Genomic DNA, 64,580 nt, shown 5'->3' with positions numbered 1-64,580 from the left:
TGGCAGCTCCTGAGCCCGGCTCCCCTCTGGACATGGTCAGTGTGGCCAGGCAGGAGCTGGGGCCATGCCCCTGGGGTGGTGGCACTGAGGAGCAGAGACACTGTGAGACCCTGGGCTGTGGCAGCCACCCCCTCCCTACTGCTGGGCACACGTGAGGGACACATCCTCTCATGCAGGTGATTCTGGGGATGCTGTGAACCCCTGCACCCCGCTGGGGCCTGGGGAGAACCCTCCAGGGGATGGGGCCCTGAGGAGGAAGGCTGGTCCTGACTGCCCAGCACCTTCCCTGCTCAAGAGGGGTGGAAGAGCAGGGGGGTGGCACTACCTGTGTCCCCTCCCCAGAGTCCTACCTGCGGTCGCCAGCTAGGGGGGTGCTGTGCAATGTCCCCTGTTCCATGTGGCTCTGCGCCGTGGAGGCAGCGAGGGGACTGTGTGAACAGACCTCAGGTCAGTCATTAGCAGCTGCAAAAGAAACAACCAACGCAGCAAGGGGGAGAAACAGGGCGCCGGCCTCAGGCACAGCCCAGCCAAGCTGGCAGGAGCCTGGCAGGAGGGCTGGGCACGGACATTCCTGTCCCTGTCCCCTTGCAGAGAGCAGGAGCTGAACCGGGCACAGGGGGGCATCAGAACCACCCCAGCAGAAATGGTGGCAGTGCCCCAAACTGTCCCTGCCTGCTGCTGGAACCCCCTCACTGGAGGCAGGGACTGATTGCCCCTGCGGCTTCTGCTGCCCCCACCGCGTGCTCAAGCTGAGTCACTGGGACCCTGCCGCTCCACTGGTTAAACTGGGGCGGCTGGGGGTCACAGTGCGTGCTGCTCCATGTCCCCGGGGATTTGGGGACACGTGGCCGGTGCCAGCAGCCAGCCCATGTCTGTGCCCTGCCCTGCCCTGCCCTGCCCTGCCCTGCCCGCCTGGGCAAACCAGGACGGCAGCAGGTCCCGGGGGAACGCGGCAGTGATGACTCTGCAGTTGAGCTGCGGAGCCGTTCCTGCTTCCCACGGCTCATTGTCACCACACGCCGGCAGGACAGTCCCTCCCGTGGGGACAGCGCGTCCAGGCAGCGTTTGCAACCCAGCTGCGGTGGGGCCGAGCAGCGGGAAAGAGCAGCGGAGGTGCCACTGAGTATCTGGCAGTGGACGCCCTGCCTGGATCCGAGCGGGAGGTGCCTGTGGTGGGGCAGGGGGGGCGTGACGGCAGCAGGATGGCCTCTCCGGCCTGGGAGTGAAGCACAGCCCAGGAGACAGGGAGGGAAAAACAATTTTGTGCAGACAGGACTCACCTAAACCCTCGTCTTGGGTGCGAACTTGAGCTGCCCTTGCCACGCGCGTGGGTGGCCATGGGGGGCTGGACACCCAAATTAAATGGGGGCCAAACCCCCTTCTCGAGTGAGGAGAGAGGGAGAGAGAGGAGCAGAAGCTCCACTGCAGGCAGGAGCAGGGAGATGAGGGCCCAGCAGGCATGGCACTGCCGCGAGAGATGCCAGAGAGATGCTTTCTGGGATGTGGCATCCGAGCACCCTGAGCCCCCAGATCCCAGCGGGGTGGCCGGACACCCCGGCCCTGTGTCCTGCCAGCGCTGCCATCCAGCAGAGCCCAGGCTCTGGCACAGCCCAGGCTCCGGTGCTGCTGCAGTGGTGCCAGGCGCTGCTGCCTTTGTCTGCAGCTCTGGGGCTGGGCAGCCCGGCAGAAGGGGGTGTGAGGATGTGAAAGGCTCCTTGCAAGCCCACAGCGCTTGGAAATCTGATTATTTCCGGGCTCCTCCTGGCTCCCCGGGCAGGAGCTACCCGAACACACAAAAGGCTGCGAGACAATGAGGGAGAGAAAATGGCTCCGCAAGAAGAGCATCTGCCAGGTTAACTCTGAGAAGGAAGGGCTGTGCTGTGCCCTGGGGCTGCTGGCCCCAGCCTCGCCTCTAACCCCCGCCTAGGATCATCGGCTTTCGGGGAAAATGGGGGTTTCGAGACAAAGCAATAAAACAGTATTTTGGCTACAAATCCTCCCAGGAGCATTGGATCAGGAAAGAATCCATTTACCTGGCAGGAGCCCTATTCTTGATGAGGATTCTGGAATAAAAACAAAACAAAACAAAACAAAAAAAAAAACAAACAAGCGGTGCAGGTGCAGCAGTTAGTTTTGATTTGGGCCGGGGGCTGCAGGCGGTGTCCGAGGGGGGGCCAGGCTGCCCGGCGCTGCCTCCGGGATCACCGGGATCGCCCGCCGGGCCGGGATGTGGCCAGGAACGCGCTGCGGGATGCGCGACTGCTCCTGCCCTAACAAAGGGAGGGGGCCCTGGCTGCCCCGGCTCCGCACCCCCGGGGACCTCTCGTGGGATTATTTATAACGAGGGAATAATATATTGAGAAGGGGGGTATTTTTAGGCACGGAGAGGAGGGAGCGGCCGCCGGCTCTGCACCTCCCGGAGCGATGCCCGCAGGAACCCCCGAGTCCCGGGGCGACATCACCCCCCGCTCCAGCCCTGAGCATCCGTCGGGCTCCCCGCGCCCCCAGACCCCGCCGGAGCCCCATCCCCTTCCGCAGGGAGCGGAGCCATGTCCGCGGTGCGTTACCTGCTCCCGGGGGGCCGGGCTGGGCCTGGAGGGCGCCGGTTCCGCTCCCTCCTGCTCGCCGCGCCGCTCCTTTGTGCTGGAGCTTTCCCAGAGCATCCCTGAGGAAGAGGCAGCCAAGCAAACTCCTCCTCCAGCAGCCCCCGGCCCCCCCGGCCCTACCTACGGCGCAGGAGGATGCTGCAACTCGCATTAAATTTTAATGCTGGAAATGCGGCCGAGTCACCTTTTCTCCACACCGCTGCCTCTCCGCACCGCTCCCGCATCGTTCCCATCACCGCTCCCGCATCGTTCCCATCACCGCTCCCGCATCGTTCCCATCACCGCTCCCGCATCGTTCCCATCACCGCTCCCGCATCGTTCCCATCACCGCTCCCGCATCACTCCCATCACCGCTCCCGCATCGTTCCCATCACCGCTCCCGCATCACTCCCGCACCGTCCCCGCACCGCTCCCGCTGTTGGACACCCTGGGGACCCCTTTGCCGCGACAGCCGCCGCAATGGCCACTGTCACTGTCCCCTGTCAGGACATGGTTGGCCGTGGTGTCAGGGGCTCCCCACAGCCGAGGCTGTGACCCAGGGGACGCGGGACAAGGGGCGCTGTGCAGGGGCTGTCGGGCGCACCCCTGGGACATGGTGGGCAGGATGCGGCCGTGCTCGGTGGGATCGGGTGGCAGACAGACCAGCCCGGCTTGGGGACACAGCCCTGTTCGAGAACAGCCCCTCCCCATGCCGGGGACAGCTCCCCTCCCGTCCGGGGGTTGAGACAGCCCCTCCGCAGCGCTGTGCAGCTGCTGGGCTCCTGCATTGTTCTCCAAGTCACCGCCGGGTCCCCGGAGACCCCTGGTCTCGCCGCCAGCTGCCCACCGTGCCTGGCCATGTGCTGGCCCCGCTCCCGGACCCCGCGTCCCCCCAGGGCTCTGGAGCTGAGCGGGGACAGGGGGGGACCCAGGAGCTCCTCGGGTCTCCCTGGCTGCCGGCCCCGGACGGGTTTGTCCTAGGGAGCAGGAGGGTTTCACTCAGCCCATCCCAAAACTTTTTGTTTCTTCTTCTATTTTGCCTATTTAATTGTGATTTCCTGCGGAGAGAATCCTTTGCTGGGCAGCATTCCCTCCGCTGGTGGCCTTGCTGCTGCAAATGTCATGGATGGGACATTTTCACCACATCAAACCTTTTCTCCAGAGCTCTTCTGAAATGAGGAAATTTTCCAGACCAGCCTTTCCCTGCTGCGTTTCCAGCTTTGGCCGCACACTGGGTATGCTGGAGTGAGGGATGGGTGCCGGGATGGGTGGAGGGGTGTGTACAGGTATGTGAGAGTGCTGGGATGGGTACAGAGCGTGCATGGATGCAGGGATAGGCGCACACTTGCTTGATCCTGCAGCTCCTTTCAGCCCCTGGCAGGTGCTGGAAGAGCAGATGGTGTCTGTGGGGTGGTGGGATGTGGGGGTCCCGCAGAACCCCTGCACCTGCAGCCGGGCAGAAGAATTCCCCTCCAGCCCATCCCTGCCCCTGCAGAGCCGCGTTCTGCCCCCGGGAGCGGCGACACTCCCGGCCACGCACCCCCACGGCCCCCATCCCCTCCCATCCCCAACTTCCAGCGCCGCCTTGGACAACCGAGCCTTTATTGAGCTTTGTCGCCGCCGCACCGCGGCACAGGCGGTGCCCGGGGCTCCGGCACCGCGGTCACTGCTGGACCCTGCGGATGGACTGGACCTGGCCCGTCTGAGCGTGGGACCCCCACTCCCGCACGTGCTTGTACTCGCCCGCGGGGCTGTCGCTCTCCAGGAGGTACTGGAAGCCCCGGTACCCCGGGTACTGCGAGCAGACCCACCTGCGACAGAGCAGAGAGCGGCGGTGGCTCGGGGCTGGTGGCAGGGGTCCCGGCAGCCGCTAGAGCATCCTCGGCTCCGCTGCGTGCCCCGGCGGCCCCGGCAGGCTGCAAGCCCCGGGTACTCACGCTCCGGAGCGGACGAGGAAGGAGCCCACGGTGCTGCTGCCCCAGCCCAGGGCGGGCAGCGAGGGGCAGTCGTCGTTCATCTCTGCCCGCTTGCCCTGGAAGTTCTCCTGCTCGAAGAGCATCAGCCTGCTCCGTCCGTGGTCCTGCGGCCGAGACGGGCACGGCTTTGGCACTGCCACCCTGTCCGTGGCCGGGGGTGGGCTCCGGGGGCCGCCCCGCGGGGGGAGCCGGGGCGGGGGCACTCACGGCGCAGGCGATGGGGCGGAAGGAGCACATCCTCTCCACGTGGTAGGCGTTGCTGCCGCTCCACGCCTCCCAGCACGGGTACTCGCCTCGCTCCAGCACGAACTGCTGCCCCTGGAAGCCGCAGTGCTCGAAGCCTGCCCACCTGCCGGGGCGGGAGGGGTGAGACCCCCGGGGTGCCCACCGAACCGCTCACAGCCGGGCTGTGCCCGCTGCACCCAGCGGTGCCCAGGAGAGGCAGCTCGGGGAGCAAAAGACACTGGAGGCCTCCATCCTCCAACCCCCCTGCTATCCGTGCGGTCCCGCAGCACGGCGGGGTGGCAGTGCCCCGGGACCCCCACTCACGCCCCGCTCTCGATCTTGCAGGAGCGGACGGTGCTGAAGCCGTGCTCCGGGGTGCTGTAGCAGTCGGTGGTGAACTCGTGCTTCTTGCCCTGGAAGAAAGGCTCGTCCCACACCACGATCTGGGGGGAATAGAGGGAGTCAGGGGGCTCTGGCGGTGCCAAGGCCCCGAGCAGATACTGCAGCCCCATTCCCGGGTGTTCTCAGGGCACGGTGCTGGTCCTGCCCAGGCTCCCGTACCTTCCAGAGACCGGAGGATTTCTTGCAGCGGTGCGTCATGGTGGCTCTGCCAGAGCACAGGGGAAGGAGACGGTTAAAGCTCCCTCTGCCCGGATGAAAATGACCTCAGGAGCCCACGCACATCCCTTCACCGGCAGTGTGGGGAACAACAAGTGGTTGCTCCATGCTGGAGCGGATGAAGAGCTCTGTGGCTCTCCCTGCCCAGCTGCCACCAGGGCCATGTGGAGCAGCGGGCACCTGGCCCACTGGGCACCTGGCCCTGGCACACATCCCTGCCCGTGCCCAGGGAAACTCCTCCTCCCACTGGCAGCTCCCTGAGCCAAAGCCCCGGTGCTGGCAGGCAGTGCAGGCAGGGCAGCGCTGAGCCAGGAGCACTGCGGCGGTGGCTGCGTGCCCGCGCTGAGCATCAACACCCTGCCACTGCCACAGCCACACACAGCCCCCGATCTCCCCACTCCCAACCCCCACCACAGCTCCCGGCACCGAGGAGGGGTCTAACCCCGCATCTTGGATGCTCCTCCAGCTCTTCCCGCAGCTGCTTGCTCCCAACCATGGGCACGGGGCAGCTGCCCCAGGCTGCAGCGCTTACCTGGGGTGAGGCACTGGTGCCCAGGGAGGTGACATGTCCAGCAGCCTCCGGCTGGGTTTTTATAGCCTCCAGATAGAGACAGAGCCCAGGGGAGCATTACTGAAACCCCTAACTCAGCACATGGCGGGGAGGAGGGACCGGGCAGAACAAAGGCGCCGTGTCAGAGACGCTGATGAGCCGGGACATCGAGCTGGCCCACCGGGCACAGGCTCTGACCCCCGTCCCACAGCTCCAGAGCCGGGGCATCGCCCCCAGGCTCTGCCAGCGCTCCTGCCATGTGCCCTTCCTGGCGTGGGACTGGGCTGGGGCCGTGTCCCAGCTCTGGCAGCGCTCCCCCTGCCCGCAGGCAGTGCTGCCTGCACTGGGGGCGCGGGGAGGTTTCCTCATCCCTTTCTGGGAAGTGGGAGGAAATACAAGTGTTCACTAGCTCTCCCTGCTAGGGCAGTGCAGCTCTCCCCAAAATCCGGGGCAGCTCGTTGCAGGTTGGGTACACAACAGCCATGGACACCGTAAGAAGTGGGGACCAGGGGCATGGAAAGTGGTGGGGGGGTTGAAAAGGCACGGGAGAGACTGGAGGTGCAGGTCATGACTTGGGAAGAGCTGCAACAGCCCCTCCTGCCTCTGTGTGTTGGAAAGGGTCTGCTGCCACCACATTTTGGGGACCTGAACACCTTCCAGCTTTGCTCACCGTGACCAACACACCTCACAAATCATCCCAGGGTGGTACCAGGGCTCCAAAAGCTGGGCACCCACCCAGCCTGTTCCTCGGAGTGAGCAGCAAACAAGGGAGGCTTTTGAGCCCAATGGAAAACCCGTGGTCCCAGGGAGTGCTGTGTTTTGGGACAGAATTTGCCAGAAAACTGCCAGGGGGCTGAGCCAGAGTCCCCCTCATGCAGCTGCAGCAGCCCTGTGAGCCCTGGGCACCCTGGGGGAGGCAGAGCAGGGCAGCTGGGGAGGCTCAGCAGAACCAGCTGCCCCAGGGCACAGCAGGGCTGCACGGGTTGTCCCTGCCACCTGCAACCCCAGCAAAAGCCCTCTTGACACTGGCACGATTTGTCCTCAGCCTCTCACTGTGGCCTGAGCTAAACCCAGCCTGCGCTGGCCACCAGCACAGTGACCACCACTCGCTCGCTGTCCACACCATGTCCTGGCAGTGGGACATGGTCATCAGAGCCCGAGCTGTGCCCCCACGGTGCCACTCCATGCCAGGCAGGGATGCAGCAGCAGGAGATCCGTGGGCAGCGGGACTCACCAGGGCAGAACAAACCCTCGTGCCCGTGCCCTCGGTGGCCACGCTGTGCCAGCTCTGCCTGTCTGCTGCTGGGGCGGCTGTTTGCTGGAGCTGTGCATCCCACAGGCTCACCCGTGCCAGGGAGGGATGGTGTGGGGCTTTACAGGACACAGGGTCCATGGCAGGGCAGAGATTTTGTGTCTAGGGAGCTCAGGAATGGCCAAAGATCGATCCCTGCCGTCAGCCCAGCCGCAGCACTGGCTCAGGGAAACCCACGGGGATGCTGAGTGCTCAGTAACGAGCACAGCAGCCATCAGGAGCAGATCTCGGCCCCTCGGGCTGGTTTTCCAATTCCCACGTTCAGAGATGCTAGGGATAGGGAGGGGAAGCAGAGTCAGGCGCAGGGGGTGAGGGAGACCTGCTGATTAATGCCCAGGAGGCACAGGGGAGGCAGCACAGGGAGATCACCCACGCTGGTTCTGGGAGGAAGAGAGGGCAGGTTAATTTAGAAATCTGGAAAGAACCATGGAAACGAGTGCAAATTGAAATCGTGAATCATAAAACACTGCCCGACATCAGGGTCAGAACCAGACTGGGCCAGTGCCCAGGGTAACGGGGCAGCAGACCCTGCACCCAGCCATGTCACGGGCACAGCACACCTCCTGAAAAACCTCGGGAAAAGAAGGGATCAATACACTCCTTTTGTTCAGGATTTTGCGCAATAGCCCAGAGGGTGCAGCTGGATCCCACCACCGCTGGGTGACACATGGGAGGGACAAAAGAGGAGGGCAGCACACGGGGCTCTCAGCCCTCCACACGCACACCCCGGGTAAGGCACCGCCGGTGCTGGATGCTGCGGGAAGCTGGAGGTGTTGGACAGGGCTGTGGAGGTGCAGAAGAGCTGATCAGAAGCTCAGAAGGACTCAGGGGAAAGTCTCCTCCGAGGTGCCATGAGGTGGGGGAGATGTGGCACCAGAGGCTGAGCTGGTGTCAGTGCGTCCCCAGCCAGCCACCCCCTGACCCTCCTGCGCCAGTCAGACAGAGCTGGTGCCCCAAAACCATGAATGTGGTGGTGGCAGAACCAGGGGTTGTTCAGGGTGACTGCAGCACGGGGAAAATGAGCTAAAAAGCAAAGGAAGAGCCCTGCCAGTGAGCAGGGACGTTCCCAAGGGAGAACAAACAGTGCTTCCAGGCACTCAGGTGCTTCGGAAAGTGTCAGCTTCGATTACACATCGTTTGGAAAAAAACTAACTCCAGCAACACTCCAGAACACTCAGGTCTCGCTTCCTGGCACCGCCAGGGCAGCGCTGCCGGCGCTTGCGGGCACGGAGTGATGCTCAGAGCGAGAGGTTCGGTGTTTGGAGGGGAGGAACGGGCACGGCGGGGCTGCCGCTCCCTGCGCGGTGGCAGCGGCACGGGAGCGGTGTCACCGCGGGCTCGGGGCGCTGGGCAGGGGAGGTGTTCCTGTTCCTGTTCCTGTGCCGGTGCCGGTGCCGGTGCCGGAGCCGGCCGGGCCGTGCCAGGGCTATATATGCCCTGGCGGGGCGGCCGCACGCGGGGCAGCGGGTGCCGGGCGCGCTGCAAAGTGGCACGGTCAGGTCTTCTGTTGTGCCGCGGGCACAAAGGAAAGTGCTGGGTTCAGCGGCTGGGCACGGGGCCGGGGAGAGGCTTCCAGCTCGCCCAGCGCTTTGCAGGATGTGATGACTGGGCGGCCGCGCAGACACTGATGAGCTGGCAGTTCCTTTGTGCGCCCGCCCGGGGGTCTGCCCTTGCCAGGCTATAAAGTGGGGGCCTCGCGGCGCCCCGAAACACAAGCCCGCTCACTCCAACAAGAAGCAGCAGCTGCCCAGGTAAGAGGACGAAGTCCCCGGGCACCGGGCTGCAGCCGGACCCGAGGTGGGGAGAGGGAAACTCAGGGTCTAAGCCGTGGCCACCGCTGTGGTGGTCACGTTTGGGAGCACCTCTGTGCTCAGCATCCCACCGCCCTCCACTCCCCGGAGAGCTGCTGGTGACACTCACCTGCGGGGCCGCAGCAGGGTGCCAGCTGCAGGGCTTCAGCAGACCAGGGCTGTCCCTTTCCCACCCCTCACACGCTGCCCCGGTGCCCCCCGGGCTCCCAGGCACACCCCGTGCGGGATGGCCCCGGTGCCTGGCACAGCATCAGGCCCCATCCCTGGGCACCCCTCCAGTGCTGGGACCATGCTCCGGGCTCTCCTGACCACAGAAGGAGAGCGTGGACTCCAGGACCTCCTGTGATCCCCTGGTGAAGGCAGGGCCCCCACCTGTGCCGGCTGGAGAACCTTCCAGCAGCTCCTCTCCTGGCCTTGGCCACCCACCCCATTGAGAGTCCTCATCCAGACGTTACCTTTCCTGGGGCGGGTTGTGGGTGGCCATCCATGCCTCCCTTTAACCTGCTGCTGGTGCCCTGTCACAGACTTGAGCCCACCACCGCGATGTCTGAGACCACAAAACCCGCTGCTCCCGGCCAGGCTGCGGATGAGAAGGAGAAGGCGGCTCCTGCACCAACCCCATCCCTCGACCCTGCTCCTGTCGCAAACAGCAAGGGCGAGGAGCCCTCCCCAGAAGCCTTCAGGGTAAGCCCTGTGGCTCCCCACGCGCAGGGACATGCTCTGGGCTAAGGGACAGGGGCAGCATCCTTGGGGCAGGAGGAGAATGCCCCAGGGGGAAGGAGGGTGGAAGTGTGGGTGATGCCGTCCTTGCTCTGTCCCTGTGACAGCAGGCACAGGATTTGGGCACCTGCTGCAGGACAAACAGTCTGAAGGTCCCTTGGCCAGGACCAAGGGATTGTTGGGGACCACAGGCTTTGGAAGTGCTCTCCCCTGGGTTGTGGTGTCAGGACTGGCTGCTGCCACCTGCTTCCTTTGGTGACCCCCTGCCTGCAGGGGGCCTGTGGGGAGGTGGAGGGGACACTGGTGACAGGGCCAGCACTGAATTGCCACAGTGATGCCAGGTCAGCATTGCCAATGAGGCACTGCAGCATGGCTGGCATGGGGCAAGTAATGGGAGGGCTCTGGTGACACTGTGCCAGAGTGCAGACAGGGCACAGGAGAAGCAGCTCCTTCCCACCAGTGTGGGCACCAGCAGCAGCAAAACCAGGGGCAGGATGAGACCATCTTGGAGCAGGAACAGCTGTTGGGGGGAACCTTCCTGTGCTCAGAGCCCAGCACAGCATGGGCAGGCTCCAGATCCAAGAAGCTGCAGGAGAAGGAGGAGAAGGCTTGGAGAGCCGAGGGGGACAGGTGGAGCAGTGGGCTCAGGCATGCAGGGTCACACAGCACCAGCCTGCCCTCCCTGAGCACGCCTGTCCTCATCCAACCCTTTCCTTGCACCCCCAGATCGTTGTCTTCGACCAGGAGAACTTCCAGGGCAGGCAGATGGAGTTCACCGCCGAGTGCCTGAACCTGGCTGACCGTGGCTTCGACCGGGTGCGCAGTGTCATTGTCACCTCTGGACCGTAAGTGACCCCAGCCACGGAGGGGGCCGTGTCCCTGGGGATGGGTGGGGACATGGCCTTGGGGGGCACCCTGGGCACAATGTGATGTGCAGGGGCATTTCCCCGCTGCCTGGGCAGAGCGCAGCAGGGCCGGCACAGGAGCAGAGCGGCCATCCCAGGTCTCCTTCGAGGAGGACGGGAGGGCCAGGATGGGTGGGAAGGATGCCAGGGCCACATGCAAAACAAAGGGCACCAGAGACAAAGCCAAGGGCTGAGGAAATGTGTCCATCATTTCAGCCACCTGGAGCTGTCCATGGAATACAAGGGACCTGCAGATTTTAGAGAAGTCAAGATGAAATGAAGTGGGATTCTTGGAGCAAGCTGGAGCAGGCAGGGACAGGCAGGGACGGGCACATGCCTGCACCCAGACAGCTGAGCAGCAACAGGGGGGCTGGGCAGGTCTCAAAGCCGTGGGAACAGTTGACACAGGCAGGGACAAAAACGATCCCAAAAGCAGATAACTGAGCAGACAGATGATCTCCATGTTGAAAGAGCATCCCACTGCACTGTGCCCGGCTGGAAACGGCGTGCCCAGGAATGCAGGGGGGCTGGAAGTGCTGTGGGGAGGATGCACAGGACATGGCTTGTCCTGACAGCATCTCTGGGGGACCAGGAGGGTGACCTGGAATGACACCACGCAGCACAGATGACTTTTTTATTAGGAACCCAGAATATCCAACTGCTCTTGAAACAAATTGGGGATGAAGCAGCCTGGAAGGAGCTCAGATGTGATACCTGGGAAACTGCTCTAGACATAGAAAGAGTGAAACTGGGAGGACAGAGAACTTGGGTGTCATTTGGGTCCTTAGAAGCTTCTTGAGAGTCACCGATGGGGCTCTGCACCCAAAAATGTGCTTAGGGAAAGATGAAAGCAAAACAACCAAGCTGAGCTTTAGCAGTCAGCTTGAGGCTGTGCAGCCTGGGGTACCTGAACACCTCTCCTGCCAGCAGGAAAACCCCAGCTGGCATCTTCCCTGCTGGAAGAGCTGTTTTGCAGGGAAAGTGGAAGAAGCAAATGCAGGACTGTTGAGGTGCCGGGGGCTTCTGAAGCCCCACACCCATGACATTCCCAGCCCCACAGCACCTCGTGGCTCTGCTGAAGAGGTGACATCACAGCTGAGTGAGCCCCACACCCGGCAGTGGGGCGGCTGCCAGCACTGGGCAGTGAGGAGTGCCAGGATTACACAGCCTAGGCAGGAGGGACAACAGAGTCCTGAGCTGACTCTGTGGGGTCACCAGCTGTGCACGGGTCCTGCTGCTCCCCAGCCGAGGAAGAGGAACACTGTGAGTGCTGGTGCCTGCTGCAGGTTTGGACATTCAAACATCAGCGAGCTTCCAGCCAGCAGCTCATGGATCAGCGCTGGCTCTGCACAGGCCACAGTACCTGGGCTGGGATAAAGGTGGGAGCAGGGTGGTGGGGCCGTTTTGGAAACCCCTCCACTGTCCTGCAAGCAGGCTGAGCAGGAGAGGAACTGCTGGGTGGCACCTGACCCGCTCTTTGCCCACCTCTCTCCCCAGCTGGGTGGCCTACGAGCAGGCCAACATGCGCGGGGAGATGTTCATCCTGGAGAAGGGCGAGTACCCTCGCTGGGACACCTGGTCCAGCAGCTACCGGAGCGACTGCTTCATGTCCATGCGTCCCATCAAAATGGTGAGTGCTCGGGAGCAGAGAGCCCTGCTGGGGTCTGCCCAGGGCTGGGCTGTGCCCAGCCTCGCTGGATGCCTCGCTGCAGCAAAGCTCCAGGGCTTTGGCCACACTGCCCAGCACCCTCCCTCTGTCTTCCCCAGGAGGCTGAGGACCACAAAATCTCCCTCTACGAGTCTGCTGACTTCAAGGGCAACAAGATGGAAATCCAGGAGGACGACGTGCCCAGCCTCTGGGCTTATGGCTTCTGCGACCGCGTGGGCAGCGTGCAGGTGCCCAGTGGAACGTAAGCTGGGCTGCAGCGGTGACTGCCTTGTGCCAGGCTCCCTGTCCTCCCCAGCCAGCTGCTTTTGGTGGCATGGCTGTTTTGGTGGCATGGCTGCTTTTGGTGGCATGGCTGCTTTTGGTGGCTGTTTCTGGTGATGTGGCCCATCCTCCAGAGGCTGGTGCCCAGTGCAGGGAGGCCCTGCTGGCCACTGAGCACACGCCAGCTGTGTGGCTGCTGCCTGGAGTGGCTGACCCCGCTCAGGTGCCCTGTGTCTGCTTTTCCTGCAGTTGGGTCGGGTACCAGTACCCTGGCTACAGAGGCTACCAGTACCTCTTTGAGACCGGAGACTTCCGACACTGGAATGAGTGGTCTGCCTTCCAGCCCCAGATCCAGTCCATCCGCCGCATCCGGGACATGCAGTGGGACCAGAAGGGCACCTTTGTCACCCCCGACGCGCCCTCCGACTGAGCGTGCCGCCTGCTAGCTACGAGTCCCGGGCCCCGTGGGGCACCCCCGCCTCCCCTCGCGCTCGCCTGCCCAGCACTTTCCTTGTACATTGCACATTCCCTGGATGTACTCTACCTTGTGAGGCAAATTAAAAAAAAACCAGAAGATTAGAACTGCTCGGGGGTCGGTGGTGCATGAACGCGGCTCCGTTTGCCTGGGATGTGCCAGCCTTGCGCTGGAGCTGGGTGGGACACGATGGGGAGGGGGGTTTTGCCAGGGAATTGGTCTCGTGCTGGGATAGAGGAGACCCTCGGTGTGGGAGAAGGGGGTGGCAGAGGCCCTGCAGCCCGACCCCACCAGCCCCCGTGGGGACTCTCTCAATCTGGGGGCTCAGGGTGTCCCGGGAGCGGCGGAATCAGGGAGGGCTCCTGGCTCTGCCCACGCCTGCAGGATCGGGGGGCTGCGAGGGGTCCCTGCCAGTGGGATCCACTAATTCACAGCCGAAATTGCAGTCAATCGAACACCAATTCACTTTCAAGGAGTTGCCTTTTTTCCCCTGGGATGCTGCCCCTCCCCACCGGGAACTCTGCCGCCTCATTCCCCCATCCCATCCCGTTGCCTCCCGGTGGGGCACCTCGGGTGTCATTTCCTCGCGCTCCCACGCCGCTGATTAGCGACGGCGGTGATTAATTACAGCGATAGCAGTGACGGCAGCGCTGCCGGGCTCCGCACACGGGCAACACCGGGAGGGGGGCGGGAAGCGGGGATAACGGTGAGGCCGCGGGCAGAGCGGTGCGGAGCGCTCCTGGCAACTCTTGGGGACGGCTGCGCGGCCACGGCCGGTACCGGCACGGACACGGGCTGGGGCAGGGACACGGGCTCGGTTCCCCGGTGTCCCCCGGTGCCGCCCGGTGTCCCCCGGTGCCGCCCGGTGTCCCCCGGTGCCGCCCGGTGTCCCCCGGTGCCGCCCGGTGTCCCCCGGTGCCGCCCGGTGCGCGGCGCGCGCGGCGCAGGCGCGGGGCGGCGGGCGGGGATCCCGGCCCCGCGGGCGCGTGGCGTCGCCGCGTCTCGCGCCGCTCCCGGCGGGCGGCGGCCCCGGGGGGGGGGGGGGGCCCCGAGGGGCGCGGCCCGGCCCGGCCCGGTACCGCGTGTGCCCCCGCCGTTTGTCCCCCCGGCTGGCAGGTGGCAGCGGCCGGGCTGCGCGGCGGGAGCTGCCTGCTACCGGCTCGGGGCTCGGTGGGTGGCGCGGAGCGGCGGGGGATGCTCGGTGCGCAGTGCGTGGGGGTGCGCGGTGCTGGGGGCGCCGGGCGGTGATGCGTGATCGGAACGGTGCTGGGGACACAGAGCGGTCCTCGGTGCTGGGTGCTCGGTGCGGAGCGCTCGGAGCGGTGCTGGGTGCCCAGCGCAGGATGCTCGGTGCTGGGTGCCCAGCGCAGGATGCGCGGAGCGGTGCTGGGTGCCCAGCGCAGGATGCTCGGAGCAGGGCGCCCAGCGCAGGATGCTCAGTGCTGGGTGCCTGGTGCTGGGTGGCCAGCACAGGATTCTCGGAGCAGGGTGCCCAGCGCAGGATGCTTGGAGCAGGGTGCCCAATGCAGGATGCTTGGTGCTGGGTGCCCAGTGCAGGATGCGCGGAGTGGTGCTGGGTGCCCAGCGCAGGATGCTCAGTGCTGGGTGCCTGGTGCTGGATGGCCAGCACAGGATTCTTGGAGCAGGGTGCCCAATGCAGGATGCTTGGTGCTGGGTGCCCAGCGCAGGATGCTCGGTGCTGGGTGCCCAGCGCAGGATGCTCAGTGCTGGGGTCATGAGTGGTGCTGGGTGCAGGGTGCTCGGTGCAGTGCAGGATGTGCTGAGGTGGCCACAGTGCACAGAACACAGTGCAGGATGCACGGCAGGTGGGACAAGGTCTTGAGCGTGGGGTGCTTCTCATACCTTTGTCCTCCCGTTCTGCTCTTTGGCACACGGTCCCTTCTCCCCGCTCCCATGGCATCCCTCTGACAGCCCAGCACCAAGCTGTGCCTCCATAACCTGAGCACTGCCATACACAGAGACACCCATGGGCTGGGGCTGTCCCTCTGTCCAGGTGTCCGGAGCTCAGCCAGGGTTGGGACTGCCCTCCTATATCAGGATGAGCGTGGTGGCCTGGGCAGGTGGCCAGTGAGAGGCTGCACCTGCGGGTCTTGGGCAGCATCAGCCTCTGCTGAGGCTCGAGAGGTGTTGGCAGCACCAAGGTCAGCTGGCTGTGAGATGTGGGTCCCTTGGCAGGGGGTGCAGACGGGCTCCTGAGCAGCTGTGTTGGCACCTTGCAGCCCACCCAGAGCACTGGCACTCTCCTGGCAGTGCCTGTTACTCGGCTGTGCCTGCATGGCAGAGATGTGACATCCGTGCTTTGTCCAGCTCATGTTCCTTGGGTCTCGTGGCTGGAGTTGCTGGCACCGGGGCTGGCAGTGAGAGCTGGGCTGCTCTCCTTTGCAGGCAGGGGATTGTTTGCATCACAGAGGCCTTTGCTCTGTCCCTCGCTGTGTTTGTTTGCATGCTCGGGCTCTGTCCAAAAATCATCTCACAGCTTGAAACCCCTTCAGACGCCTCCCTCTGCCAGGCCCCGCCAGCTGCCTGGACTCGGTTTTGGGAGGCGAGTCCCCCCTTGGCGCAGCCGTGCTGTTCCTCCTGCTCAGGCACCGAGCAACGGTGAGTGGGGAGATCCGAGTAATTGGTGCTAAGGGCTTTCCAGGTTTGCTGTGTGCTTTGTGGGAATGCTGCAGGGTGCTCGTGGGGAGCTGTCAAGAGCCAACGCGGGTGCCTGCAAGCGGGGTTTGCCATCGCATGCCGGTGGCAGCTGGTGCCCCGAGGCTGCTGCATGTGGCACCACAGGAGCAGCTGTGCTGCAGAGCCCAAAGGGAGCTCAGGGTCTGTGCGGAGTCACGTGAGAGAGGCAGCCCGGAATTTGGGGGACAGCAGCTGAACTGGGCACTGTGTGGGTCCTCCCCAGCATTGCCCACGGCAGCTGGCACTGGGGGCTTCGCTGTGGGGGAAAGTGGCAGGGCTTGGGGTCTCTGCAGGACACTGGTGGGCTCACCAGCATGGGCAGGCTTGTGCCACCACCATCCTCTGCCTGTAGGTTTTACAAACTGCATTAGTAATTTCTGTCGCTATTTTAAGGAGATTTTTCCAAAGGCAGTTTGCATTACGGGTACGCTGAGCCTTCGGGGATGTGTGGGATGGCAGGAGGGCTGTTAAAACACAGGGACTGTCAAGAAGATTTTTGGAGAGAGAAAACAAACCCCCAGCAGGTGGTTTTATTTGGCACCGTACAGATGTGCCTTGTGATGAATTTGTGATGCCTTAAGGAACCTCAGCCTCATGCCTTGGCTGAGCACGTTTCCCTCCAGATTGCACGGGCAGCGGGCACACAGAACGCGGGAGAAGCTTGCCCTGGTGTCGGCTGCCTGCTTTGGTTCGCTCTCTTTCCCAAGCCTTTAGTGCCCTGTTACAGGAGCTCCTTGTCCCCTCCCAGGGACAGCAAACAGGAGCAGCAGCAGGGGTTGCTCAACGCAGAGCGCTCGGAAGTGAAGCAAGCGGCTGCTTCCCACCGCGCATTCCCAGGCAGTGACCCCAGACTGAGCTCCGAAGGGGCTGAAGCATCCAGGTGCTTCTCCACGGAGGAATGGCCACGGGCACGTTGGCTCTGGAGCCCCAGGCTGCTGTGCTGGGGCAGGGGAAGTTGTTCCAGCGCTCCTGTTCCTGCTCAGTGCTGGGAGCGATCCTGTGCTGTGAGCGGCTGTTGCTGCCACTGGCTGAGCTGCAAGGAGGGTGGGAAAGCAGCCACCCCCCAGGGCAGCTGTGGCACAGCTGGCTGCAGGCCAGCGTGACCGGCTGGCACTCAGGCCATGGGCACAGGCCTTGGTGGGCCAGCTTTTGCAGATGCAAGTGGCAGCAGAGGAGGAGAGGGCTCCCAGCTGGGCTGGTGCAGACAGGAAGGTGCTCGGATGTGCCGCGCAGGGTGGTTTGGCTGCCGAGGCAGCAGTGGCGCAGGCTCGGAAGGACCTGGTTCTGTTTCTTCCAGAGGTGGTTTCACAAGAGCTTCCCCTGTGCCAGGGCTTGGGGGTGGTCATTGCCCGTCCTTGCTGGGGCTGGGAGTGGGAGGCCACGAATTCACACATTGCTGGAGTGGGTGCCGGTGCTTCCCAAAGTTTCTGGTGTGGAGATGCCAAATGATTGCCGTTATGGCATCTGTTGTGCCGAGCATGGCTGGGCATTGCTGGCGGTCCTGGGACTGGTCTGTGCTCAGGGCTGTGTTCCTGAGGGAGCTGCAGGAAACAGGACAAGAACGAGCAGAGGAGCTGAGAAAGATGGGGAGGTGAGGCACAGCAGTGTCCCCTCTCCCCTCCCTGCCTGTGGGTCGAACAGCAGCACCTTCGTCCTTGCTGCCCTGCCCTGCTCTCAGGCACTGCCTCCAGGGCTGCTGCTGCTGCTGCATGGGGAAATAAAACACTTTGATTTTGTTTCTTAAGCAAATTTGAGGTTTTGGGGTTTGTCTTGCAGAAACAACTTTTTATTTGCAGATCCTGATCTTTGTGCATGCAAGAATGGAGGTTGTTGAGACTTAGGGTTTGGCATGTGGATTGGGAAAATATTTTTTGAAGATACTCAGTGTTTTTTCTAGCAGTTCCTCTGACTTCTCTTTCTCCCTGTTGTATGGCAGGCTCTGACCACCCACATTCCTGCAGGGAATGTTTGTGCAGTTTTGTGAGGGAAGAGCTGTGTTTGCATCTGAGCGTGGTGAGTGAACATGAGGGCTGCAACCCTCACCCTTCCCCTGTGGGAATCCCCAGGACATACCCTGGATGAGGGGTGGGAGTTGGAGGGACCTGGTCAGGGGCATGGAGATCATAGAATCATCAGAGAATCATGGAGTGGTTTGGGTTAGAAAGGATCTTAAAGGTCTTCTAGTTCCACCCCCCTTCCCTGGGCAGGGACACCTTCCACTGGACCAGGTTGCTCAGAGCTCCATCCAGCCTAGCCTTGGATACTTCCAGGGATCCAGGGGCAGCCACAGCTTCCCTGTGTGAGAGGAGCTGGGGGAGAGCTCGGTGCTTTCTCAGAGCCCCATCCTCCAGCAGGACAGTGGAGTCAGTGGTCAGGCACAAGGGGAACCAACATGGGAGTGTCACCATCAGTGGCACCTGTGCTGGCTTTGCCTTTGTCCCCCTGAGGCAGCAACTGCAGATTAATTAAGGAAAGGGGAAGCTCTGTGGGTTAATTAAAAGCCAGGAGCTCCCTCTGAAGTGCAGAGCTCGTGTCCCATTTCAGCACAAGTGTGTCTGACGTGCCGGAGCCTTGCTGCGGTGTGGGGACACGGTGCCAGGTGCTGGGGAGTGGCTGGGTGCCTCCATCCCTGTGTCCTGCCAGCAGCTTTCCCTTGGGCATTCCATAATTAATCTGCCACTCTGAGCTGAGGGCCGTGGCCCTGAGAGGGTGGCAGGGTGAATGCTGAGATTTCCATCTCCAGATGATAAAATGCCATCTCCATACTTGGAACGAGGGATGGCAGAGGGGACTTACTGTAAATTGGTGGGATTTTTATTATTTGAGGAACACTGTACCATTGAGCAGGATAATAAAATGTTTTGCTAATCATAACAGCTTTGAGGCAATAAACCAACAGTCTGTTTGTGCTGTGAAATGTCTGTGGATTCTCTACTGATGTGACTTAGAGCCTGTTGAAGCTGGCCAATATCCCTAGCTCTTCTCTGGGATGCAGGGATGCTCGGCTGGAATGGGTAGTGTGGCTCAGGGCTCTCACCTTGCAGGCTTTTCTGAGCCAGAAAGTGTTTGAAGCTGGCTGTCTTATTCCTCAGGTTCTGCTAGTTTATTTTTCTAGATACCCAGCAGTGAGAATAAATTCCCCTTTACACCCTGAGCATGCTGGGTGCTAAAATGCACCTGGAGCAGCCTCTGTGTGGTTTGGGTGCTGAGGTGGCTGCTTGAACACTCACCCCTGAACTCTTCTGACTGTTAGTTTTCCCTGGGATGATGTGGCAGTACTAGTATAAACCACAGGGCTGTTTGGGGATTTTCCAAAAACACCCAGGTGTTTTTGCTGGGATTGGTTGTGTTTTCACTGGAATTGGCCTCTGTTCCAGTGAATGCCCTGGGTTCATGACCTGCAGTGCAGCTTCAGTTTTAATCACCAAACCCGTCCTGCTCTCGCTGTGTGGTGGCTGACAGCAGCTCTTCTTTTTTTGTTGTGGGTTTTTTTTTGAGTGCTGCAGCTTCATTTTCATATCTTCTCTCCGAGGCTCAGGGCCATGGCTCACCTGCAGCAGAGGTAGGTGCAGAGCCCCTGTCCCACCACTGGGGTGGGTGGGGTTGGGCCCTGTTCCCACTGTCCTGTGGGATCGATCCCAGTCTGTGCTGGGGTGGAGGAGCATGAGGGGGTTGTGCAACAGGGCTGACACTGCACTTGGTGACCACAGCCACTCCCGTGGTGCTTCTGTGTGCTCCTGGTGGAGATTGGGGCTGGCCCCATACTCCATGCCCCATGCTCCATGCTGCATTCCAGTCCTGCTAAGAGAGATACTTGGGAAATGTCTGGAAATGTGCAGTACAAGTTGCCAGCAGGAACATCCAGGAGGAGCAGAGCTGCCAACAGCAGCGCCAGCGTTGGACTGAGCTCAGGTTGGGATGAAGCAGTGGCCCTCAGGCAAGCTGTGTTTATTTTTGTAAATGAACTGGAGGCTATCAATTCAGTAATTAAATATTGCTGATTTGTAAAGATGTGAGTTGGATATGTTGGGACATTTCTTGCTGACCACAGTTTCTGCTGCTGTTCCGCCACAAGGGCGCCTGCAGATCCTCATCCTTTTATTAAGCACCAACAAATTGAGCTCAAATTTTCCAGGCCACACCTACATCTTTTGGGGAGGCAACACTTAATGACAATCATTTCTGGGAATGGTTTAAAGGAAAATGCAGCTTTTGATTGTATGGGGCTTCTCCTAGAAACTGTTTTTGTAGTTGTTTGTAACACTTTAACAAAGGGTGTTTCCTCACTGCTGAGGGTGCTGTGCTGGCCCAGGGGCTGTTCCGGGGGTGGTTTTTACCCGTTCCCAGTGCAGGTGCCAAGGTCAGGGGTTTCACTCAGGGGTTCTGACCGGGGTTTCGGTCAGAGCTGTTGTTGGAGCCCAGCTGGTGGTGACGCCCCGCACAGCATCAGGAAGGAAGTGACAAACAAGTGCGTGTCCGTGTGTCTGTGCACGGGCAGGAGCTGGAGCTGTTTCCGGAGTGGGGTGAGTCGGGTGGGCTGTTAAACCCCCCCTGGCCCTGCACCTCAGCACTCGTGGCACTGCAGAAGGACATCCAGGGATGCAGCTGCTGCTCTGTGGAGCTGCAGCCTGGTCTGGAGCTGGAATCCTGCTGCCCATGGAGGCCAGGCTGAGCAGGAAGCCTCGCAGGGAAGCGCCTGCTCTGCGGATAAGCCCTTGCAGACTTCATGCTGGGTGGAGTTTCCCTCTGGTTTCTCCTTAGGCGCAGGGGCCGGTGACACTCGAGGGCAGGAGAGGAGACTCGGGTGGCTGGAATAGCCATTAGTGTTACTGCTGGAAACATTCTCAGGAACATCCTGTGAGGCCAGGACCTGCTGTGCAGCCACGGGGAGCTGACTGGGAATGTCCCAGCAGCAGTGACCCCATGATGGTCCCACGTCCGTGCTGTGATCCTGGGAGCAGAGTGACATCCAGTGATCCACCAGGTCCTGGCCCTTCGGTGTGCTCTGCTGCAGCTCCGTGTCCTGGACTGTCCCCAGGATGCTCTGTGCTTGCAGGATGGCTTCAGCCAAGGCTGCTGGGCTCCCTGGCATGGAGCAGTCCTTGTGGGTGCAGGTGCTGTGTCCTTGTGGGAACCCCGGTGTCCAGGGGTTTGGTTCCCAGCCTGGAGGGATTTGCCTGCTGTGAGGGGCTGGTGCTGCTGCCTGGTGCTGTGGTGAGGCTGGAGAGAGCTTTGTTCCTTGGGCTGGATCTGGGAGGCACTGCCAGGTCTGCAGGTCCTCTGGGCTCTATCTCCTTTCACTGTCACTGATTTGGGGGCTCTGGTCGTTGTCTGACTTGTGCCTGATTTCAGCATTTGCAGCAGGCGAGTGTGGAGCTGCTTCCTCTGGTCACGGCTGTTGTGTGAGTCGGTGTGTGCTGGAATTGTGCCCAGCTGGATTGTCATCCCCTGGGCTTTAGACATCCCGGCTGCTCGGCTCCCCCTGAGGCCTCTCCCTTCCAGGAGGCTGCGTTTCCTAAAAGAGCAGCTGCCCTGCTGCTTCTCTCTCTGTGTGTCCTGGCTTGGCTGTGCTGTGTGAGCAGTGCTGGTGTCTCAGGGCAGGTGTGCCAAGTCCAGCTGCCAGCACTGACCATGACCTGGGACCACCAGCTCTGCCAGGAATGCCTTCCCTGGGGCTCAGAGGAGGCTGTGGGCGGGAAGGGAAGGTGCTGAGGAGGAGAGCAGATGCGTGTGCTAAATAAACAAATCAACACTGTGCCTTCTCTTCCTCACCAGGTGTTCTGGTGGCCACAGGTTCAGCATGAAGCTCAACTAGCAGCACAATGACCTTACAGGGGAAAGGTAAGAGTGAGCAGCTGGATGTGTGCTTCCCCTGGGATGCTGCACATCTGTCTGATGATGTTGCACATCTGTCCATACCACCACTGGTGCCCCATTGATCCTGTGTTGCTTTCACAAGCTGGCAGCACACAATGTCAGTCTTGTTCATGCTCAAGTCCCTTCAGCATGGGAATAGGGAAGACTTGCTGCCTGTAGGACCTCTTGTCACTCTGCTGTCTCTTTCCCACTGGTTCCCATCCTCCCCCACGCTCTGGGTGCCAGCCTTGCTCTGATACTGGCCAGGGACACAGCCCCTGGCCCTGGGTCACACCCCTGTCCTGCTGTGTCCAAGCTGCACTCTGGGGCTTCAGCCCTGGATTGCTGTTGGCACTTTGATTTCTGCTCCCATGTCACCATTCCCTAACACCTTGTGCCAAAGTAGCCTCTGAGAGCTCCCTAATTCCTGCTGGAGTGGGAAGCTCTTAGAGCCAGCTTGGGCATCTGAAAGGGTGTTGTCTGTGGAAGGGCTGTCTCTGCTCAGACAGCCCTGCACCTAATTACACTGTGATTCCAGCACAGTGTCTGCTGGGGAGGAAATGACCCATCCATATTCCCTCACAGACTAATGAGGCACATAAATTTTAGGAAATTCTCAGTGGAGAATTGCACAAAGGAGCTGAGAACCAGCTGGGCCGTTTGTGGTTGCCCCTGGCCCGTGGCCAGACACGCTCTGGATGTTGTTCAGCCCTCCCAGCACATTGGGGTGATCCCAATGGAGAGGTTTGTCCCATTCCAGCCTTTCCAGGGCCAGGGGCTGCCGTGCAGGGGCAGAGCCAGAGTCCAGAGCTCAGCAGTGGGGAGAAGCCATGCTCCTCTGGGCAGCTGCTTTTTCCACCCCCCACATGGAGTGGGAGCTTCCCCACACTGGTGGTGTTGGGTGGGAGCAGTGGGGGCTGTGTCCCTGCCTGCTGGATAGGCAGGGTGGTACCCAGGGGCTCACAGAATCCCAGGATCATTCAGGTTGGGAAAGCCCTCCAAGATCATCAAGTCCAAGCTGTGCCCAGACCCCACCTTGTCCCCAGCCCAGAGCACTGAGTTCCATGTCCAGGAACTCCTTGGACACCTCCAGGGATGGGGACTCCACCACCTCTCTGGGCAGCTCCTTCCAAGGCCTGACCACTCTTTCCATGAGGAATCCTCCTGATGTCTGACCTGAGCCTCCCCTGGCACAGCTGGCAGCCCCAGCCGCCCTCCCATCGCACACAATATGAGAGTCCCTTTGTTCCCTCCGCAGCTTGGCCAGAGCTGCTGGAGCATCTCGGTGGGAACTGCTCCTTGTCAGCTGCTTCTCCTGGAGAACAGAGCACTTCTGTGCTCCAGCTTTCTTTCATGATGCAGCCTTTGCTGCTAATTAGCCTGTCTTGGTCTGCATCGCCCTAATTATTCCAGTTGGCCCTCAATCCTGCCTGCTCCTCTGCCATCCATTGAAATGGGTCTTGTGGCATTTGCAATTATTTTGGGGTGAACATTTGAATATATTTACATGACTGAAACAGATGAAGAGAGCAGGAAGGAGCAGCACTTGTCTTGTTAATGGCTCTGACTCTGCTTGGTGCTGCAAAAATGCCAGAGCAGTTGGGTGTCCCTCTGATCTACATCCCAACAAATCCACCCACTTTATCTCATACCTGGGGATGCAGTTGAGGCTGTTTAGCTTTGGTATGTTACCCAGCAGCTGGTTGGGGTGGACCAAGGAGTAAAAAGCCACAAAAATACTTTTGGTGGTGATGTTGCTGTGTTGCTGGGTTGGGGAAGGGCATCCCTGGGCTGGCAGAGAGGCACTGCCTGGGCAGAACTGGATAAAAGCCGGAGGGTGAATGGGGCAGTCTGGGAGGGTGGACTGGGATGTCAGGGGCTGGAAGTGGGGAGCAGAGTGAGTCTCTGAGTGCCTGGCAGAGGGGGCAGGAGCAGGGAAGCTGTCCAGCTCCAGGCTCTCTCCTGCCTGCTCCCTGCTCCGCATGGGCTGCTGCACAATGTGTTTCTTCGTGGAGGGGAGAAAATGCTTTTCTGGAGCAGCTCTTTGGCCTGTCAGCAAAACAGAATCCATGGACGGCCCGTTCCTTCCACTCCATTCAGCTCCTGCCCCAGCCTCACAATCACAAAGAACTGGAAATCCCGGGGTGAGCCCAGGGGAGGATTGCAAAACCTGGACTCGCAACTGGGGCGGACGGGGGGAGGGGGTGGGAAGCGGTGCCAGCATTCCCGGGAGTCCCTCTGGGCACGCAGCGGAGCTGGGCACTCACAGAGGCTGCAGCCTTCCTGCTGGATGTCCTTCCCAGCCGTGGAAAACCCCAAGGAGTCTCGGTGCCAGATGAAGTTTCACGGATTTGTCTGTCAGGTCAGTTTGCGAGGCAGGGCAGGGTGGTGAACGCTGCGTGTGGCTGTTCACTCTCAGATGGCTGAATTTCTCATTGCTTCATTCTAACGGTTTCTCCTGACTTAGACCCATAAAGCTGGCATGAGAGGCTTTTGTTTTTCTCTCATTTCAGCTTCCCCCCTCCCCTGTGACAGCAGGGTTAAACTAAACAAAATGTAGGGAGGATGCAGGTGGCTGAGAGGTGAACAGTGCTGGAGCGCTGACTTGGGTTTGGGAGGAGTAACCTCACCGAGGCTCTGGGCTTCATCTGAGACGGAACAGGCTCTCTCTAAAGATTTTGCTTTAAGGAGTCCCTGAGTATACAGGGCCCCTCCTCTCCAAGATGTTCCTGGAACTTTGCTCCAGCTGTAAACCTGTTGTTTCTGCACAGAAATTCTCTCTTTGGGTGTGCACTGAGGCAGACTTTAATTACCTGCTGGGTGTAAGGCACCAAGCCTAGGAGGTGCTGATAAGCGAAGGAGGTGATGAAATCCTGGGATGGTGTCAGCATCCCATGGGAGCAGGGCTGGCCCCGCTGCTCTGACAGTGCTGTTCTCTTGCAGATGCCCGTGGGGTTGGACACTCGCTAGCGGAGAGCTGAAGCCCCCAGCCTGTGCCCAGGAGAGCAGGATGCGGGTCACCACGCGCAGGGTGCTGCTGCTGGTGGGCTCGGTGGTGGCCCTGATGGTGACCCTGCACCTGGGGCAGCAGGTCCTGGAGTGCCAGCAGGTCCTGAGCGAGAGGCGGCACAGGCTGATGAGGCCCGAGAACGAGGAGCTGGTGATGGTGGACGCCAACCACGTGGAGTACCGGTACAGCAAGGACATGCCCCTGATCTTCATCGGCGGCGTCCCCCGCAGCGGCACCACGCTGATGAGGGCCATGCTGGACGCCCACCCCGAGGTGCGCTGCGGGGAGGAGACCCGCATCATCCCCCGCGTGCTGGCCATGCGCCAGGCCTGGTCCAAGTCCGGCCGCGAGAAGATGCGCCTGGACGAGGCGGGGGTGACGGACCAGGTGCTGGACGCGGCCATGCAGGCCTTCATCCTGGAAGTGATCGCCAAGCACGGCGAGCCCGCCAGGTACCTGTGCAACAAGGACCCCTTCACGCTCAAGTCCTCCGTGTACCTGTCCCGGCTGTTCCCCAACTCCAAGTTCCTGCTGATGGTGCGGGACGGGCGCGCCTCGGTGCACTCCATGATCACGCGCAAGGTGACGATCGCCGGCTTTGACCTGAACAGCTACCGGGACTGCCTGACCAAGTGGAACAAGGCCATCGAGGTGATGTATTCCCAGTGCCTGGAGATCGGCCGCGCCCGCTGCCTGCCCGTCTACTACGAGCAGCTGGTGCTGCACCCCGAGCAGTCCATGCACAACATCATGAGGTTCCTGGACATCTCCTGGAGCGACACGGTGCTGCACCACGAGGAGCTCATCGGGAAGCCCGGTGGGGTGTCCCTTTCCAAGTGAGTCTCGGCTCCTTCCTCAGCTGTTCAAGGGGTATTTTCATTACACTAAGCAGGCTAAAACTGGGAACAGAGTTGCTGGGGTTTGTGTTTGATTTTGGGGGAGGAAGGACAGCACAGTGTACTGCAGTGGGGTTTGTGTTCCTGAGTAAGAAATGGCTTTAATGCTCCCAATATGTTGTACTCCACAGAACAGCTTGCCAAGCAAGGATTTCAGGAGCAGGTGACTGTTTAATCTCTCTTGACAGTGCAGAAATTATTTCAGTCTCTAATTTGCAAGGAGCTGCTTGCTCTGAAACGTGAGCTCTTTAATGCCTCTTTCTCCACCCGTCCTCAGATGCCTCCTTGGTGTGATTAGTTGTGTTGCTAATGATGATGAGCTGCAGTTCTTGCCAGGTCTGGGGCTGGTATTGCAGAATAAAAGCAATACCTGCTCAGTGGAGGCACACCCAGCACTCCCTCCTGGCCTCTCCGTGTTCAGGGGGGGGCGTTTACCTTCTCCCACTTTCTTTTCCTCTTTTAGTGCTGTTTCTTTTCTAAGTGAAAGCTTAAGTCAGGCTTAGCAAAATTTAATCAGCCGTGTAAGGGAATTATCCAAGTCTCCATATCAGTTGCTGGTGCCCCGGTGGTGAGGGCACAGGAGCCACGGGGCATGTGCAGCTGCTCCGGTTTTCTGGGATGCCCTGGGAATGCAGCCAGCTCTGCTTCCCTGTTTGCTCAGAGTGAATTGGTCCAGGCTGCTCAGATCAGGTTTTGAATATTCATAGGGGTCACCGGGTGTATCTGTGCTACAGCCCACACATCTTACATCGTTTTCCTCTGATAAGCAGAGATGTCCTGGTGAAAACCCCTGTCCCAGTGCAGGATAGATCCCTCCTGTAGGAAAAGAGGAAGCAGCCTCGAGTTGTGCCAGAGGAGGTTTAGGTTGGGCAAAAAGGAAAATGCCTTTCCTGAAAGGGTAGTTAAGGTGTAGTTAAGGTAGTTAACGGAGCAGTGGTAGAGTCACCATCATTGGAAGGAATTTAAAAGCTGTGTGGATGTGGCAGCTGGGGACATGGGTCAGTGGTGGCCTTAGCAGTGCTGGGGGAATGGTTGGTCTCACTGGTCTTAGAGGGTTTTTCCAGCCTTATTGATTCCATGATTCTAAGCAGGAGGACCCAGCCTCTGGGGCTGTGGAACCCCCTGCCAGAGTCTGCTTCCCCAGGGCTGTGAGGGACAGAAGCTGTGGCTACCCCTTCCAAGGAAGTGCCCAAGGCCAGGTGGGACAGGACTTGGAGCAACCTGGGATAGTGGAAGGTGTCCCTGCCCATGGCAGGCAGTGGGATGGGATGTAAGGTCCCATCCTGTGGTTCTCTGTGGAGGAGGCAGTGAGCTGTGTGTGAGCCCAGCACATGTGTGAAATCCAACCACTGTGTCTTTTGGTTGTTTTTTTCCTTTATTTTCCCCAGGATAGAAAGGTCAACAGACCAGGTGATCAAGCCGGTGAACATGGAGGCGTTATCCAAATGGATCGGGCACATCCCGGGGGATGTGCTGCAGGACATGGCCCACATCGCCCCCATGCTCGCCAGGCTCGGCTACGACCCCTACGCCAACCCCCCCAACTACGGCCACCCCGACCCCCTGGTTGTCAACAACACGCACAGAGTGAGTGGCACTGCCACAGGGGGACGGGCCAGGGGCTCACAGAGCCCTCTGGAGCCAGGGAAGCTCCTGGACCGGATCAGGAAAGAGCAGGGGGGAAACAGACTCACACAGGAAAATCAGAATCACGGAATTCCAGGATCATTCAGGTTGGAAAAGGCCTCCCAGAACCATCGAGTCCAACTGATACCTGATCCTCACCTTGTCACCAGCCCAGAGCACTGAGTGCCACATGGAACACATTCCTTGGACACCTCCAGGGAGACTCCAAACCTCCCTGGGCAGTTCCAAGCCCTGATCTCCCTTTCCATGAGGAAATTCCTCCTGATGTCCAACCTGACCCTCCCCTGGCACAGTTTGATGCTGTTCCCTCTCCTCCTGTCCCCGTTCCCTGGGAGCAGAGCCCGACCCCCCCAGCTGTCCCCTGCTGTCAGGGGGCTGTGCAGAGCCAGAAGGTCCCCCCTGAGCCTCCTTTTCTCCAGGCTGAGCCCCTTTCCAGCTCCCTCAGCTGCTCCTGGTGCTCCAGCCCCTTCCCCAGCTCTGCTCCCTTCCCTGGACACACTCCAGTCCCTCAATCTCGATCCTGGAGAGAGGGACCCAGAGCAGGACAGTGCGCTCAAGGTGCAGCTGTTTCCCTGGGAAGGCTGGGAATGGCTGGCAGCAGAAACCCAGAGGTGTTTCCACTGCCCCAGAGGGTCACTCCAGCTTCTCTTTCCCACAGGTTTTAAAGGGGGATTATAAAACACCGGCCAATCTCAAAGGTCACCTGCAGGTAAGAGCTGGGCATACCCTGAGGGTTTGGGACACACCAGGGTGCTTGGTGCTTGCTCCCTTCCCTGAAGAATGCTGGCTCAGAGATGACCCTTCTCTTTTGGGGCTCTTCCAGGTGACTCAGAACACATCATCTCCTCACTAAAAAAATTAATGATTTCCAGGTAAGACTCTTTACTTCATTTTGGGATTTGGGCAAATCCGCATGGGTTGCCCCAGGACTTGGTTTGTGTGATTTCTGTGGATCAGCTGGGGTTCCAGGCCCATTCCTGGTGCCAGAGATCCTTCACAGTCGCCTCAGATCTTCCCACACAATGCTTCTGTGTGGGACCATTTGTAAGGAATTCTTTTCCTGAGCTCTGGGAACAGGATTAAAGCTGCAAAATGAAACTCAGCCGCTTGGGAGGGTTATTGCAGCCTGTCCCCGCGGGCAGCAGGGACACATGGAATGTGTGGATGAGCTGAGCTGCTCCCCAGCTGCCTCCAAAGACGTGCCATGGACCTGAGGAAAGGGATAGAAAACAAAGGAAAACATGATGGAAAACAAAGCTGCTGCCTTGGGCTTCTGCTCCAGAGACAACTGTTGATGTGTTGGATATTCTTCCTCCCTGCTAAAGCATAAAATATTCTTGGTACTAAAACTGATCCTTTAAGAGCAAGTTTCTGTGTACAAGCAGATGGCTGGGCTAGAAAAAGATCAGAGGCACTGAGGGAAGATCAGGAATTGTTTGTCCCCTGTCCTGGGCTGAGAATTGGTTCCTTTCTGGCCATTTTTTGTGTCACAGGGGCTTTAAACCTTCAGTTGGGCATTGCTGTGCTAATCTGAGGGGATCCTGTTCCTGAGGGGACCCTGCCCCTGAGGGGACCCTGCCCCTGGGGGGACCCTGCCCCTGAGGGGACCCTGCCCCTGAGGTTCTGTGTTTTGTCTCTTCCAGAACGCTGCCAATGGCCTGTTGTTGCCCGAGAAGGAAGAGTGTGCAGTGGGCCCGTGGAAATCAGTTTTCCAAGCATATTGCTTGCTCCTACTGTTGCCAAATGACTGCGCTCCAGGAATGTATTTGCATTTATTTGCAAAGGCCAAACGTGCTCCGCGGCGGGAACGTCGCCGGCCTCTCCCAGCGCTCCGTGGGGAATGCAGCTGTGGAAATCCGGACTCGGGGGGCGGGAGGAGAGTCCCTGTGCCGTGGCTGGAGGACTCCGTACATCGCGTTTGTGTCTCGTGATCTGTTCCCCGTTCCCGGTGTGGGGAACAGCCCTCCCATCCCTGCTGTTCCGTATTCCTGGGAGCGGGAAGAGCCACCCTGGTCCTGCTGTTCCCGAATCCCAGGGTCAGGAACAGCCCCCTGGCCCCGAAGAGCCTTTGTGGTGCGTGTGCCCTCCCCCCGACCTCCTCCCCGACCCTGCAGAGGCTATTGCAGAGTTAATATATGGCCCCTCCCCCCCTCCACTCCTGGTGTCGGACACCATTAAAGTGTTGATTTGATATTTAATATTTTAATTATTAATGGCGCGGGCTCCGCCCCTTTACACCGCCGGGCCACAGGGCGGCGCTGCCGGCCTGGCGACTCTATGGTTTGGGGGCGGGGCTTGCGCGCCATGGGAGCGGACCGGAAGTGAATGGGGCGCTTCCGGTTTGGCGGCGCGGCCGGGGCCGGTCCCGGCATCCCTGAGCGAGCGGGCGGTCCCGGGTCGGGAGTTCGTGAGCGGGCCGGGGGCCCCTGAGCGGGCCGGGGAATCCCGGTGTTGCCACGATGTCGATGTCGCACCTGTACGGCACGGACGGAGACGATGGCGTGGAGATGGAGAGCTTCGAGGTGTCGGACTGGGACCTGCAGAACGAATTCAACCCGCACCGGCAGCGGCACCGCCAGACCAAGGAGGAGGCGACCTACGGCGTGTGGGCCGAGCGCGACTCGGACGAGGAGCGGCCCAGCTTCGGCGGGAAGCGGTAGGGTCGGGCTGGGACCCCAGGAGCTGCCGCGGCCTCGGAGCTTCCCCCCGTTCCCTGCAGCTTCCCCCCGTTCCCTGCAGCTTCCCCCCGTTCCCTGGGCCTTTCCCGGCTGTGAACACCCACCCAAGCAGCCCATCCCGCGCCGGGGCTGCCCTCGGGACCCCCTCAGCTGTAGAGATTTTGGCTGTGCTCGCTCCCTGCAGCGCGGGGGGAGGATGGAAATTGCCTGGCAAAAGCAGGGTTAAACAGCTCCTTTGATATCCCATTTTTGGGGGGTGGAAGGCACAGCAGCTGCCATGCTCCTGTAGAAATGTGTCCTGGAGCAGAATTCCCTCTCGTTTTGCAGCTCCAGGGATTACTCTGCCCCCGTGAGCTTTGTCAGTGCTGGGCTGAGGAAGGCGGCGGCTGAGGAGCTCTCGGATGAGGACTCGGATGATGATGAGAAGCCTGTGAAGCAGGAGGAGATTCCCAAGGAGTTTGTGCCCAAGAAGTTAAAAACAGTGAGTTCTCCAGGAAATTTACTGTTCTCTGTTTTACATTTATGAAACTCAGGCTGTGGTTGAGGGCAGCAAAATTGTAATAGAGCTCTAAAAAAGGGAGAAATAATTAAACTAGAGACACAAACGTGTCATTAAGGGAAGTGTTTGCTTTGATAAAAATACATTAATGAGACAAAAATCAGAATAGTAAATCATTGGTACAACTGTACATTGATATAAAGGTTGTGTGTCTTTGGGCATCAGTCCTTTGGTTTTTCTCAATATTCCAATTATGACCAATTTTGGTCAGTGGAGGTTTAAAGAAGAGAATTCCCGTGATTTGCTGCCTTTCAGAGACTTCAGTTTTCTACTTTCACAGAGTGGACAAATCCAGGCATGTTATAGATTAAAACTCAAATCTTTGTTTTCAGTTAAAACCAGAAAGATTCAGCTTCAGCTAAATCTGGTTGTGGAACCTGAGAACTGTCAGGTTGTCAGCCAGAGTTTTTCAGGATTTTCCTTTCCCATTTGAGGAATTTCAGGAATCTCCATAGGTGCTTCATGGATGCACAGACGAGGTTCCAGTGAGCTGGGCAGTGTGGGGACAGCAGAATTTCTTCTGGGAAGAACCTTCTGAGGGATTATTGGTTATTTGAAGCCTCAGGGCTGCAGGTTTTTGTGTGTTTGTTTTTGACAGGGTGGAAATTTCAAGCCCAGCCAGAAAGGCTTCGTAGGGGGCTCCAAGTCCTTTGTGGATTTTGGCAGCTGGGAGAGACACACTAAAGGAATTGGACAGAAGCTTCTCCAGAAGATGGGATATGTCCCTGGAAGGGGTCTGGGGAAGAATGCTCAAGGTACTGTCAGTGTGTTTGGTGGTTTATTATTAACTGGGGATTTGGAGGAGAGGTTGGATTCCTTAAAGAACTGCCAGTCCCAGGTGGCTTCAACTTCTTTCTTGTTTTCCTGCCAGTGATCTGGGCCCTGTGGTGAGAGCCAGGGGTGTTCAAACTGACCTGTGGTCATTTTCTCCCCTGGGTATTTTACAAGAGAAAAATAGCAAGAAAAAAGGCAGTAAATTCCAAAGGCAGTCATCTCACGGAAAAGGAGATGCTGTTTTATGTGGCAGAATAAAAAGGCAGTGAAACGTGGTTGGGAATAAGGCTGTGCTTTGGCAGTTTGCTGTGTGCTGGGATTAAGTGATTTTATAGGGAATTGGTGATGCTGGAAGTACCACGGTGCTGGAGGCAGTGCCAGGGAGGGTGTTGGTGCTGATCTGGTAACTTGCAGGGAAAGCCTGGCTGTTCTGCTCTCTCCCAGTGCACAAACTGCTCCTCCTGACCCCATTCCCATCCTGCCAGGAATCATCAATCCCATCGAGGCCAAGCAGAGGAAAGGCAAAGGTGCTGTGGGCGCTTACGGCTCTGAGAGGACCCCGCAGTCCTTGCAGGACTTCCCTGTGGTGGACTCAGAAGAGGAAACTGAGGAGGTATTTCTGGAGTTCTTGCTGTTTCCCTGCTGTGCTGTGTGTACAAAATTCAGTTTTCTTAATTTCTGTGTCAGAGAAAACTGTTTGGACTCATTTTAGAAAAGAAGCCAAACACAGAGCACATAAGATTTCATTTAGTCACATCTTTCTTGTGACTGTAATGTTCTTTTCTGGCTCACTCTTATTTCACTAGCTTTGCTAGAATCCCTCCTTTGAAGAGTCCCCCACATAAATAGTCTTTGTCTTTTGTTTAAATAAAAAAAAAGACCAGGAACATCCTGTTCATTAATCCATAGGGTGGGTGACTGGCCCACAGCATCTGAGCTGGTTTGGCATCATCTTTTTCACTTGCCAGTTATTTCCTGTACAAATTCCTCATTGATTTGGTGGTTATTTTCATGTAGAAAGGGGCAGATTTGGGAGTGACAAAGAGCAGCCACCACAACTCTGCTGTTTTTCTCCAGGAATTTCAGAAGGAGCTCAGCCAGTGGCGGAAGGACCCGAACGGAGGCAAGAAAAAGCCCAAGTACAGCTACAAGACAGTGGAAGAGCTGAAAGCCAAGGGCAGGATCAGCAAGCAGCTTGCAGCCCCTCAGAAGGAGCTGTCCCAGGTCAAGGTGAGGTTGATAAGCCAAGAGGTGACCCCTGAGGAACAGTTTGGGCTTTTTGGTGTCACCAGCACATTTCAGCCACCAGTAACCTCAGTATAGCCAGTCCTAGGAACTGCCTGTGCAGCCTCATGGAACTCATCCCTGAGCCATGTAATAGCTCTGTGTCACCTGGATGTGGTGACAGATTAAATGTGAGTGTGTGTAGGGGGTTAATTGTAATTTAAGTTTAATTGTTTCACGTTTGTCATAATTAACACTCGTTTACTTCTGAAAGGACAGTTGTCCTTTTTGGGATTGTTTGAACCATCTGCTACCTCAAAGGGACGGTAAGGGATTTGTCTGGTGTGCACTCAAATTATGAATCTGAAATTAAAGTGTCTCTGTAAAATTAATAGAAGTTCTAAGTGCAATAACTCATAGTGTAAGTAATGGCAAGATCACTGCTTGTAGAATCATTCAGTGAAACTGGGATGAGATGGGGAGATTTCTCTCTGTTTCCAGATTGTCTTACTCGTTCTAACTCCTTGTGTCTGGAGAAGGCCATTGTGGAGGCAATCCCCTCATTCAAACACAGTGTACATTAGCAGCCTCCTGGAGTAATTAAGGCCCTCGGAAATCTCCAGATTTCAGTTTGAAGTCAGGGATTTTCTCCTTTTTTGAGAATGAGGGGTTTTTTTGCAAGAGAATTTGTTCTGTGTGCTGGCAGGTGATTGACATGACGGGCCGGGAGCAGAAGGTTTATTACAGCTACAGCCAGATCAGCCACAAGCACAACATCCCAGATGACAGCCCCCAGCAGCCCCTGGGCAAGGACTCCAAGCCCCAGGGCTTTGCCCTGCCCGAGCTGGAGCACAACCTGCAGCTGCTCATCGACATCACGGAGCAGGAGATCATCCAGAGCGACCGGCAGCTGCAGTACGAGAGGGACATGGTGGTCAACCTGAGCCACGAGATCCAGAAGATGGCTGAGGTGCTGTCTCACGAGGAGAAGGCCATCAGCAACCTCAGCAAGGTGCTGGACATGGTGGAGGAGTGTGAGAGGCGGATGCAGCCGGGCTGTGAGAACCCTCTGACCCTGGATGAGTGTGCAAAGATCTTTGAGACCCTGCAGGACAAGTACTACGAGGAGTACAGGATGTCGGACAGGGTGGACCTGGCAGTGGCCATAGTTTATCCTCTCATGAAGGAATACTTCAAGAATTGGGATCCCCTCAAGGTGTGTGTTGGTTTGAGTTACCTGCAGTCCTCACTTGATGGCTCCAGTAATCTTTGTTACCTTGTCTCAAGTGTCCTGGTCTAGTGGGAGGTGTCCCTGCCCATGGTGGAATGAGATGAGCTTTAAGGTCCCTTCAAATCCAAACCAGTCTGGCGTTCTGGGATTCTAAATTCCTGATCAGTCGGGAGAAAAATAGACCAAGTGAAATCCTTTACTGTCCCCATTCTCAGACATTTGCTGGGTGAAAATTTAGGAGTTTGTAAGGTTAAAACCAATCCCTTTTATGAGTGTTGAGATGAAAAATTTGGTGAAAAACAAATCTCTAGCTGTTGTTTTTTAGCAAAAGCAGGAGAGATTTTTCTGTCAGGTATCAGAGATGCACAGTCTGTTCTCAGTGCCATTTAGGCTGGGATTGAGTCTGGATCTCTGTACACCTGGAAAAGTTCAGACTGTTCTCTCCCTGGAGGTGTATTAATACTGTAGGGTGGGATTTTTCTCTGGCAGGACTTTACTAAAAGTCATTTAAGAAATAACAGATGTGGCACTTGGGGCTCTGGGCTGGTGACAAGGTGGGGAGAGGTCACAGGTTGGGCTCAATGGTCTGGGAGTTTCTTTCCACCTTCAATAATTGTGGGATTCTGGAATTAAGCCTGCAAGCTCCTGGCTTGCCCTAAGAGGAGTTGAGAAGGCTGGCTGTGCTCAGCACACCATCAGTCTGCTCTGTGCAGATCCCAGCTGGAATTAATGGAGAAGCATACAGACCATTTGTGCTTTATCATTCCCAGGACTGTACATATGGCACAGAGATCATAGCCAAGTGGAAGAGCCTTCTGGAAAACGATCAGCTGTTATCCCACAGTGGGCAGGACCTGTCAACAGATGCTTTTCACAGGTAAAGAACAAATTATTTTTACTTTGTGCAGCATCTTCCTGTGCTGCTTCCTTAGGTATGGAAAAGAGGGAGACACAAGGGAGCTTTTCCCAAGGATTCCCTTGCTGGGCCTGTTAAAATCAGTTTGCAGCTACAGAAAGGAAGCAGCTTTAACTAACAGCTTCCATTTGGTTTGTTTAGGCCCAGGTTGTAGCTTTGAGCTTCACTTTGATTTGTTTGGAGTTTCTTCCCAGACTGATGTGGGAGATCTGGATGCCCTATGTCAGAAACATCGTGGCACGGTGGCAGCCGAGGAACTGTGGATCCATGGTGGATTTCTTGGATAGCTGGGTGAATGTTGTTCCTGTGTGGATACTGGATAACATTCTGGATCAGCTCATCTTCCCCAAGCTGCAGAAGGAGGTGAGAGGAGAGGGCTGGGGAGAGCAAAGCTCTGAAGCAGTGTTTGAATTCCAACTGGAACTCCCAAACACCAGTGTGCAGCCTCTGCCGATGGATTGAGGCGTCGGGGCTTGCATCACAGCTCTTTGTGCTTAAAAAGAAAACTTGCTACTGGTGGCTGGACTCAGTTAATCTTTCCTGTCGTGCCCCAAGGTGGAGAGCTGGAATCCGCTGACGGACACGGTGCCGATCCACTCGTGGATCCACCCCTGGCTGCCGCTGATGCAGGCGCGGCTGGAGCCGCTGTACTCGCCCATCCGCAACAAGCTGGCCAATGCCCTGCAGAAGTGGCACCCCAGTGACTCCTCTGCCAAGCTCATCCTTCAGCCCTGGAAGGATGTGTTCACTCCCGGCTCCTGGGAGGCTTTCATGGTCAAGAACATCGTGCCTAAACTCGGTGAGACAATAGACAGTGCTGGATTTTGGGAATCTGCTGGTGGCACCTTCCCCCTGACACCAAGGAAAGATCCTTGCTAATGTGGGTGCCAGTGTTACATCAGAGATTGTTGTTAGTGAGGTTAGACCAAGCTTGCCTTTGATTTTCTGCTACCAGTCCTGTGCAGAGGCAGAAAGATTAGAGAAATATGAGGAATTACTCTGGTTATTCTCTAGATTTTCTGTCTTATTTTTTATACATCATCCATCTCCAGCTGGTAGGAATATGAGAGGTGTCAGATAGGACCAAGCTGTGAGGTGTCTCTCTGTTACTCCTGAATTGGTCTGTTCTAATGTTTCACCTTGAGTTTTGTAATGCAGACTGGCTCAAAGGTTAAAAAATAGTCAAGTGTTTTTAGTTTGTCAGGTCTGGCAGCAATTTGTAATCACTGGAAGCGGAAATGCACCATTTTATGGCAGGATCAGCCAAAGATCCTTGCTGTCCCTTAGGATAACAAAAAGGTGGTGCTCAAGTTCTTGTATTGGTAGTGAAAGAGGTCAGGGCACTGAGTGAGGCTCTTTTCTAACTGTCCTCTCCTTTCCCAGGAATGTGTCTGAATGAGCTCATCATCAACCCTCACCAGCAGCACATGGATGCCTTTTACTGGGTGATCGACTGGGAGGGGATGATTTCTGTCTCCAGCCTCGTTGGGCTGCTGGAGAAACACTTCTTCCCAAAGTGGCTGCAGGTGAGACACTGAGGGCTGAGGAAGGAGGTTTAATTAACTGGGAAGTGTTTTAGTGATTCCTGCCCAGGAATTGCAGTGCTGGTGCTGAACTGGGCTGGTTTCCACTCACAGCTCAGTAGTCTTTGGAATAGTTCCTCCTTTCACTGACACTCGGTAATAAACCAAGTGGTAAGTTATGCCAGGAGAGATTCAGGTAGGACATCAGGAGGAATTTCCTCATGGAAAGGGTGGTCAGGCACTGGAAGGGGCTGCCCAGGGAGGTGATGGAGTCCCCGTCATTGGAGGTGTCCAAGGAAGGCCTGGCTGTGGCACTCAGTGCTCTGGGCTGGTTGATAAGGGGCTGATTGGCCACACATTGGACTCGATACTCTTGGAGTCTTTTCCATGTTAAATGACTCTGGGATTCTGTGGCAGAGAGGCCTCTCCTGCACAAACATCCCTGTGCTGCCTTTGACCCGTCCCTTCCTCTGCAGGTGCTCTGCTCTTGGCTCAGCAACAGCCCCAACTACGAAGAGATCACCAAGTGGTACCTGGGCTGGAAGTCCATGTTCTCAGACCAGGTGTTGGCACATCCCTCCATCAAAGACAAGTTCAATGAAGCCCTTGACATCATGAACCGGGCTGTGTCTTCCAGCGTGGGTAGGTGGCTCATGGGGGTGGCTGTGCTGCTCTGGGCTGCCAGCACAGTCAGTGTTGGTCCTGGGGGGCTGACTGGAGCATGGCCCTGCTGGCAGCACAGCAGCAGCTCCCATGAGCAGTGAAACTCAGTGGGCTCTGCCTTGCTGTGTCTTGAAAGAACACCTCTGAGGTGCTGCTCAGTAGTTCTGGACTGCACTGAAGCAGAAACAGATTTTTGCTGGCTTGCTGGGCCATCCTCTTCCAGCCTTACCCTGTCAGTCAGACATCATCCTTTAGGGCTTGACTTCTAAAGCTGTCATTATTGGGTATTTTTTTCTTTATGGTGAGATAGATACAGGTTCTTATCTTTACAGCAGTTCCCTTCCCTTCCACATGACTCTCCCTAAGACCTAAAAGTGATTGTTGGGAATTCACTGTGAGTTACATTGTATAAAAGAGAAGCCAGTAGCACCTGAAATTTGCCCTCTTTCCAAAACTGAGAACTCCCCTTCTGGGCCCAAACTTGAACACCACACTCCTAATGTCTTGTTTGACTTCCCAGATGGAGCTGCTTCCCTCTGGGAACATCTGAGGACCATGTTCTCCCCATTCTCTCCCCCAGGTGGGTACATGCAGCCGGGCGCCCGGGAGAACATCGCGTACCTGACGCACACGGAGCGCCGCAAGGACTTCCAGTACGAGGCCATGCAGGAGCGGCGCGAGGCCGAGAACATGGCCCAGCGCGGCATCGGCGCCGCCGCCGGCTCCGTGCCCATGAACTTCAAGGACCTCATCCAGACCAAGGCCGAGGAGCACAACATCGTCTTCATGCCCGTCATCGGGAAGCGGCACGAGGGCAAGCAGCTCTACACCTTCGGCAGGATCGTCATCTACATCGACAGGGGCGTGGTGTTCGTGCAAGGGGAGAAGACCTGGGTGCCCACCTCGCTGCAGAGCCTCATTGACATGGCCAAGTGAGGTCTCTGTGCCAGGGGAGACCACCTGGGTGCCCACCTCACTGCAGAGCCTCATTGACATGGCCAAGTGAGGTCTCTGTGCCAGGGGAGACCACCTGGGTGCCCACCTCACTGCAGAGCCTCATTGACATGGCCAAGTGAGGTCTCTGTGCCAGGGGAGACCACCTGGGTGCCCACCTCACTGCAGAGCCTCACTGACATGGCCAAGTGAGGCCCCGCTGGGGACTCTGTTGCCACCATAAATAAGTTCCAGGTTTGTAAATAGTGACAGGAGCTGGATGCCAGGATGGTTTTTATTGGAAAAATTGTTCAGGCAGTGGCAAGAGGATGGAGGGCCAGACTTTCCCGACCTGGGAACCCAGGCTAAGGGAGAACAAGCAGTGCTGACACTGTAATTGCCACCTGGGACAGAGGTTTACCAGCAGGTTAGGAGAGATCACATTCTCTGCTCCAAGAGCCGAGTGAGGGCTGGCCTAGCTGAGTCCTGTGAGTCTCTAGTGACAGATGTCACAGCTTGTGCTGTGTGCTGTGCTGGCAGTGAGTTACTGTCCCCACAACATCCCTCACACAGTGGGCTCCTCTTTGCTGCACACAGCCAGGACCTGTCCCAACTCTCTCTGCTGTGGGACTGCAGTGGTTAAGAGCACAGAGGTGAGGGAAGGAATCCTAGCGCTTTTTTTCCTGGAGGGAGCTGACCTGGTGGTTCTCGGGACTGATCAAGAGCTGATTTCAGCAGCAATCAGAGCTGGGAGCTTTTTCCAAGCCTGCACTGGGAACCAGATCCCAACACCTCCCACTACAAACCGCTCAGATAATTTCCCCTTCCTGATGCTTTGAAATGTGTGTAGGACATGCAAAGGCCTTGAATTGTTGTGGAAGTGGAGGGAATCAAAGAGCAGTCACTGCAGTGCTAATGGTTCTCAAGGCAGGTTTTGGTGGAATTAGTTTGCTGTAGTTCAGCAAGTGTAAGTCAAAGCTCAGCTTTACTTTTTGTTAAATAACATACAAAAATGTCCCATCACCTCAGCATTCAGGTGCTGCCACTTTTGACAGAGCCTGATGCTACTTGAGCTCCATCTCAGCTGCCCAGAAGCTTCCATGGGAAGAGTTGTGGATCCCAGCCCTGCCACCACAGGGATGGTCAGGACTTGGCAGTAGCTCCCTCCCCCTTCCTGATGATCTCCAGGTCCTCACAATCTTGGTACATCGGCTCCTCCACGAAATCCCAGACCTCAGAGGAGAGCTCCTGCAGTTTATCCAGGGGAAACCAGTGCACGGAGGTGTCATTGAAAGTGTCCAGGTAGCGGGGGTGACTGGGGAGTGCCACTTCCTCCACTCCTTTCAAGACCTAAAAGATCATTTGGGGAAAAATTTACAATGCAGAAGCCCCCTCCTGCAAAGCTGAGCCAGTGAGGATCAGAATGGTGTTACATTACCCTCAGCCCCTGTGTGCAGGATGTTCTGCAGATGTTCAACAATCCTAAAGTGATTAGCTTTTATATTATAGTGCCTAGGAAAAAGGTTTTAAAAATACCCCCCTTCTTCTTTTCAGTGGCACTTCAGTTCCTTTCTCATTAAAAGATGTGTTGTCAACATGAAACGATAGTGTTAAACTGCCTCATACCTTTGCTATGTAAGAATAATCTCTCTCCAAGATTCTGGACAGCAATCTGCAATAAGAGAAGATGTTCCTGTGGATTTGGACAGGTTTTCTGCATGGGGGTGGGACAGAGAAGGGGGGAGAGGGCACACGACTGAAAACTTCATGGCAACAAAAATGTGCTAAACAGGGAAGTTCCTGTCGGAAACAATAAAGCAGTGGGACAGAGAAGAGGAAAGCAGGGTGGGAGGCACTAGAGCCTGTCCAGGGTGTGCCCAGACCTCTCCTCGATTCCTCGGAAGCTGTTCCCGATGATGACCAGCTTGGAGAGCGCCGCGGGGCTCCAGTTGCTCCACAGCAGGTTGTTGTACAGGGCCTTCCCGCAGTGCACCATGTAAAACAGCGTGGCCGCGCCCTGGACACCGTGCTTCCCCTCCTGCCCGGGACCCGCCGCGCCCGTCACGGCCGGGCCCCGTCCGCGGGCCCCCGCGGCTCCCGGCCGCTCTGCCCCGGGGGTCTCCTCACCTCATTCTCCGGCAGCAGGCGCAGCCCCGGCGCCCGCAGCGCCGCCGCCTCCCGCGCCGAGAAGGCCGGGTCGAACAGGGCGCAGCGGGCGGGCGGCACCTACGGGGACGGTGCGGGGTGAGCGGGGAGCGGCCCGGCGCTGCCCCCGCTGCTCCCCCCCGGTGCCGGTGCTCACCCGCAGCTCCTCCAGCAGCAGCAGCAGGAAGGCGAGCTGGTAGCGAGCGGCGGGGCAGCGCCCGAAGCGGCCCAGCCCGTAGCACACGCAGCGGGCGGGCGGCTCCGCGGGGCCGCTCAGCGGGGCCCGCACGGCTCCTGCGGGCGGCGGGGTCAGCGCGGCGGTGCCGGGGATGGATGTCCCCGCTGTCCCCGCTGTCCCCGCTGCCCGCACTCACCGGAGCTCGCCGCCCAGAAGCCGGAGCTCAGCAGATCGTCCCTGCGGGGAGAGCGCGGCGTTAGCGGGGCCAGACAGTGCCCGGCGGGGAGCGGACACGCGGGCCGGGGCCGGGCACTCACCGCGCCTCTCGCAGCCGCCGCAGCACCGCTTCGGTTCCGGGGCCGCTTTCCCCTTCTTCACCCCCATCCTCCTCCTCCTCCTCCTCCTCCTCCTCGCCCCGGCCCCGCCGCCGCCGCCGCCGCCGCGCGCGCCCCGCTCGCCACCCGCCCGCCGCCGCCGCCATGCGCGCGGTCACGTGCGCGGTCACGTGCGCGGGGGCGCGCCCGGAACCGGCGGCGGGAGCGAGCGGGGAGGAGGTGGGGGGGGACGGAATCCCGGAGCATCCCGGAACCGCCCGGAGCATCCCCGAGCCGGCCCGAGCCTCCCGCAGCCATGTCCCGCCCCGCCGCGCCCGGCCCCGCGCCATGGTGAGCCCCGAGCCCCGCTCCCGCCTCCCCGCCGCGCCTGTCGCCGCCCCGGGAAGCACCTCGGGCCCTTTGCCCCCAGCCGTGGGGGAGATCCGGCTCGGTCCCTGTCCCTGGGTCGCCCCAGGGCCGTGGAGGGGCGGTCCGGGAGCGGGTCCAGCCTCCCGCTCCTGGCCCGGCAGCAGCGCGGGTTCCCCGGAGCCAGCTCGGTCCCAGCTCGGTCCCAGCTCGGAGCCAGCTCGGTCCCAGCTCGGTCCCAGCTCGGTCCCAGCTTTGCTCCCAGCTTTGCTCCCAGCTTTGCTCCCAGAGCTGGGCTGTTCCTGCCGGAAAAGTCCCGCACGGAGCTCGTTCCGAGCTTGTGACGTGGTGCTGGCTGACAGGACAGGGTGGAAAGTGTTGCTGAACACGCGTTCAAGAAATGATGAGCAGAGTGGGATCCCGTCTTGGGAGGGACCCCGCTGTCTCCGGCTCCTCGGGAGCTCTTTGGGATGCGCATGGATAACACTTCTCGATAATTATCCCGTGTGCTGAGGGTACAATATCTCACAAATCCACTTCTCCTTCCACGTGTCTGAGAGGTGGAGTTATAGAACCTATTTTAAACTCACAAAAGTGGTCAAATTTAGTCGGGAGGGACCTTCTTGGTGCTGCTTTTGGGTGTAAACTCAGTGTGACTGTGCAAAGAATCATGTCATATATTTGCAGTAATATACTGTAATATTTTACAAGTAATATTTGCAATAACCTTTTGTTGCTCTTCCAAAGAAATAGAAAGGCGAGGGAGAAGGGTAACAGTTTTCAAACACACAATAATTTCTGCCAATGTTTTTTAGGTGGAATTACTTTTTCCTTTATGATGGCTCAAAAGTGAAGGAGGAAGGGGATCCTACAAGCGCCGGGATCTGTTATTTTTACCCTTCCCAGGTAATGTCTGCTTTATTTCAGTACCTGTAAAGGGATGCTGATGGTTCTGGATCAGGAAGGGTCGGGCTTCCAGCTGATTTGGATTAATCCTTACTTCACAAAAATTTTAAGTTTTATTTAAGTCACAAAAGTTTTAAGAAATTTTTTAATAAATCCCAATTATCAATTACCTCTGGGTAGAGCAGGGCTGGGCTCCACCAGGCTTGGGGGCACAGCAGTGGGGTTACACTCTGCTCCCTCCCTGAGGAATGGGCCAGCACAGCCCAGGTCTGGCCTGGTGTTATGAATAAACACATATGAGGGATAAAAGTCCCTCTCCATAAGTCCCAGGTCCTTGTGCTGCCTGGAAAAAAGGAATTCAATTATTTTTCTCCCAGGAATTTGCCTGTTCTACTGCATTTGATTTATAGAATCCCAGAGTTGTTAAGGTTGGAATAGACCCTTAAAATCAAGTCCAGCCAGGAACCCAGCACCCTCTTCACCACTAAACCATGTCCCCAAGTGCCACACATTTTCTAGACACTTCCAGGGATGATGTCTCCACCACTGCCCTGAGCAGCCTGTGCCAATGCCTGACAAGCCTTTCTGTAAATTGAGTTGAAATGATAATTACTTTTTATTTATACCTGAAAACAGCAGTGATTTTTGTTTTATTTTCCCTGAGTTCTTTTAATGGGAAGTTAAAGCCTTTGCTCCCTGGCAGACGGTCCCGGAGCAGCAGGAGCTGCTGTGTGGGCAGATGGCCGGGGTTGTTCGCTGCCTCACCGAGATCTCCGGGGCCCCTCCCAGCCTCATCCGCCTCAGGAAGCTCAAGTTCGCCGTGGTGGTGGATGGAGACTTCCTGTGGGTGAGTTCAGGAGCTCTGGAGCAGTCACAGAGTGAAAACAGCCAGGGACTGAAGGACTGGACCCAGACAAAGAGGGTTTATTTTTCAGGGTGTGGGCTACACCTGGAGAGAGCTGGGGAGGGTCCTTGCAGTGCACAAATTTCATTGCAAGGTAACTTAAATTCTGTTTTCTGTGGCTTGGCAGTCGCTTCAGCTTCCTGCAGAAAAATTTCAAGTACCTCATTCCTATGCCCACACCCAAAGGGATTTCTTAAGATGTTCCTGGCTGGAAACAGAATCCCAAAATCCCAGATTGATTTGGGTTGGAAGGGACCTTAAAGCTCATCCATTTCCACCTTCTGCCATGGCCAGGGACACCTTCCACTTGCCCAGGCTGCTCCAAGCCCCGTCCAACCTGGTCTTGGATGTTTCCAGGGGTGGGGCATAACAGAATTCCATGTGCTGCAGTTTGTAAGGACACAGTCACTGTTTGATAGTCTGATTGTTCTTTTCTTCTAGCCCTCAGCATCCCCAGAGCTTTGTCAGTGTCCACAGACATTTGGTATATAAAGAGCAGCATGTGGCAGTTGTGACAAAAGTGCCCCAAACCATCCCCTGGGAACTGGGCTGAGGCCAGTCAGCCCCATTTAATTGGCACTGCTGCTTCTGTTTCAGCAACTCAAAAACTAAATGGAGCATCATAATAAAAATAATGAGTTATTTTGAATATTTTCAAGTACTTCATTTCAGGAAAATGTTCTTAGCTATTAAAGCATCAAGTTAGGTCATCTAACGTGGGAAGGGAGTGTGTCTGAAGCGCTGCATTTCTGATATTTATTTATCCTGTCTGTGCCAGGGCTCTTGTGTGGGTATGTTTGTGTTCCCTTTTCCTGTGCCTGTGATTCCGAGGGCTGTTTGCCTGCACAGAGTTGCCTGTCCTTGTGTGAAAGTGATGAGAGTTGTTCTCACTTGTCATGCCTGAGTTCTGTCAAGGCAGCGTTCTCCATCCCTTGCTGTGCCTGCTGCAGGTTCTGGGCTGTGCTGTGGAGCTGCCTGACGTGAGCTGCCGGCGGCTCCTGGAGCAGCTCATCGGCCTCTTCACCTTCTACCAGGGCCCCGTGCGTGGTGCATACATGGTAACGAGGGACTGGGGACATGGGGACATGGTAATGAGGGACTGGGGACATGGGGACAAGGGACTGGGGACATGGGGACATGGTAACGAGGGACTGGGGACATGGGGACCTGGTAACAAGGGACTGGGGACATGGGGACAAGGGACTGGGGACATGGGGACATGGTAACGAGGGACTGGGGACATGGGGACATGGTAACGAGGGACTGGGGACATGGGGACACGGTAACGAGGGACTGGGGACATGGGGACATGGTAACGAGGGACTGGGGACCTGGGGACTTTTGGGGAGATTTAAACCCTTCCTGAGGTGTCCCAGCTCTGCAATGTTCCCTTGTGTTGCCTTCCTCCTGCCAAGGGTCACACATCCAAGAAGTGGGACCTGGAAAAGTGAGCAGGTCATCCCTGCCATTGCTCCAGGGTCCTGTGGGGCTCTGCTGAGCCTTTCCCAGGTGGTCACCCTAAGCAGTTTGCCCTCAGTGTTGTCTCCCACCTTTTCCTGACCTTTTCCTGACAGGCTCTGGCCCACATGGATTGCATCTCCCATCCCAAGTGCATGGACACTTTGCAGTGACAGTGTGGGGGTTTCTGTCACCCACAGGTGTTTTCCCAGGAGGAGCTGAGCAGGGAGTGGGACAGGTACATTGAACACATCCAAAAAAACACCAGCGACCTCCACAGGATCTTCAATTCCCTCTGGCATCTGGACAAAACCAAGGTAAGAGCCTGTCCTCTGCCTCTAGACCTGCCCCAGTGCCACTGTGCTTGTTTATTTGCTGCTTCAAGGTTTCCCAGGATTCTGTGGCCTCACTGCCCTGGCTCTCCCTGTCCAGGTGGATCCCCTGCTTTTGCTGAAGGCAGCTCTCATCCTGCAGACGTGCCAGCGCTCTCCCCATGTCCTGGCAGGCTGCATCCAGTACAAAGGCTTGTAAGTAACCTCCAGGTGTTCCCTGGAGGGTAAAATCCACCCCTTTCCAGGGCTTGGGTCCTGGAGTGCATCCAAGCTCAAGGGCTGTTCTTGGTTATCAGCAGGACCATCAGAGCTTCAGGCCAGGCAGTCCCTGTCTGTCCTGTGTCACTGAGACTGAGTGGTCTGTGCAGTCATGGGATCATGCAATGGCTTGGATTGGAAAGGATCTTAAATCTCATCCTGTTCCACCCCCTGCCATGGGCAGGGGCACCTTCCACTCCTCCAGGTTGTTCCAAACTTCATCCAGCCCAGCCTTGGACACTTCCAGGGATTCAGAGGCAGCCACAGCTTCTCTGAGCAGCCTCTGCTAGGGCCTCACACCCTCCCAGGGAAGAATTCCTTCCCAATATCCCGTCTAACCCTGTCCTCTGGTAGTTTGGATCCATTGCCCCCTGTCCTGTCACTCCAGGCCCTTGTGAACAGTCTCTCCAATGTGCTCATCACCATGAAGGAGTTCAAGACTTGGATTTTAGTAGAAATCTGCTGCTTTTGATACGCAGCAGGATGTGAGGACTGAATTTCTGAGGCTTTTTAGGGGGAAGTCACCAAGGAAAAGGGAGATGAGTGGATGTTGTGCTTTCCCAGCAGTGTTCCCTCTGCAGTTCAGTGCAGGTGTGTCCATCTGTCCCTGGGTTTGTCTGACCTGCTGGCCAGGACCACTGTACTGACAGGAAGTGCACAGGCGCATGAGCCACGGTTCCCCAGGATAAATTCCAGTTTCTTTCAATCAAAGATGACTGAAAGACTTCAAGGAAAGCCTCCAAGGTGGCCTTGAAAGACAGGAGGTGGGGAATTCCGAGAATTCCTTGGCAGCAGCACTCAAGTGCCATTTTTCTTTGGCATGAACTGTTCCAGTGACACCTTTTACGAGCACTGGAAATGTGCCACAGGGAGAGCATCTGCCAGGGAGTGACCTCATAGCTGCAGGCAGGACACTGGAGTGAGTCACTGCAGCACCTGAGAGTGCAGGAACCTGGACATTTGACTTGAGGAGGGACTTGGGAGCCTTGTGCTGCACCAGGGTGTGTCACCTTGTGTCTCTGGTCTGTCTGGTAGAGGTATTTTGTCACCAAACACCATCAGAGTTCTCTGAACTAATGATCTGTAAGTTCCCTCTCAAGCCAAGCCATTCTGTGCTTGTGTGACTTTGCTTTGTCCTTTCAGGATTGTGAGCACCCAGCTGCCACCTCCACTCACTGCCAAAGTCCTCCTGCAGGGCAGCGAGTCCCCAGGCCAGGTATGCTGCTGAACACCTTCCCTGCAAGCAGATCCCTGCAAGGATGTGGTGTGGGAGCTCTTGCCACACACATCTGGCACGTGTCACCATGGGGAAGGACAAATGCTGGTGCTGATGCTTAAAGCTTTTCTTAGTTATGATTGAAAAAGGTTCCAAGACTTCTGCACTAGGAATCATCAGTTCGGGTTTTTTTTCAGTCTTTAACTTACTGAATATGTGTGATCTCACCTATGTGATGTTTTGACTGGCTTTTTACACAAGTTATGGTATTTACTGGGAAGTCCACCAAATGAGTGTCTGAAGGGGACAAACAGCAGTTTTCATTTGCTTTAAAACTTGTCAAAAGTTTTATGTGATCAAGATCTTCTATAAAAAAGCTGTCGGTGTGCAGATATGAAGGCAACCTTTGCTGTTCTTCTGCTTGAATGAAGGGAGTTTCTGTGCCCTGAGCAGGTGGTGATGATAAATCTGGGCTCTGTCCTGACTTTTAGGTGTATTTTGGTTCTTGGGAAGCTCCCCTTGGCTTTGAGAGCTCCCTAAGGACCAAAACCCTTCCCAGCACCAAACAGAGCCAGCATTTGCTGGGAGGTGGTGCAGGGTCTGCTGCAGCCTTGGGGGACTGGGAGGGTGACAGAGGTGTCCTTATCCATCCACAGAGCTGATTCTTGGCTTTTGTTGCAGAGTGAGCCCAGAGCTGAGGAGTCACAGGAGTCTGGTGAGCATCCAGCTGCATCCTATGGGCTGCCTTCCCTGCATGGGAGCACGAGCTGGTTCTCTGGGATTCATATCCAAGCTGTGCTGGGTGCTGGAGTTATCTCCAAACTCTCCCAGAGGGTGTTGCTGCCACCAGCCAGCCTGTGCTGTGTAATCAGAACCAGCTCCTTCTGCTGGGTTTGCTCTTTTGGGTTTTATTCCAGTTCTGTAGATTCCCAAGCATGCCTGCCTTAATTCCAGCTCTCCATGTGGCCACTTGGCCACTGCCAGGCCCTGACAACAGATGGCTGGTGCTTGCAGTCCAAACCTCCAGCCATCCCCTCTCAGCATCAGTGTGGAGATGATCTGCCAGGATGGAAACACTGAGGGGAAATGTGACTGTGTCAGGCATGAAGGGTATGAGCAGGATGGGAAAATGCTGGGAGAGTAGGAAAAGGCTGCCCTGATGAGGTTTGGTTTCTGTTTTTGAAGCTGGGACATGTTCACTGAAGCCTCACCCCTCCCCTGCTCTTGCAGAGTCTCTGCTGCCTCCGGGCGTCCGGATCATCCCGGTGTTCCTGACAGGAGAGGAAGTCTCCGTGCTCCGGGACTTCCCAGTGGAGTGGATGGCCAGGTGGGAAAGCAGCCTGACCCAGGGGCAGGATTTGCAGCAGGAGCTCACACGAGGCACAGTGTCCCTGTTGCCATTGTCACTGTTTTCCCTGGAACTCACTCAGGCTCTGTCACGGCCTTTGGAGCTGCCCGAGGCCCCTCAGGCTGGGCAGAATTCCCGTGTCCATATCCCTGCTGTGAGCAGCCTGGGGCAGAGCTGCTTCCCCAGACCAGCTGTGATCTGTTGTCCCTCAGCTCACAGCACTGCTCTGTGGACAAGGGAGGGGCATTCCCAGGAGCCTGCAGTGTCAGATTCCCAGGCTTTTCACCTGTGTTAGACCTCAGCCCATCCTGTTCCCAGGTCTCTTTGTCGCAGGGGATGGATCAGCCATTGATCAGTGCCAGGAGCCAGTGGGGTTATCAGCTGTGGGATAGCTCCACACAGATCCTGCTCAGTGTTTAATCCATTTGTCATCTCCCACTAGGTCACCCATGTCCCCAGCAGGCCCCAGAGGAGAGGAGAGTGCTCTCTGCTCCCAGGCAGTTCCAGAATCAACAGGAGCTCATGAAAACCAAGCCCTGGATGGAATCTCTGTGCAGGAGTCCCCTGAGGATGCTTCAGGCACACCTGCCCCAGGAGGTGCTGTGCAGTTGGGCAGCTCTGCAAGTCCTCTGATGGACTTCTCTGGAATGGGAGCCAGCACAAGGAATTCTCCAGCTGCAAACCTGAGTGGAGCAGGCAGTGAAGGCTCAGAACTCGGCAGGAAAACATCCTTCCCCTCAGAGAGCGACACAGAGCAGCTCCCAAGCCCTTCCTCACTCCAGACCGAATGTGCTTGGACTAGAGGTCCATACCTGGAAGGCTTTTCCTTTCCCAGCCCTTACACCTGGGAGCAGGAGAGCCAGGACAAGGGGGAATCCCCTGCGGATTCTAATGTCGGTCACTGCGCTTCCCAAAATTCCCTTTCAGTCAGCCACAGTCCAGCTGTTCCCTTTCCTGCCCGGGAGCTGAGCAGAAGAAAATCCAGTGAGCAGGACAAGCCACGGACTGTGAGCCAGGACCGTGTGTCTGGAGGAAGTGGCAGCACAGCTGGTGGCCACGTGTGGGGCTTGGACTGTCCGGGTCCTGCTGGACACCCGCAGCTCCAGAGCAGGAGGCAGCTGCTGCTCCCAGGGGTTCAGGAGGCTCTGCCCAGTGACCCTGCAGGGGACAGGCCATGTCCCAGCAGCGGGGAGGGCAGCTGGGACAGGCTGGGTGGCAGAGGGGGTGAGCCAGCCCAGCTGTGCCTCTACGTTCACTGCATCCAGGGGCTGGTGCTGTCGCTGCTGGCCGAGGAGCAGCTGCGCAGGGACCGCAGCGCCGTGGAGGATGTGGTGAGTGGGAAAGCTCTGCCCCACTGCAGCTGCCCTGGTGGGGTCACAGCTGAGGAGGGAGCATTGAACGGTGCTCCCCGTGCCTCCATCACCTGCTCCGAGCTGTGCCGGGCTCGGCAGCCGCGGCTGCGTGGGAGCTGTCGGAGCAGGGACAGCCGCGTCTCGCAGGCAGCTCCCGGTGCTGCTGGTGTCTGGCAGTGCCGGCACCGGAGCAGAGCGTGTGGGTGTGACAGACAGCCACGGGCTGCCAGGGGCCTGCGCTGGAGCTGGGATTCGCTGGGGATCCCCGTTGGTTCGGTGCTTTTGGGGAAGCGAGGTTGGTTCTGTTAAACCCCCGCCCTAAGCATCGCCGCCTCTCTCTCGGGGAGCAGCGCAGACGTGGCTGGCAGCGGGTCCCAGAGAGGTTCCCTTGGCTGTGGGAGCCTCCAGGCTGCTCCCTGGGGCTGGGGAGAGGGATGCCTTGTGGGTGCTGCACCTGGGTAACACCAGAGTAATCCCAAATTTCCCTGTGGTGGGATTTGGGTGCCCAGGATCCCCTGTGAGCAGAGCTAACGGGGCTGCAGGGGCAGGATGTGCCGGACCCCCATCTTTCCTGGGAAGCATCAGCTGCAGAGCTGCTGCCTGGCCTCTGCCTCCCTACCAGGAGCTGAGTCAAAGCTGCAGAGCCCTGTTTGATATGCCAGTTGCCATAGGAACAACCTAATTTCCTTACCCAGCCAGACTGGAAGGTGGAGGGAAGCTCAGACTAATGCAGAGCCTCAAGGTTGCTCCTTCCCCTCGGAGCTGTGGGACACCTGGGGCCCTGGGAGCTGCGGAATGACTGCTCTGCACAGCAGGGCTGATGTGCCTGGGTTGGGATTGCTGCCAGATCAGCTGAACCCAGAGGTGCAGCCGGGGCCCTTTGCACCAGATGTGGCACTTTGTCCCCTTTCTGCTCGTCTGGAACAGCAGGGGGGACACAGGCAGGTGGGAATTGTCACACTGGAGAATCCCTGTTGCACAGGGAGGGATTGCACAGCCCATTTTCCTTGATGTCTTGCCCTGGGGCTGACAAGCTCTCAATCCATTCACGTTCCTCTTTCCCCAAACATCCTGCTTCCATCTCACGTAGCCTTGTCATGGACCTCACCAAAACTGCACTGTCACACAGCTTGGATTTCAGCTGTGACTGGGCTCTTCTGCTGCTCCCTCCCGTGGGTGCAGGTTGTTATCCCTTAGGAGAGGTGCCCTGCATGTCCCATTGTCCCAGGAGGAACAGCAGTGTCCCAGGAGGTGCAGCTGGGCTCTGCTGCTGGTGGATTTGAGGCACAACCTCGGCTTGTCTGTCCCTTTGTTTATCTATAGGTTAAAAATGACCCTCAGCTCTCGGGGATGTCAAAGCTGAGTTATAATTAATGGTTTTTTGAATGCTTTGAGGCCCCCAAATGACACCATAGAAGGGTAAAATATGCTACTTGTGCAGCTGCAAACCTCTGGGAGGGCGGGTTCCATCCCAGACTTTCCCTGTGGAGTGGGAGGCTCTTGGCCTCGCCTCCTGCTGCTCTTTAGGTCTTATCCCTCCAGTTCACTGCACAGAAAGGAAAATCTGTGGCGTGACAGGGGTCAAGGGTAGGCCAGGCACTGCCGTCCTGCTGAACAAAGGCTTGATCCTCTCCCCAGTAGGGGAAAGCACATTGGCAGGATGAGGATTATGGAGTTAATCTTCCCAGGAGTGGTGGAGAACCCCTGCCTGTGCCCTGCCTGTGCCCAGGGAGCCTCAGCATGATCAGGGCCTCTGGGCTACTGCAGAACAGCAGCTTGGCATTCATTTAGTGCATTGTTGTGTGTTTGTACTGCCTGGTGTAAGCAAAGGAATGTCCCTGGCTGGGGATGTAAATCATGTGAAATGAGCCCTGGAGAGTAATGGTTGATAGTAAATTAATGGGGCCTCGCATTTTCCTGTAATTAGTAGCATCAGGTGGCTTAATGGCTGATTTTCAGGTTGAAGGGCCCTTTTCTGAGTCGTAGAATCCCAGACTGGTTTGGGTTGGGAGGGACCTTAAAGCCCATCTGGCTCCAGGCAGGGACAGCTCCCACTGGACCAGGTTGCTCAGAGCCCCATCCAGCCTGACCCTGGGAGCTCTGTGGCTTGTCTGCTTCCCTCTGTGCCCAAGCTTCCCAGGCATTCTACATGGGAAGCTGCACAGCAGAGCGAGGAAGGGTCCGCTCCTTCTGTCACCTGAACTCTCTCCAGCACCTCCTTGAAGGCCAGGTGAGGCTCTGAGCTTTGCCTTTCCCTCTCTACCTGCAGTACCACAGCAGCCTGGCCTCCCTGAATGGCCTCGAGGTTCACCTGAGGGAGACTCTGCCCAAGGACTCCTCGGCCTCAGCCAGGACAAACTACACCTTCACACACTATGACTGTGTCCAGAACGTCCTCACGGGTGAGCCTTCGTCTTCTGGGAGGGAGCAATGAGGAGAATGGGGTTTATGGGAACATTTCTTTGTCTGTTGGGATTGAGGGTGTCCCCAGCCTGTTGTGCAGCTCCAGAGCCTTTTCCTGCTCAGTGAAAGGGGGCACAGTGCAGAGTGGGTTTTTAACACCTCCTTTCTCCTGTCGTGCAGCCAACTTGCCCCACACCCCCGGGCCCCTGGACCGGCACTTCCTGAGGGCAGCCACACTCATCCACTCTGACTTCAGCCAGCTCCCCACGGCCTCAGAAGTGATCATCAGGTAAGGGGTACCCACAACCCTCCTGTCCCAGGCTCAGAGGTGGTCACAGGAGGGCAGAGCCCCTTTCCAAGGCTGCCTGGGTTTCGACACAGGTTGTGACCACACCCAAGTCACCTGGCTTTATTCCCTGAATTTGCTTTGACTTGTGGGTTCCTTCATGCTCTGCCTCGATGTTGAGAGGCTGCAGTGGCACCAGGAGGGTGGACTGAGGGCACAGCTCAGTGATGCCATGGCTTGGATTAAGATGCAGCACTCACACAATTGCCAGTTCCTGGCACCATGAGGTTCTAAGACGCAGTTTTAAATTTAGCTGTTCCTAATAAATTTGTGTCTCAGCAGGGAGCCAAAGGCACCCAGAATTGGCAACCTAGATGTTGTTTTCTTGCACGGCTTGTTGGGTTGGAAACACACTACAATGTGCATGGCAAACTCAATTGTGATGCACCAGGCAGGATGGTCTCTTATCACAGCCAGGGCCTTTCCCAAAATCCAGAGCCTTTCCTGACATCCAGAGCCCTTCCCCAGGCCTGGGCTGAAGTGAACACCCCTTTCCTTAACTCAGCTGGGAGTGTACAGATCCCACCCACCTGTTCCTGCTTGTTTGTCCAAAACATGATGAAATAAAGATGCTCCTGGGAATTACAGAGTTTTGCTGCTCTGGCACCGCTTGCCAAGGGAATGTGAATCACACACTTCAGTGCTGGAGGACTCCTCGTTTAGCATGAGCTTTGCTGGCTCCTTAAATCCAATCCTAAACTGACTGGCTAAGCTGGCGTGTTCCCTGTTACCCCGAAAAAAGCAACTCCATGTGTGAATCAGCCTGAGTAACAAGATGACTAAAACTGCTTTCTTTTATGGAGAGTTGTCACAGAAGGGTGTCAGCAAACATAGCAGTTGCTGCTTTCCTCCTTCGAGGAGGAATCCAGGGTCCTTGGCTTTGCTCCCTGCCAGCCCTCCTGCAGGGAATACTCCAGGAGGGGGGATTCTTAGTCTTAATTAAACTTTTTAATCACGGCTTTGGTGGTGACTGAATCTGACTCTTTTCTGAGCTTCATCACACCTGTGACTGAACACATGGTTCCTGCTGCGAGGTGCTGTGCTGGGATTTGATTGTGGCCAGAGCAGTGGGAGAGGAGGAATGTCAGGCACGAGGAGTGTTCCAGGCTCGTGGTGGGCTGGTAGGAAGGGGAATCTTTGAAGCGTGGCCACACACGGAATCCCAGAATCATTAATTTTGGAAAAGCCCTCCCAGACAATCATGTCCAACCTGTGACCCATCCCCACCTTGTCTCCCAGGCCAGAGCACCGAGCTGGACTCGGTCACAGGTTGGACTCGATGGTCTTGGAGGTCTTTTCCCAAACTAGATGATTCTGTGATATCCCACTTTCCCTTTCAAGGATGCCAGGACCCTTTAGAAGGAGGGTCTGGTTCCCTGTAACCTTCAGGGTTTTGCTGCTTGTTCAGCTCCATGTTCCTGTGCTTTGACACCTGAAAGTCCCTCTCAAAACTTGGGAACCCAGTGCCCAGCTGTGAATCTTGCCCAAAGCTGTCAAGTTTCCTTTTCTTGCCCCTCCAGGAACGCCTCCACAGCCGTGTATGCCTGCCGGAATCCTGTCCAGGAGACCTACTTCCAGCAGCTGGGAGCTCCTCTCCGCAACTCAGGCGTCCCCAACCCGCACGACAGCGCCTTCAGCCTGCCCAGCAAGGCCAAGCAGAAGCTGTTGAAGCATGGGGTGAACCTGCTGTGAGCTGCTGTGCTCGGACAGCAGCTCAGCCCTGCAGAATGTTCATCTCCAGTAAGGATAATCTCAGCTGTTTATGCCAACAGAGGCAGGAGGCCCTGCCTTGCCTCTGTGGAGTCTCCAGCCTGCCTGGCCCTGAGGAAGGGACACTCCTTGCCCTGTCCTACAGCACGTTTTGGGCCAGTGCAGGTGTCACTGACAGCATTTACCAAAGACTGAGGGCAGAATGCAGCGTTTTGGGGTTTACATGGAGTTTACAGGGACTCTCTTGGTGCTCTGCAGACTCCCCACGTGCCTGGATCTGAGGTAAAGCCTCACCTTGCTCTGAGTTACACAGCCCCTGGGCAGTGCTGGCTTTCAGAGATGTCAGTCAGCCACTGTGCCTGCACTTGCCCTGGTCAGACTTTGCCTTTATTTATATCCCTTAATCCATGGGAATGATCCTAGTGCCTTACCTTGGTTAGCAGTGCCTGCCTGTTCTCACACAGGAGCAGAACAAGAGTTGCAGAGCTCACAATCTCCCTTTGGGTGCTCCCAGGAGGTTTTCACACCATAGGTGACTCTGGAGGGATGTCCCTGTCCCTCCACACCTCCCTGGTCAGTGATAGCCCAGCCCTGCCCTGCCCTCCTTGTGCTCCCTCCCTCCTGCTGCAGGACCTCGCTTCACTGCTCTTACTGCTCCGTTTGTCCACACTCCGCAGACCCCAAAGTTGCTTCTTAGGTGATGGGACCAAAGAGGTTTTGTATGCCCTCAGCAGCTGCTCCCTTTCTGCTCTGAGAGTGTCCCCAGTCATTGGTGGCCAGGGGAGCCCGTGGCTGCTCAGGCTGAGGGATGGATACGTGTGTTTGGCTGGGTTTGCTGCTGCTGCAGACACACCCCTCAGTGTGACTGTGGAAATAAAGGAGTCTCCAAGGCTCATCCTAGCACTGTGTCAGCAGCCAGAGTCACATTGTTGTCATGTTTGTGGTTCCTGGTGTGATGGGCTGGGTTGTGGGAGCTGTTTAGTTCTGTGCCAAGGGTGGTTCCTGCAGTGCTGGGGTTGAACAGAGCCTGTTGGTCTGATCATTCCTGCAGAGCAGGTGCTTGGAAGCTTTCTGATGGATAGATAGGTGACTGCTGTCACCAAGAGATGGTGAGCAGAGACATGAACGTGGGGAGGTGCTGAGCAGGCTCATTCCAGTGTCAGAGCTGGGCACAGGAAGGTCACCACTGCCACAGCTTCTGATCCCACTCCAGCACAGACAGTTCCCAAGGTCGCTCTGCCATCCCAGGGCTGCTCTGCAGACGTTTCTGGGAAGTTCAGAGGACTCCAGAGATGAGCCAGCTGCTTGCTCAGGGGTGGCTGGGCACAGATGCCACCCGTCTGCCAGCCCTGGCAGCTGAGGAGGTGTTTCAGCAGGAGCAGAGTCGTTTGGCACTGCTCCCATCCTGGGCATGGAAGGACTGTCAGGAGCCTGTTGGCAGTGTAGGAGTAAAAACTCCATGGGAAACCTGAGCTGGAGCCACTCTGGTGACCTCCTGCTTCAGTGACTTCCATGTGGAAGATGGCACAAGGTAAGGTGCTGCTTTCCTGGTGACTTCCCTGCACACTTCCACTGGGTGATGGACAAGCTGCTCTTGTTCTGGAGGGAGCATAGGGAACATTGTGAGGAAGAACATCAGAGAGGCTTCACAGGGTGAGAGAAGGCAGGAGGGATGAGGGTTGTGTGCTCTGGGATCCCTGCTCAGCTGAGCCAAGTGGCCTCTCTGGGAGATGCTGCTCTGCCTGTCCCTTCTGTGCCCTCAGCAGATCTGGGTTCCCTCTGCAATTCCCAGGACAGGAAGCACCAGGAGCAGCTCCAGCCTGCTCTTCTCCCTGGGGACATCTGCCTGGATCCTGCCTGGGCGCTTGGGAACTGGTTGTGCGCTGTAGCAGGAAACACAGAGAAGTGGAAGGAAAAGCCTGAGAGGGACAGGAGGGAGATTTGGCACAGCAGCAAAGCACAAACTGGATGGATGCTCCTGCCTGCTGCCGTCAGGGATCTTCTGCTGCAATCTGCTGAGCCGTCTGCCGGCCAGGAACAGCTGGGCTGGCTCTGCTCCTTCAGCTGCTCAGGCTGCATCTGCCCACCCAGCCCATGCCTGCCCACCCAGCCCACACCTGCCCTGGGCTCTTCAGGAGAGAACAGCACACACAGGGCTCCCAGCCTGTGGGGCAATGGCTGTGCTGGAAAGGATGCTTAAAAATGGGACATTTTTGAGCATCAGGGGATGAGGAGCAGCTGAGCCTCTCTGAGCACTGCCAGGGAGAGCCACGGGGGCTCGTGGGGAGCAATTCCTGCCCTGCCAAGCTGGCTTTGTGCTTAAGGGGGTGAGGCATTGGTTTTCAGGCAGTTGGGCAGGATTTGAGCAGCACCCTCTGCCCTGGAGCTGCTCCTGGGAAGCTGCTGTCTTTGCTCCATCAGTGCAGGCAGCTGGAAGCAATTCCTGAAATGGTTTGTGGATGCTCTGGCAAGGCTGGTGGCTTCTGTGGAGCCCAGGGAGCTTCAGGCCTACAACTGCTCCCGGGGATGGCTGGGGACAGTCTCTGCTGCCCTGGGCCAGGCAGCACTGCCACAGTTGTGCCCAGTCCAATGGGCTGTGGGAGATCCCTGTGCTCCTTGGCAGCCTGGGCTGCACTGACATCACAGAATCCCAGAATGGTTTGGGTTGAAAAAGACCTTAAATACCCATTTGCAAGGTCCTGCCATGGGCAAGGATTCACCCACTAGATCAGGCTGCTCAGGGCCCCATCCAACCTGGCCATATCCAGGCCTGGGAGGCTGTAACTGGTCAGGACGGAGTTTCCATGGGCTGGTTATTTTAAAGCACTACCCTTGCTCACTGTATCACTGGCAAACAGGCCCATGCCCCCTCCCACCCTGCAGCTCCTGCTTTTTCTAGGCCACTTCTCCCCACCAGCAGCCAGATAAGCAGGACCCAACCCCTCAGTGTTTGCTTGACCCTGGACTCAGAGCAGCAGGCAAAGCCCGTTCTGTTTTCAGCACAACTGTTTATTGATAATCTTTGCTTATCCACTGTATGAATGTTACCAACCTTTGGACAAAGCCAGCCTGCTTCCCCAGGGCCTGTGTCCAGGTAGCCAATGCGTGTAGAAATCATGCACTTCAGGTAGTCTGTAACAAGACGGGTGTAAAAAATATCTCAGATGTATTTGAAATCTCTGCCTTATCTTGCAATCGAATCACTGAAAAGTCTGTAAAGAAGTTGTTGGAGGACAGGGCTGGTCCCTCCTGGGCAGGGCACGGAGGCAAAGGGTTCCCAGCCAGAGCTGTGAGCATCCACCACACACTGTGCTTTGGGGAGGGTGTTATAAACCAGCCCCCAGACCCCAAACAGACCCCGGTGCTGGGGGGCTTCAGGAAAAGTGTGGTGGTCTCTGGGTGGGCAGGACCCCAGGGTGGGGGCTTACTGCTCAGGCTGCAGAATTAACCCCCCTTGGGAGCCTCTCCTGTGATGGTGTCAGGTCCATGGGAGCTGCTGCTGTGTGTGCCTGGCTCGAGGAGAGGAGAAGATGGAGCAGCAGAGGGAATGGTGACCTCCTTTCTTCCTATGGACAGACAAAACCCCCATTCTCTGTTCCCAAACAGCATCCCTGCCCCTGCAGGGCTTCCCAGCTGGAGCTGGGAAAACTGAGGATAGCAGATAGAGCAAGGAAGGGATTTGGGCAATTGCTAACGCCCATGGTCAGACTGAAGAGCACGACTGTGTGTGCTGTTCCCTCAGCAGGGTGGAGGTAGGGGCTCCTGCCTTGCTGGGCTGGCGGTGGACTCTGCTCCCTGCCTGAGTGACAGAAGGGGTTTCTGAGGGCAGGAGGGCTGGGGAGCCCCAGCTGGCACACAGAGAAGGAAGCTGGAGCCCCAGGAGGGCTCTTTGTGGGCAGAGCTGTGCCCTGCCCACCCCATCAGACCCAGCCTGGGGGGAGCACAGTGCCCATGGCAGCCCCCAGTGTCCATCTGTCCGTCCATCTGGGACCGCAGCCGGGCAGGGCAGGCTGGTTGGCTGTTATGGTTTTTGTGTGTGTGTGTTGTTCCTTTGATGACCACGAGAAAAATTTTTACATTACATTCAAACGAGCACCCTTGGGCTTGTTACTCTACTTCTGAACACCGCAAAACACAGTAGCAACAGAACACGAAGGAGCAGGAGGGCAGCGAACCCCGGCAGGGCCGAGGCGCCAGCGCTTGGAAAAGAATCCCTGAAGCCAACGATGGAGGAAGGAGATGGGCGCGGATACACGTCACAGTTTCCATTTACAAGACCCTCGGCAGGGAGCACCGAGGCCCCTGTGCCGGGAGAGGCCCCGGCCGAGCTGCCCTGAACCCACCAGGCCGGGCAGCGCCGTCATCGTCCCGGCGCGAAGATGAAGTCGAGGGCTTGGCGCTCGGCCGCGGCCACGTTGGGGTGCCACAGGTCCACCATGAACACCACGCGGGGACCTTCCTCCGGGGCACCTGCGGGGATGGAAGCGCAGGGTGAGGCGGGGAGGCACCGGTAAACAGGTCAGGCTTCTCCCTGCCAGGGCTGCTTTGGGCACCCGGAGGATTCCTGAGGCAGGGCCTCCTTGCAGCTGCGCCCTGGATCTGTGCAGGGAGCGGCTGCTGCGCCACTCCAGCCTTCCTGGCCCTGCACGGAGCTGTGCTTCCCAATCCCACAGCAGGTCTGATGTGGAAGCAACAGCTTTTGTTCTCCCACTCTCTCCGCACGCTCCCCTGTGCAGAACAGCTCTGCCTGATGCTTTTATGCCACGGGCGGCTAATGCCGGGTAATCCGGGAGAGCTGGAGCGGAACAGCCTCCGTCAGCGGTGGAGGGAGGAACAATCCACGGGCGTGAGGCCGATCCCCGGCGGGGGAGACAAAGGCGCCGCTGGCACGTCAGCACCGAGCCGCAGCAGGGCCCGAGGAGGCCGAGCCCGTGACATCGCAGCCGGGGCCGCCCCGCCGAGCTCGGCAGTGAAGGAAGCTGAGCTGCTGCGGAGGGGAGAGGAGGGTCAGCAGGCCCCGTGCTGGGCTGAGCAAATGGGGATGGGAGCAAGCCGTGAGTTGGCTGAGGGGGCTCCAGGGACGTGCCAGGAAAGGGGTGCCAGGATGCCCCAGCAGCCTGAGGCAGAGGGAGCGTGTCGTGGGGAGCCCTGCCATGCCAGGGGCAGGGCTGTTCCCACCTGGGGCAGGCCAGGACAGCAGGGGCCTGTCCTGAGCCCCACGGCCCTGCTGGGACAGGAGAAGGGACTGGGTGCCCCCCACAACTCGTCCCCAGTCCCCGACACCACAGGGGTCACCACGAGGCCCCACACACTGAACTCACCTTCGTGGAACGCCGTGTGCAGGAAGGAGTCGTCGAAGAGCAGGCACCGGCCCTCAGCCCAGCACTGGGGCTCGCCCCCCACCACCAGTTCACAGTTGCTGGGTGTCTTCAGACCTTCAGGCACAAAGAGAGAGGACAGGGAGGGTCAGGCCGTGTCCGGTCCCCTGTGGCTCCAGCAGGGAGCAAACAGTGAGCTCCATGTGAGCTCCACGCTGCTGCTGAGGGGTTGCTGCCCTGCAAAGAGTGACCTGAACCCCAAGCCTGGAGCAGCTCAGCCCCTGCCCACTCCCTGTCTGCTCCCTCCTTCCCTTTCACTGTCCCCAGCAAGCTCAGGCACTACTTCCATATCTGGAACAGTCTGGAACATATCTCCCCAGTCCCCAGAGCCCATGGCCCTGAGGTGTGCAGAGGGAGCCAAGCTCCTGGGATATTTTCCAACTTCAGGACCAAAGGCAGATCCTTCCTGCTCCTTCCTTCAGCCCTGCAGTGATGACCCTGCCCCAGGCAAGGCTGGGGGAGCAGGAATTATACTGGGCCTGGAAAATGGGCTCAACTGTGGCTCTGCCACAAGCCCCCCATGCACCTGCCCCATCCCTCGGTCCCCACCCAAAGTGCCTCAGGGTGACCCATGGGGCTGCAAGGACAGAAATCCAGAGCAGGGTCACAAAACTCTCATAGGGAACCAGCTCTGTGAGGGCCACATGAAGGACAATCATAGAAATAAAACGGGTCTTTTCTTAAAATACCAGCACAAGCCAAGGCAGTTTGACAGGGGTTCCCATCACCTCCTGCACTGGGACTGTCACCCCCCCACGGTGCCGGGGACCCTGGAGCTGCTGCAGAGCCATCCTGCCCCGAAGATGCGGCCGTGGCGGAGAAAGGGGTCAGGGCTCACGTGGCTGCTGAACGGTAACGATGCAGCAAACGAGCAGGACGGATCCAAGAGCGATGCCAAACCCAGCGAGCGCAGCAGGGACTCCCAGCTGCCCGGCAAAGCTGGGACTACAAAGCTGCTGTTTCAAAGGCTGCAAAACCCAAAGCCATTTCCCTGCACAACAGACTCAGCTGGAGATGCTGGAACAGGGAAGCTGAGCTGCTGGGGGATGCGGGGAGGGAGCAGCCTGCAGCCCTTCCATCCCACCCACACCCTCGGGATGCCCTGGCCCATGGATGCTGCCTGTGCCTGGAGTAAATCCTCGGCAGTGACTCGCCCCACTGATGGTTGTGCTGGCTTTGCAGATCCAGCTCCCTGAAAGGGCAGGTTGTGTCTTAAACCCATCCGTGCCCTGGGCATAGCAAGAGCTGCGTTCCCAGCCCCAAGGTGGGGGTGCCAGTGTGCCCCCAGCCCAGTGCAGAGTTCCAGTGGAAGAACAAGCTGTGTCATTCCTCTGCCCAGGGCATTTGTGTGCCAGGTGTGCTCACCTGAGCCCACTCAGACATCCCTGGTTCCTCCTGGAACCTCTCCCAGCCCCTGACGAGGGGAGCACATCCCCCAGTGGCCCAGAGAGAGGAGTCAGTGACAGGCTTCCTCCTGGCACCAGCAAGGGCAGGTCCCAGCTGCCCAGCAGCTCCTGGAATCAGCTCTGAAGACAATTCCCATTCCAAACAAATGGCCAGCACTGCCTGGGTGTGTTTACCCGAGCTGTTGGCTGAACAGGCGCGGTTGGTGTTTGCCAGCCGGGCCCGTGCGGTGCCTCCCCCGGCACGGTCGGTGCTGTGCCAGCCCGGCCATCTGTGCCGCGTGGGCTCTCCCCGTCCCTGCCCGCCGAGCAGGGAGCACTGTGCCACCAACCCAGCGCCTGACCCACCGCAGGGGACAGCCCAGGGCCCCCCTGCCCTCCTCACCTGCAGCTTTGCAAACCCCAAAGCAGCACCTCTGCTCCCATTCACCCATGTCCCATGCAGAGCACCTGAGATTCCAGGATAGGGGAGCTGCCAGTGGCACAACACAGTCCTGGAGCAGCACCCCAGGCTGTCCCACATCCCGGGATGGGAGAGGGACCTGCCTGCAGAGAGGGGGATGTTCAGAGACCCCTATGTAAAATCAGCAAGAGTCCATGGCTCTGGGTCAGCAGGAGGAGGAGGTGAAACAGTCCTGCTGCTGATCTGGAGACCCCGAGGATTTCAGGTACCCAGGGACTGAGCACCAGCCTCTCCTCAGGAGGCTGTCACCACCAAAGCCCCCAAAACCTCCCTCAGGCCAAAGCAGAGCAGGTGTCTGAGCCCCAAGAGCACAGGGTGCCAGAGGCTTTTTTTGGGGCTCCTGTGCGCAGTCACGGCCACAGCCCTCCGCACCCTCCCGACACACGAACCACAGCGCCGGACACTCACCGAGGTGGCAGCGGATGCGGATGTTGGTGGGCCCGTAGTGCTCGGCGATGACGGTGCCCGGGCTCAGCACAGAGATGCAGGCGTTCCCAAAGACATTGTTGCCAATGCAGGTACGGAGGCTCCCGAGCAAGCGGTACGTCCGTGGGCATCTCCGGCAGTTCCTGGGCACGCACATGCCCTGGTTCACCAGGTAGAAGGTGAACCACTCCCCGCTGGGCGTGCTGTTCATTTTCCATCCTTGCGGGAGGCTGCAGTTTGAGAATGCCTTGTACAGGGTCTCAAACTCGCACAGGATGGTCTGGAAGTTGCGCTCCAGCAACTCCACGTCGTGCTTTTGAGTGTCCCGGGAGAAGTAGGGCGTGGTGGGCAAGTCGGGCAGGAAGAAGACTTCTGGTTTCTGGATGGAGGGCCGGCTGTTGAGGTAGCGGCCCTGCTCGCGGATGCCCTTGTGGATCCTGCCCATGCCGGACCAGGAGTAGCGCTTGGCGTACTCCTGCAGGTTGTGGTAGAGTTTCTGGTTGAGGCCGTCGTGGTGCGAGCAGCGCACGCACTCGGGCGACTGGCAGTACACGAACCCGTTCTGCACCCCGTTGGCCTCGGCGCTCTGCATCAGCGCGTTCACCGTGGCGTAGGCGCGGGGCTGCTCCCGCCCCACGTGGTAGCAGTACCACACGAACAGGACCAGCAGGCAGGCGACGGCCACCAGGGCCGTGGCGTCGCAGTCGCGGAAAGACTGGATGCCGGTGGCGATGAAATCCCGGAGTCCGTCCAGGGACCAGCTCCAGTCCATCAGCCACTCCAGAGACATGGTGGTGGTGCTGGGAGCGCGCAGCGGGGCCCGGCGGTCACTGCTCGTGGGGCTCAGGGGCACCCACACCATGCAGCCGGGCCGGGGCGCGGCGAGAAGGGGCTGCCATGGGCGAGCGGAGCGGCGGCTCTGCCCTGCGCTCCCGGGAGCTCTGCATTGGCAGCGGTGCCCGGCAGCACCCCTGGGTCAGCAGCCACGTGGCCAGAGGGTCCCTGCCGGCGCTCCTGGGCCCATCATCCTGAAAGGCCGCGCTGGAGGGATGTTCTGGAGAGAGAAACCCAGAGGTGTTAGGGAGAGAGCTGCCCCGTGGGGTCCCTGCTGGGGTCAGTGCACAGGACACAGCCAGAGCTGAGCACTGGGACTGTGTGGGGCACTGGCTCCTCAGGGAGGGGATGGTGGATAAGGAACCCAACATCAGCCCATGCTGGGTAAATTCCCCAGTGCTCTCAACAGCATCTTCCACAAATACACAAATAAAAGGCAGCGGGGAGACCCAGACCCCATCTCCCACCACCCCAATGACCATCTCCCCTCCTGCTCATCCTCCAGTTTCTCTCCTAAGTTGCTGCCTTATCTTGTCTGAAATCTGGCTGCTAAGTGAATATACACTGAGAGTAGACACTTCACTGCCCTATCTGGCATCACATCAGCTTATCCCCTCCATCTGACGGCTCTGAAGTGACTCCCCCTCCAGAGGCTGAGCTGTGGGAGAGCCCAGAGCTCAGCCAGCACATGGCCACAGGGCCAGCACATGGCCACAGGAGCAGGTCAGGGTGGGGGCAACAAGGGCAGGTCAGGGAGGCTTGTTTGATTTCACCAGCTCATCAGTAAGAGCACTGACTCTAAGTAGCAGGATGGGTTTATGAGCCAGGGAAGCCATCCAACCCCTCCCCAGCCCTTCCTAGCGAGGTCCTGCAGCCTCTCAACGTGTATTTCCTTATCAGTGGTGATGGAGATGGGCTGCAGATGGGATCTGACCCTACAGCAGGGATGTGCTGCAGGGCTGGAGACCTGGGATTCAGGCAGTGTTACACCCCAGGGAGAAACATCCACACACCCGACCTGCCTCCACCCTACTTCCTTGTAGCATGCTGCCTGCGTGCCCCATCCCGGGATCTGCAGCCCACGTGGCATGTCACAGCCTCCCGGGAATCTCAAGATAACTTTCCTCCATCTCCACGGCTGGCATCCCTCCAGACACTCCCGCTTCTCCCGCCCAGGCTCGGTTCCAGGGGTGCAACCACAGAGTGGGTCCCAGGGGTGTCCCCCGAGGCCAGCACAACCCCCGTGCTACCTGCTGGACTGGAGCACGTCAGGGAAGGAGCAGAGCCCTGGCTGATGTGTATCCAGGGTGCCCTACAAGGGGAGCTGCTCAGGCACAGCAGCCACGCTCGGTCAGAGTCGATGGCAACGTGAAGACACAGGAGGAACAGAGCTGGGGGGGGTCCAAAGCCTCGGGGTCCCCAGGTCAGAGTCACACCCTGCAAGGGCAGCACAGCAAAAACACTGACCCCACTGCTGCCCCAGGGCTGCAGGCAACACCTCAGATCAGCGGGAAACCATCAGAGCAGCAAGAAATCCAAGCCCCCGTACCCACAGACCGCCTTGCCCGACCCCAGCGAGCCAGGGAGCCTCGGGCTGCAGAGCCCTGGGGTTCTCTGGGCACAGTCTCCGTGGGACCAGCCCAGGAGCTGCCTCCTGTGCCAGCACAGACACCTCGCTGCAAACCTGACCAAAGCCACCTCCAGAGGGGCTGGGACAGGGCCCCAAACATCAGCACTGCTCCCCACACACACCGTGTGGTTGGGGCTGCACAGGGCACCCGCTGGGTGCTGTCACCTCCCAGCCACGGCCCTGCTCCGAGACGGGTCACATCCTGCACCCCTGGCCTGAGATCCCAGAAAAGGCTCCTCAGTTAATGATAATGGCAGAGCCCTTCCAGGGAGTGGAGATCAATTCCACGTTGCACCGAAGTTGTGCAGGACGTGGAGGCGAGCACCGTGCCAGCAGCAGCCGTGTTACATAAGGAAGGCAGAGGCTTCGATGCAGCACAAAGTTGCATCTCGGTGGCTCCGTGGTGGCCCTGGCATCTCCTGGAGGCGGCGGGTTCCGCTCAGCCCGGCCAGGGTCCCCGGGCCGAGTGCCTGCGGTGACGGGGACGCGTGGCAGGGATGTCCTCGGCTCGGCACGGCTGGCGTCGCCTTTGGGAGCAGCATGAGGAGCGGGAGCCTTGGGGCGAGGCGGGATGCCCGTGCCGCTCCGTAACCGGAGCAGCGGGTGTTCCCTTCACCCTCTCCTGAGCACGCTACCCCGCCGGTGCCACCAGAGTAAGTGTCACCCGCGCGCTGCTCTCACCCAGTGTGACGGTGTCACCCGGCGTGGCGGCGTCAGCGGGTGTCACCGGTGTGGCCGCATCACCCGGCGTGACAATGGCACGGCCGTGCCGCCGTCCCATCACCCTGGTGGCACCTGCCGCCGCGCCGTCACCCGGCGCGGCCGTGCCGAGCCCCTGCCCCGGCCGGGGGTGCGGGGGTTCCGGGCTGCGCCCCCGCCGCGGGCCCCGCTGCCGCCCCGCGCCCCCGCGGCCCCCCCGCGATGCGCTGCGGAGCGCTGCGGTACCGACCTGCCGCCCGCGCCGGGCCGTGCGGGGCCGTGCGGGGCCGCGCTCCCTCCGCGCCGCTCCGCCGCCGCCGCGGACCACAACTCCCAGCAGCCCGGGCAGGAGGGGCCGCGCCGCCCCCGCCGGGACCGCGCCGGGCGGCAGCTGCGGCCCCGGCCCCGCACAGCCCGCCCGCCCCCGCGCCCGCCCCCGCCCCGCGCCCCCGCCCCGCGCTGCCGGGAGGGGCCCGGAGGGGCGGGGGAGCCGCGGGGTTGCGGCACTTCGGGAGGGGTCCCCGCGATGGAGCGGCGGGAGGAGGCGGCGATGAGCCCCGAGGGAGCGCCCATCCCGGCCGCGGGCACCCCGGGACGCGGGGACACGGCCCCGGGGACGCGGGGGCTGGGTGGCGGCGGCGCGGGAGCTGCGGGGGCACCGGGGGTGCAGCGGGACGGGGCAAGGACAGTGGCTCCAGGGATTCGGGCACTGGGGGCTGCAGCAGTCTGGGGAGGCTGGTCCCAGGGGTGGGAGCGCCCAGGGATGCAGCCGCCAAGGGAATAGGGGCTGGCTCCAG

General features: G+C 58.3%; 7 protein-coding genes across 17 annotated transcripts; 4 read left to right on the top strand and 3 right to left on the bottom strand.

The window, feature by feature from the left end:
- Positions 1-4,248: 4,248 nt before the first annotated feature.
- On the bottom strand, positions 4,249-5,389 carry CRYBA4 (crystallin beta A4). Its single transcript, XM_005524335.2, has 5 exons — positions 5,348-5,389; positions 5,111-5,229; positions 4,769-4,910; positions 4,523-4,665; positions 4,249-4,396 (listed from the first exon to the last, which is right to left on the bottom strand). Exons 1-5 carry the CDS (start codon positions 5,384-5,386, stop codon positions 4,249-4,251), a joined length of 591 nt encoding a protein of 196 aa, XP_005524392.1. The 5' UTR covers positions 5,387-5,389.
- A 3,371-nt stretch (positions 5,390-8,760) lies between these two features.
- Positions 8,761-13,176, top strand: CRYBB1 (crystallin beta B1). The gene is made up of 6 exons (XM_005524334.3): positions 8,761-9,017; positions 9,602-9,761; positions 10,524-10,642; positions 12,200-12,332; positions 12,470-12,612; positions 12,882-13,176. Exons 2-6 carry the CDS (start codon positions 9,621-9,623, stop codon positions 13,060-13,062), a joined length of 717 nt encoding a protein of 238 aa, XP_005524391.1. The 5' UTR covers positions 8,761-9,017; positions 9,602-9,620; the 3' UTR covers positions 13,063-13,176.
- A 1,035-nt stretch (positions 13,177-14,211) lies between these two features.
- Positions 14,212-29,404, top strand: TPST2 (tyrosylprotein sulfotransferase 2). 9 transcript variants are annotated; one of them, XM_088065159.1, is made up of 9 exons: positions 15,643-15,726; positions 17,741-17,817; positions 19,311-19,366; positions 21,580-21,645; positions 24,604-25,506; positions 26,955-27,153; positions 27,872-27,922; positions 28,037-28,085; positions 28,857-29,404. In XM_088065159.1, the coding sequence occupies exons 5-8, from the start codon at positions 24,671-24,673 to the stop codon at positions 28,064-28,066; spliced, it is 1,116 nt and encodes a 371-aa protein (XP_087921285.1). In that variant the 5' UTR covers positions 15,643-15,726; positions 17,741-17,817; positions 19,311-19,366; positions 21,580-21,645; positions 24,604-24,670; the 3' UTR covers positions 28,067-28,085; positions 28,857-29,404. The 9 variants fall into 9 exon arrangements, with proteins under 9 accessions (XP_087921282.1, XP_087921285.1, XP_014109482.1 ...); XM_088065156.1 differs by lacking the exons at positions 15,643-15,726; positions 19,311-19,366 and adding an exon at positions 14,212-14,277; XM_014254007.2 differs by lacking the exon at positions 19,311-19,366.
- A 148-nt stretch (positions 29,405-29,552) lies between these two features.
- On the top strand, positions 29,553-38,538 carry TFIP11 (tuftelin interacting protein 11). Its single transcript, XM_005524332.3, has 12 exons — positions 29,553-29,869; positions 30,219-30,372; positions 31,049-31,205; positions 31,710-31,837; positions 32,302-32,454; positions 33,155-33,664; positions 34,450-34,556; positions 34,790-34,958; positions 35,151-35,394; positions 35,979-36,121; positions 36,595-36,760; positions 37,362-38,538. Exons 1-12 carry the CDS (start codon positions 29,673-29,675, stop codon positions 37,715-37,717), a joined length of 2,484 nt encoding a protein of 827 aa, XP_005524389.1. The 5' UTR covers positions 29,553-29,672; the 3' UTR covers positions 37,718-38,538.
- A 142-nt stretch (positions 38,539-38,680) lies between these two features.
- Positions 38,681-40,518, bottom strand: SRRD (SRR1 domain containing). Its single transcript, XM_088064961.1, has 7 exons — positions 40,355-40,518; positions 40,234-40,274; positions 40,017-40,153; positions 39,842-39,940; positions 39,598-39,752; positions 39,341-39,386; positions 38,681-39,064 (listed from the first exon to the last, which is right to left on the bottom strand). The coding sequence occupies exons 1-7, from the start codon at positions 40,516-40,518 to the stop codon at positions 38,858-38,860; spliced, it is 849 nt and encodes a 282-aa protein (XP_087921087.1). The 3' UTR covers positions 38,681-38,857.
- A 68-nt stretch (positions 40,519-40,586) lies between these two features.
- Positions 40,587-53,158, top strand: HPS4 (HPS4 biogenesis of lysosomal organelles complex 3 subunit 2). Of its 3 annotated transcripts, XM_088064959.1 has the most exons (15): positions 40,587-40,702; positions 41,533-41,623; positions 42,327-42,470; positions 42,559-42,621; positions 43,478-43,585; positions 44,186-44,302; positions 44,418-44,512; positions 45,719-45,791; positions 46,473-46,506; positions 47,022-47,118; positions 47,582-48,470; positions 50,761-50,893; positions 51,075-51,183; positions 52,761-52,980; positions 53,096-53,158. In XM_088064959.1, exons 1-14 carry the CDS (start codon positions 40,668-40,670, stop codon positions 52,930-52,932), a joined length of 2,160 nt encoding a protein of 719 aa, XP_087921085.1. In that variant the 5' UTR covers positions 40,587-40,667; the 3' UTR covers positions 52,933-52,980; positions 53,096-53,158. The 3 variants fall into 3 exon arrangements, with proteins under 3 accessions (XP_087921085.1, XP_087921084.1, XP_014109370.2); XM_088064958.1 differs by lacking the exon at positions 53,096-53,158 and having other exon boundaries at positions 52,761-53,070; XM_014253895.2 differs by lacking the exons at positions 42,559-42,621; positions 53,096-53,158 and having other exon boundaries at positions 52,761-53,070.
- A 2,780-nt stretch (positions 53,159-55,938) lies between these two features.
- ASPHD2 (aspartate beta-hydroxylase domain containing 2) lies at positions 55,939-64,109 on the bottom strand. The gene is made up of 4 exons (XM_005524330.3): positions 64,034-64,109; positions 60,603-61,674; positions 58,272-58,385; positions 55,939-57,420 (listed from the first exon to the last, which is right to left on the bottom strand). Exons 2-4 carry the CDS (start codon positions 61,480-61,482, stop codon positions 57,311-57,313), a joined length of 1,104 nt encoding a protein of 367 aa, XP_005524387.2. The 5' UTR covers positions 61,483-61,674; positions 64,034-64,109; the 3' UTR covers positions 55,939-57,310.
- Positions 64,110-64,580: the final 471 nt, after the last annotated feature.

This window comes from Pseudopodoces humilis, chromosome 20, assembly GCF_049639895.1.
Source record: "Pseudopodoces humilis isolate 2021_Gansu_Grassland_sample_001 chromosome 20, ASM4963989v1, whole genome shotgun sequence".
NCBI classification, from domain to species: domain Eukaryota; kingdom Metazoa; phylum Chordata; class Aves; order Passeriformes; family Paridae; genus Pseudopodoces; species Pseudopodoces humilis.
The sequence above is the reverse complement of the archived record's forward strand: the minus strand, read 5'-3'. Positions and strand labels throughout refer to the sequence as shown.

Bases quoted from the DNA above. Each gene is read 5' to 3' on its own strand.
- CRYBA4 (XM_005524335.2), bottom strand. From the start codon at position 5,386: ATGACGCACCGCTGCAAGAAATCCTCCGGTCTCTGGAAG. The intron at 4,911-5,110 runs GTGAGTGGGGGT...CCGCCCCGGCAG, and splicing joins TGCAAGATCGAGAGCGGGGC to GTGGGCAGGCTTCGAGCACT. The intron at 4,666-4,768 runs GTGAGTGCCCCC...TCTCGGCCGCAG, and splicing joins TCCGCCCCATCGCCTGCGCC to GACCACGGACGGAGCAGGCT.
- CRYBB1 (XM_005524334.3), top strand. From the start codon at position 9,621: ATGTCTGAGACCACAAAACCCGCTGCTCCCGGCCAGGCTGCGGATGAG. The intron at 9,762-10,523 runs GTAAGCCCTGTG...TTGCACCCCCAG, and splicing joins CCTCCCCAGAAGCCTTCAGG to ATCGTTGTCTTCGACCAGGA. The intron at 12,613-12,881 runs GTAAGCTGGGCT...CTTTTCCTGCAG, and splicing joins GTGCAGGTGCCCAGTGGAAC to TTGGGTCGGGTACCAGTACC.
- TPST2 (XM_088065156.1), top strand. From the start codon at position 24,671: ATGCGGGTCACCACGCGCAGGGTGCTGCTGCTGGTGGGCTCGGTGGTG. The intron at 27,154-27,871 runs GTGAGTGGCACT...TCTTTCCCACAG, and splicing joins TTGTCAACAACACGCACAGA to GTTTTAAAGGGGGATTATAA. The intron at 27,923-28,036 runs GTAAGAGCTGGG...GGGCTCTTCCAG, and splicing joins ATCTCAAAGGTCACCTGCAG to GTGACTCAGAACACATCATC.
- TFIP11 (XM_005524332.3), top strand. From the start codon at position 29,673: ATGTCGATGTCGCACCTGTACGGCACGGACGGAGACGATGGCGTGGAG. The intron at 35,395-35,978 runs GTGAGACAATAG...CTCCTTTCCCAG, and splicing joins GAACATCGTGCCTAAACTCG to GAATGTGTCTGAATGAGCTC. The intron at 36,761-37,361 runs GTAGGTGGCTCA...TCTCTCCCCCAG, and splicing joins GGCTGTGTCTTCCAGCGTGG to GTGGGTACATGCAGCCGGGC.
- SRRD (XM_088064961.1), bottom strand. From the start codon at position 40,518: ATGGCGGCGGCGGCGGGCGGGTGGCGAGCGGGGCGCGCGCGGCGGCGG. The intron at 40,154-40,233 runs GTGAGTGCGGGC...CGCCGCCCGCAG, and splicing joins CTTCTGGGCGGCGAGCTCCG to GAGCCGTGCGGGCCCCGCTG. The intron at 39,065-39,340 runs GTATGAGGCAGT...ATGATCTTTTAG, and splicing joins ATTATTCTTACATAGCAAAG to GTCTTGAAAGGAGTGGAGGA.
- HPS4 (XM_088064959.1), top strand. From the start codon at position 40,668: ATGTCCCGCCCCGCCGCGCCCGGCCCCGCGCCATG. The intron at 44,303-44,417 runs GTAAGAGCCTGT...CTCCCTGTCCAG, and splicing joins GGCATCTGGACAAAACCAAG to GTGGATCCCCTGCTTTTGCT. The intron at 44,513-45,718 runs GTAAGTAACCTC...TTGTCCTTTCAG, and splicing joins TGCATCCAGTACAAAGGCTT to GATTGTGAGCACCCAGCTGC.
- ASPHD2 (XM_005524330.3), bottom strand. From the start codon at position 61,482: ATGGTGTGGGTGCCCCTGAGCCCCACGAGCAGTGACCGCCGGGCCCCG. The intron at 58,386-60,602 runs GTGAGTGTCCGG...TTGTGCCTGAAG, and splicing joins CCGCATCCGCTGCCACCTCG to GTCTGAAGACACCCAGCAAC. The intron at 57,421-58,271 runs GTGAGTTCAGTG...CCATCCCCGCAG, and splicing joins GCACACGGCGTTCCACGAAG to GTGCCCCGGAGGAAGGTCCC.